At 61.0% G+C, this 68,683-nt stretch overlaps 2 protein-coding genes across 2 annotated transcripts; both read right to left on the bottom strand.

The window, feature by feature from the left end:
* Positions 1-11,406: 11,406 nt before the first annotated feature.
* On the bottom strand, positions 11,407-25,857 carry IL10RB (interleukin 10 receptor subunit beta). Its single transcript, XM_028503967.2, has 7 exons — positions 25,626-25,857; positions 23,921-24,044; positions 20,672-20,829; positions 18,830-18,996; positions 15,501-15,648; positions 12,102-12,262; positions 11,407-11,953 (listed from the first exon to the last, which is right to left on the bottom strand). Exons 1-7 carry the CDS (start codon positions 25,714-25,716, stop codon positions 11,765-11,767), a joined length of 1,038 nt encoding a protein of 345 aa, XP_028359768.2. The 5' UTR covers positions 25,717-25,857; the 3' UTR covers positions 11,407-11,764.
* A 1,921-nt stretch (positions 25,858-27,778) lies between these two features.
* IFNAR2 (interferon alpha and beta receptor subunit 2) lies at positions 27,779-53,480 on the bottom strand. The gene is made up of 9 exons (XM_028503891.2): positions 53,261-53,480; positions 47,016-47,106; positions 45,967-46,008; positions 44,427-44,550; positions 42,766-42,938; positions 39,919-40,079; positions 36,932-37,100; positions 31,469-31,599; positions 27,779-29,081 (listed from the first exon to the last, which is right to left on the bottom strand). Exons 2-9 carry the CDS (start codon positions 47,077-47,079, stop codon positions 28,368-28,370), a joined length of 1,578 nt encoding a protein of 525 aa, XP_028359692.2. The 5' UTR covers positions 47,080-47,106; positions 53,261-53,480; the 3' UTR covers positions 27,779-28,367.
* Between the last annotated feature and the right edge of the window lie 15,203 nt (positions 53,481-68,683).

The following is a 68,683-nucleotide window of genomic DNA, read 5'->3' as shown; positions in this document are numbered from 1 at the left end:
TTTTAGAGAGGGAAGGGAGGGAGCTAGAGAGAGAGAGAGAAACATTAATGTGCGGTTGCTGGGGGTCATGGCCTGCAACCCAGGCATGTGCCCTGACTGGGAATCGAACCTGCGACACTTTGGTTCACAGCCCGAGCTCAATCCACTGAGCTACGCCAGCCAGGGCTCTTAAACCCTTTTCTTCTGCAGTGTTTGGTCCCCGCTGACCGTCGACCTGCATCTCTCTCCTCCCCACCCGTCGGCGAGCGTCTGCCGGTGGGCGCAGGGGCACTGGCGGCCGCGGTCAGAAGCACCCGCCGGCGGGAGGACGGAGCGGGCGCCTCCGCAGGGTCTGACGGAACCTACGGTGGGGAGCTGACGCTTGGGACGATGGGGTCCAAGCAGCATCGACAGCCCGGCCAGCCACTGTGTGGGCAGACTGTCCTCTGCGACCAGGCCCCTGTGACAGTGTCTCGTCTACCATGTGACCCGGTGCACAGGATTGACAAGGCCGAGGGACCAGGAATGCCGCAGCCCGGGGACCGGCCCCCCCCTCGGTGACCTCTGGTTGTTTGTAACCGACGCTCTTACGGCATCTGATACGCATGTCTGTTCTGCTGCGGTTCTGGCTGTGGTCCCGCGAGCGCTGACGCCACGTCTTCAGGAGCACAGACAACCATCAGCTCTGAGGCGCTTATCAGGGACGGGGAGGCCGGTCAAAGGTCACAGCAGGAAACTCAGAAACGTGACGTGAACCCTGGGGCGGATTTTCTGCTCACGTCTGCTCCATTGAGTGCGAGTGACGGCGTTTAGGGCCCAGATGAAGCTGGCCGCTGAGGGCGTGGTGTCTGACCCGGTTCAGCAAACAGCGGGACCTGTTGGAAACGGGGAGCAGGGCCGGGAGGCTGCACAGTTCTGCGTGGTTCGGGGTGCACCACGGAAGTCGGACAAGGACGGCAACCCGTTTACACGCAGCCGGGGTCCCTTTCCGGAGCACCCCCCCCCACCCCGCGCTGGTTTCCCTTCTCTCCTCCGTGTGCCCCACGGAGGCTTGTCCCGCGGAGCCAGCAGGGGTGAGTCTGTCTGCACGTGCCCCCGGCTGTCCGAGCTGCACGTGTGCTTGTCCTGAGCTCAGGAAAACTTCAGCGCGCCCCGCTACCGTCTGAGGATGCAAGAGATTCTTCGTGGTGTGCGGCACTGTCGGGGGCTGCCTTGCAGGAAGGGGCCACAGCCCGCTGTGTACGGGGGTAGCCTCCCCGGGGGTGCAGGGCGGGTGAGCTGCCCGGAGGCCTGGTGCAGTGCTGGCCGGGGATGGTGGCGGCCACACGATCGGGTCTCGGAGATGCGCAGCTCCAGGGTGGCCGCTGCCCTTCCCGCAGAGGCCCAGGGCAAAGGCACAGTTGGGGGACACCAGGCTCTTCCCCGGGGTCTCGCGGAGAGCATCCCGAGGACCCGTGTGCAGGAGGCTGTGGTGTGTCGAGATGCACTGGAGGGGAAACAGAAGCTGCCCCCCTGAGCGCCCGGTCTCCCGTTCTCGTCCGTCCCGCCCTGGAAGAAGTCCTCAGGGACTTCTGTGTCCTCAGTGAGGCCACAGCAAGGCCAGGGACCAGCATTTCCGCTTCAGGTGAGAGCTCTGTCCTCTGGAGCTTGCAGGCGGCGGCGGCTGCGGGCCCAGTAGCTCCTGGACCCACACGGTCCCTTGTCCCCAGACCAGAGAGAACCCACGAGGGCTCCCCATGGGTGTGTTACTGGGAGGGGGACGGGAGAGAGAGAGAGAGAGCGAATGCACACTTCTTTGTGCCCCTGGGATTGTAACCAGGAGCTTTTTCAAAAGGACTAATCCACCTCCCGAGCTTTTGTGGGCTTTTGATAGGCCCCGAGTCCCCAGTCCCGTCAGTCTGACAGGCCTCGTCGGCCCAGCACCGCCCCCAGCGCCCCCGACAATCCTGTACCGCAGCGGGGAAGGAGTGGTGCAGTGGGCTGTGGTCCCCTGGGGTGTGAGGCTGCAGCTTCCTGCTCCCCCTGCGCGAAGCTCAGTGTCTCCCCCCTCCCCCGCCCGCTGCCCCCTTTCTCTAGGAACAGTTAGCCGACCACCGACAGCTGCAGTGGGTGGGCCCTGCTGGCTGGTGCTGACAGCAGGGCGGCCCTCGGAAGGGCTGCTGCTTACAGCCTGCGTGTCTGCCCTCCAGCTTGGCTGCCCTGCCCCGGGGAGCTTCAGGAGGCAGGGGCCTGCGTCCTTCCCCGGAGAGTGGAGAGTGGGAGTTAGGGGGTCCGGGTGAGGTCTGGGCACTGTCCTTTCTCCAGCTCCTGGGTGGCTGCAGCCAGAGCTGAGAACCAGTCGTGAGAGCAGCACAGGGTGCCAGGCAAGTCCGGGCCGGGGGCCGGGCAGGAGCCCCTGGGGAATATGGTGGGCCCCTTTCCCGTGAGGCTGGGCCTCCAGAAAGCCCCAGAGGAAGAGGAGGGCAGAGAAAGGGGAAGGAGGGAGAAGGGAGGAGGTGGGGGGCAGGGGGAAGAGAGGGAGGGGGAGGAAGAGGGGTGCAGGCGAAGAAGGGGCCGTTCACACCCGCAGGACGCACGTTGCTGCCCCGGTGCCCAGGGGTGGCACAGGGGAGGACCTGCCCAGGGCCGGCCGGGCTCGGGACCCGGGCTGACTTCTCGCAAGGGAGGCTCTTCCCTTTGTCTTCGCTTCCTAGCCGCGCCGGGTGCAGCCTCAGCAGCTGGCGGCCCGCACCCTCCGCGGTCAGCCGGGCCCAGAGACCCGCGGCGGGCGGCAGGGTCTGCCCAGGCCCCAGCCGGGCACAGACCCAGCCTCTGTGGGCGACGGGACGGCGTCTTCCTGTCACATAGTTTCAGAAGTTCCTGGGGAAGTTTCCACCGCAGAGAGTCAACACGACGATAAAGGTCAAGTATTCTTCCCAAAGCCTGGCGCACCGTGAACACCCACGGTTGCCTTTGTCGACAGGATGAAGGGCAAGAAAAGGGGGTGTGTGCCTGTTCGGGGGGAAGACGCCTCCCACAGTTCCACGGTGCGAAAGAGACTCGAACAATTCTGGGGGGGGGCTGGGCTGTGAGAGCCCGAGGTGACCCGGCAGGAAGGCCAGTGACGAGGACTCTGCCAGGGCGGGATTCGGCCCCGGCGCCCCCGCCAGCACCCTGCAGGTGCGGTGTGGCGGCCACAGGTCCTCCTGACCCCCTTCCTCCCATGGTGCCCCGGGAGGGCTGCGTGGGCACGGGTCAGCGGGTCTCCACGCCAGCGGGTGCACCCGAGGGCCCGCAGCTCCGAGGTCCCTCACCGTTCGGGGCCTCCGCCAGCACCGCGGGTGTCCCCTCACGTGCCCGTCCCCCAGCAGCACCCTCCCTGCCAGGCCTCGGGGGGAAATGCCGCCCGCCGGACAGAAAGACGCCGGGACCGAATGCCTTAGAGCCGCAGCAGCCGCATGAGCGTGCAGTGCCCACCCTGAGGTGCTTCTCTGAGCCCGAGCCCGGGCCCGCTGGCTTGGAGCGCATGCCGGGTGTTTGCACCCGCCCGGGAGTCGAGCGCGTGTTGGAACGAGGCCCATGTGTGAGCATGTGTGTGTTCATTACAATTCCCCCAACGTGTTATTTTGAAAACTTAAATCTATGGAAACGTGGATTGTTTAGATCCTCATCACTATTCACGCTTCGCAGTGTCTGCTCCCTGTCTCTCCACATAGACATACACGCCTGCCACACACCTACACACAAGTACACACACCCACACACGAGTGCACACACCCGCACACACCCGCACACACCTACACACGAGTGCACACACCTGCACACACCCACACACCCCTGCACACACCTACACATGAGTGCACACACCTGCATGCACACACCCACACACCCCCGCACACACCCGCACACGAGTGCACACACCCGGACACACCTATGCACACACACATTAGCACCTCCGACATTTCGGGGTGTCTAACACTCCGTAGGGAGCCATAGCTTAAGCGGCAACACCCCCCCCACCCCCCGCCCAGAGGTTCGACCCCACCCTCACGGTGCATCTGACAGCGGGCCACACCTCAGACCCAGCGGACAGAAGACGCGTCCGCGTGCTCAGGGCAGCGTCGGGCTCCCCACCAGCACCGCCCCGACGACCGCCAGCCCCACTGAACGCGGCGTCCCCAGGGCTCCGTCGGTGAGCTCCGAGCCGAGGCCGTGCTGCGAAGCGCATGCACATTTCAGGGCCGCCGCATCGTCCCCACGAACGGACACTCCTGACGGCTACGTGAGGGCCTCTTCAGCCCTGGCAGTGCTTTCTGCCTCAGAGTCTATTTTGTGTGGCGTTAACGTAGTAAAAGCAACTTTCTTGGTTAGAATGGGCCCGGCGCCTCCTTGGCCCTCTTCTCCGGTTTTTCTGTAGTCTTACGTTTTCTGCGCGTCCTCTAAAGACAGCTCGAGATTCACTGTTAATGGAGAAAGTGCAGCCTGACAGTCTCGTCGTTTACTGGGTCACTGAGCCCGCTTACTTTTGGATTTATTTCTATCACATTACTTGACGCTTTCTGTTAGTTCCTCCTTTCTTTCCCCCCAAACGCTGGCTTCCCCCCGGCCCCGTGGGAGTAATCTCTGGGCTGAGTACTCTGTCCCACTCCACCTTGCCTTTCTCGGCCCCGGCCGGGCTGGCCTCTGGACCCTGACGGTTCCGGGCCCTGTGTGTCCCCACGGGCCTGCCTCCTGCGTCCCCGGTGTTTTGGGCATCGGAGGCCTGAGATGCCCCTCCAGCAGGGACAGCCAGGAATGTCTCCAGATGTCGTCCTGGGCCCCCCCAGGGACACAACGGCCCCTCCCCCCAACTGAGAACCGCTTCTTCGGGGATGAAGCCACGCTGGAGGTTGTAACCTCCGTCACGTGTGCACGCCCCCATAAATCTGTGCTACGCTCCGAAATGCAGCGGGAACTCTGAAGCCCTTGCTGCCCCATCGCCCCCCTCTCTGGGTCTCAGCTGTTGTGTTCTAGACCCAGGACGCGCGGCGTTTGGCCGCGTGTAATGTGCACCCGTGTTTTTGGCTCACACTTTCAGGAAAAAAAGAAGTCTTTCATTTTATTTTTTTTTAATTCAGTTATTTATGTATTTACATTCAGAAACAAAGCCGATGATCGTATTCCGGGGTTTTACTTTGCGCGTGGATATCGCCGTTGCTTTCTGGAGCTACACTTTTAATGCCCACGCGTGGATACAAGAATTGAAAACATTTACATAGACACGGAACTTGTACTGTACTCTCCATGTAGAACGCACGTGACTATTTTTCCCTCCAACATTCGGGCACAGCGTGTGCACCAGCCACGGCAGAACCCGGCACGGCCGTTGCGCCGCGCAGCTGATGTTGGTCGGGGGGGTACGTGAGTGACGGCCCGTTTCTTCCCCTCAGCTCTTACGTGTGTCATCCCTCCCACCTGGGATCGTTTCCTTCCGCGCAAAACACGTCTTTTGATCTTCACGTCGTCAAGGCCTTTTGAAGTCAAAAGCTCTGAACTTTGGTTTGTCTGAGTCTTTATTTTATTCCTTTTCCTGAAAGATTCGGGTTTATTTTTGCAGGATATCCCATTCGAGGTTGACAGAGATTTGTGACGTCCTTGGACGGGGTCCCATCTCTCCTGGCACCTGTGACGGCTGCGGCGTCACCCGGAGACGCAGCTGCCCCTCCTCTGGCGGCAGCCGGCCGGCTCGTCTCTCCCTGCGTTCGGCGTCCTGAGTTCCGCGCTGGCGTGGGCTCTCCGGATCCGGCTGGCTTGGGGTGTGCTGGGGTTCCCGAACTGGTGCACCGGTGCCTTTCGTCAGCCCCCCTCCGTTCAAATATTCGAATGCAGGCGCGCCTCAGAAATGCCGTGAGTTCGGTCCCGGACCACCGCGATAAAGCAACATTGCAGTCGAGAGAGTCGCAGGAATCGTTTTTGATTTCCGGCGCACGCCGCAGGCCTGTTCCCGGTGTGCTGCAGTCTGCTGCGTGTGCAGTGGCACCGCCGTATTGCGCCATGTACGGTGCTCATGTGTCTGAGGGAACAATAAGGGTGCACGTTGCACGTGGGCGTAGTGATTACACACCGTGGGTGTGATGATGGGCACAACAATCCTGTGCATAATGCGCACAGGAATGTGGCTGTGTATACACACGGCAAAATACATTGTGTCTACGAAAACAATGTATCTACCTGGAGGAAAAGTACTTTATTGCTACAGACGCTGACCAACACCCGAGTCACAACCCTTCGCTGCGGTGGGCCCTTCAGGCCACAAAACACCCGCAGTGCCTATGACACACAGTGACACGAGGTTCGCCAGTGCTGGGTGTGCCCCGCCATCCCCCCTCCCCCTCCCCCCCGGGACTCTGGTGGGACACCGTGAGATCCTCTCACTCAGCCCCTCGTGGGTCCCCCGCCGAGACCCTCACAGCCTCCCCCTTTACGTTGCTCTGTGCTGCCCCCTTGGGAACGACTGTGGACGCGCCCTGCCGGTGCTGGTGGTGACTGTTACCCGGCACCGCGGCGAGGCCACCGCGACCAAGGGGCTGGTCCGCCGCCCAGTCGGCAGGCGGCTGTGAGCGGTGTCCCCGACGAGACGCACGCCCAGGTCTGTAGGCGGCTTTGAGCGAAGCAGGCGGCCCCCGGCGCAGCGGCTGGGTGGGCCTGCCCCCACCCGCTGTGGCCCCCCGAGCAGGCAGACGCGGCCTCCCGAGGAGGAGAGGACTGGGCCTCGACGCTGCTGTCGACTCTTGCCCGTGGGCATTCCCTGCGCCTGTGGGACGCGCCGGCCTCCGCGCGGGGTGGGCTGGCTCCCCACGGCGAGGTGAGGTTCTCTCTCCCCACGCTCCCGCGCTCCCACGCTCACGCCTTACCGGTCCGTCTCCCCGGAGAACCCCGGCGACGACGACGACTCTCCCCCCTCGCCCCTGCTCGCTCCTTCTCTCTGGGGCTGTGTCTTGGCTGCCGCGGGGCCTCCTGGCTTTGGAAGCTCAGTGCCTAGACTGCTCGTCCCTCGGGGCCTCGGCCCCTCCTCCGAAAACCTTTGGTGGCTCCTTGGCGTGCGGCAGATCGTGCCGACTGTGGTTACCACCGCTCCCCATCATCCCCCCTTCCCTGTGCCGAAACGACCCGCCCCTGCTGCTGCTGTGTGGGTGCGCCTCTCCCCGGAGCGGGGTGCACGGAACTCTGTCGACGCTGGATTTCTCCACGCCTCGGGCCGGGGAGGCAGGAGTGACTGACTCACTCCGTGTCCCAGCAGAGCCTTCGAGGCCTGGTGTGGGGGTCGGGTTTCTCTTGCATTTAACATTTTTTTAATTCTTGTGCAATTAGTCATCCCCATTTCTCCCCATCTTGCTCTCCCCTGCCCCACCCCCCACCTACCACAGTCAGCCCCCCCCCCCCCCCCCCGTTGTCCTTGTCTGGGGGTCCTTTCTACACGTTCCTTGACTCGACCCTTCCCTTCCTTCCCCCGTTGCCCCCCCCCCCTCTCTGGTCGCCGGGGTGGGGCCGCTGTATCTCTGTCCCCGTGTGCCCTGTCCCTCAGCCTGCGTCCGAGAAGGGAGAGGGCCCAGAGGTGGGGACAGGGCCATGGCTGACCCCCAGCCCCTGGGAGGATGCGTAAGAAAGAGGCCTTTGTCTTAAAAGCCGCTGAGGTCAGGGTTTCCGGCGTGACCACCGTGACGGCGCTGAAGAAGTCAGCCTCTGTGCTCTCCGCAGACGACAGAGGCCGTCTCTGTGGATGCAACTGGGAGCTGGCGGGGGGTGGGGGGGGGGGGGCGTGGGGCTTCTGGCTGTTTCCAGCGGGATCTGGAGTCCTCCGGGTCCTGACCCGGCGGCAGGGTGGGGGTGGGGCGGGGCGGGGGGGGGGGATTCTGCCGGCTCCCGCTCCATTTTAGGCTCCGTGGTTCCCGAACGGCTTGCCCCGAGGTTCTCTGTGGCCACTCCCCATGTGCAGTGACCGGGGGCTGTGGACCGACTCCTGGAGATGAATTCTCAGGAAAGACCTGTCTCGCCCCTTCCCTCAGGAAGCAAACCCAACACCGAAAAGGCTGCCTTCCAGTCCCGGGCAGGGGGCTACACAGCGGGCTGAAGCATGGCCCCAAGGTCCCGGGCCCCCGTGACTGTGAGCTTGTGTGAAAACAGGGTCTTTGCAGATGGGATGAAATCCGGGATCCCGAGGAGGGAGATGGTCCTGGATTATCGGGGGTGGGGGGGGAAGGTGCCCTGAGATGCACCCACGAGTGTCCTCATCAGAGGGGCCGCGGGAGACCAGACACAGGGCGGGGGTGGCAACAAGAAGGCAGGGGCAGAGGCCGCCGCAGGGGGCGAGGCCTTCGGAGCAGACCAGGTGCATGGCTCCCGCACCTCCAGGGGCACCTCGGACGCCCCCATGCAGCCCGGCTCCCCCATGCAGCCCGGACCCCGCATGCAGCCCGGCTCCCCCATGCAGCCCGGACCCCGCATGCAGCCCGGACCCCACAGGCAGCCCGGACCCCCCATGCAGCCCGGACCCCGCATGCAGCCCGGACCCCCCATGCAGCCCAAACCCCCCATGCAGCCTGGACCCCCATGCAGCCCAAACCCCCCATGCAGCCCAGACCCCCCATGCAGCCCGGACCCCGCATGCAGCCCGGACCCCGCATGCAGCCCGGACCCCACAGGCAGCCCGGACCCCCCATGCAGCCCGGACCCCGCATGCAGCCCGGACCCCCCATGCAGCCCGGACCCCGCATGCAGCCCGGACCCCCCATGCAGCCCAAACCCCCCCATGCAGCCCAGACCCCCCATGCAGCCCGGACCCCGCATGCAGCCCGGACCCCGCATGCAGCCCGGACCCCACAGGCAGCCCGGACCCCCCATGCAGCCCGGACCCCGCATGCAGCCCGGACCCCCCATGCAGCCCAAACCCCCCCATGCAGCCTGGACCCCCCATGCAGCCCAAACCCCCCATGCAGCCCAGACCCCCCATGCAGCCCGGACCCCGCATGCAGCCCGGACCCCGCATGCAGCCCGGACCCCACAGGCAGCCCGGACCCCCCATGCAGCCCGGACCCCGCATGCAGCCCGGACCCCCCATGCAGCCCAAACCCCCCATGCAGCCTGGACCCCCCATGCAGCCCAAACCCCCCATGCAGCCCAGACCCCCCATGCAGCCCGGACCCCGCATGCAGCCCGGACCTCCCATGGAGCCCGCTGCTGCTGACTTCAGACTCCCCGCCGCCAGGGTTGCGAGAGGACGGTTTCCGTTGTCCAAAGTCGCCGGGTCGTGCCCCGCGGTCGCGGCAGCCCCAGGAAACGCTCGCAGGGGCGGGTGGGCGCCCTTGGCTGCCGCCTCAGCCGCACACAGAAGGGGGGCTGCCTGGGGCCTCAGATTCGTGGGGAGGCGTCTCCTTCCGACCCTGCCCTGGTGAGTCCTGAGCTCTGTGCCCTGTCCCCTGGCCCTTGGGAGGGGCCGACACCTACGGGGCTTGTCCAGTGCCCTCGAGGGGAAAGGGGGCACTGGACCGGCTTGTCCAGGGTGAGGCCCCCGAATGTCCCTCCCTCCCGCGCCAGGGCACACGCGGAACACCGCTTTGTGGACGCTACGTCCAGCGCTTCAGCTGACGGCGCTGCCTTCCTCAGCGGGGCCGGCAGGCGGCCTGCCCTGCCCCCCTGCGGGGCGGGGACGCGAACCTCGGCCCCCCTCTCTCCGAGACTGCCCGCGGCGCGCGGCCAAGCGATGCACGTGTCCCTGCTCTTCACTGTGCCGGAGACACGCGCAGATTTCATCACCGAAGAGGCGGGCGGGGCGTAAACAGTTACTAGGACGGTGAGTTTGCGGGAGGGTCCGTGTCCAGACCTGAACAGATGCCCAGCCGAGTGGGGGCCCGTGCAGCAGGGTGGAGGTGAGCAGAGGCCTCGGTCCCCGAGACGCCCCCTGGTTGCGCCCCCACAACACAGAACCCCGAGTCCTCCCCGGCAGGGCGGGGCGGGGGCTCCGCCGGCAGCTCCTGGCCCAGCAGGACCCCAGCCCTTCTCGCCCCTCGTGTCCCCCACGCGCCTCCCGTTCTTGACAGGATGCTGCTCGCCCCCGGCCTCCAGCCGGCCCATCTCGGGCTTCACCTGTCCACCTCCCACCCCGGAGCCCTTTGGGGTGACCGCCTCTGGGGGGAAGGGGCTCGGTCAGGTGCTCGGACACCCCCTCTGCCAGGAAGCCTCACAGGCGATGCGTCATTGCTGGCCTGCCCCTGCGCCCGGCTGGGTAAGGGTCCCAGGAACGAACAGTCCCCGCCGCTCCCTCTTGCTCTTGCGGGCCGGCCCGGGGTTCTCGTTCAGGCTCCGGAAACCGACAGGCTGGTGGGGGCGCGGGCGAGCCCCAGTGTGCCGTGGGGGAGCTTGCAGAGTCTCTGGGGGCACCGGAGGGGGAGTCCCGCGGGGCCGGGCCCGGGCTCCGTGCCTGCAGCGCATCAGCAGAGAGAGGGCGTGGGGACGCGGGGGAGGGGTCGCAGTGGCAAGGTGAGCGTCCCTGGGACAGATGACAGGGACTCGGGCTTGAGTTACAGAGGGAGACCCCTGAGGGCCTGTGGGGGGCGTGGGATGGCTGCTGGGACGTCGCCTTTTCTTCTGCCCGAGCCATAGGCTGCGCCCATGGGCCCCCGTCACTCACCGGCAGGCGGGGCCCCAGGGAGGGACGGAACCAGCTTCTCCCTGGGGCTCAGAGCAGCCCCAGCCGGAGGAAGGGACCTGGGAACCGAAAGTACGGTGGCCACACCCTCACGATGTTACTGAGAAGGATTTTAAAACACTGACCTGGGAAACGAACACAAGGAAGGTCCACAGACTTCTGATCCCGCCCCCCATGAGGCTCCGTTTATAAAACGTTACATCAAGTCAAGGAGTGTCTTCCCTATTTGGGGGGGGCGGTGCCTGTGACCAACCGGCGTCACGGAGCCGTGTGGCCGAGAGGCAGGGACGTTTGTCACGTTTGTGAGTCACAGTCGCGCCGTGAGGTTCTGTGTGTCATAAGCGGCGCTTTATGGGGTGTGTGCTGGGCGGGGGCCCCTGGGGCGGGCGTCTTCCGTGGAGATGCTCACCCTCAGGTCTTTCCATCCCCACATCCGTCCGCCCGTCCATGCAGAGGCGGGAACGGACCAGTCACAGGCTGGGGACGGGCTGAGGTGGAGTTCAGAGCCTGGGGCCCCTCTGCTCTCCCACCTTCCTGCCCCGGGAGCGCACCGCCCCCCAACCCGGTGTGGCCAGGCCCCGCCCCCGCCGGCTCTCCGCTGACAGACCCCGGGCAGGGGCTGCAGGACCCCCACCGGGCAAACGCACCGTCACGAACACACGTGGGCAGGGAGGGGAACTTTAATGGAGGTCAGTGCTGCATGCGGGGCACCCACAGGGTGAGAGACGAGGCCCCGGGACCCGCAGCCGGCCCTCCGCACGGCGCGGTCCCTGGGGTCGCGGTGCGGCCGTCCGGAGTGACGTCCTAGCACCTGTCTTCACTCCCCGCCGTGAGCGTGTTCAGTTCTCACAGTCACAACGTGTCCCTTCCTCCGGGCGGCAAGCCCAACAGGCTGAGACGACAGCCTTGGTGGGCGAGGCCTTCACCAGGCGGCCGGTCCCAGGACGGGGAGTCCTTCCGCCAAGCGAGCCTTTCAGACCAGCTCCCGGGGCTGCCCGGACGTGGTCCCGGGTCCCGGAGGTCCAGGCTGGGCCTGGCTCGCGGCGTCCGGGCCCCCAACGGCCGCTCCGACCGCCCTCCGAGGCGGCTGCGAGACGTAGGACGTGCCCGCTCCTCGGGGGGCTAGGTGGTGGGCGGGTCCCACCCCGCCGGCGGCCCGAGGCTGCCGGTGTCCCCCACCGCATCCTGCCCGCTGCCGCCGCCGCCCCTGGGGAGCTCGGCGACGACACTCAGTTTGTCGAAGACTTCGCTGTCGTCCGGGCACGGGAAGGAGGCGAACAGAAGCCTGTGGCGGTGGGGCTGGCTCAGAAACTGCAGGAGGGAGGGAGGGAGGGAGAGAGAGAAGGTGGGTCATCACTACATCCCCCCGCGTCTTGTCCCGGGCTGGCGAGGGGTCCACGTGGGGCTCCACGAGGTCGGTTGATCACAGTGTCCCCTCCCCCCCCCCCCCCACACCTACCTCCTTCAGGTGCTGCGGGAGCGCGTTCCCCCGGGAGAAGACCCGCCTGGTCTTCCTGTAGACGCACCACAGCAGGGCGGAGCAGCCCAGCAGCACCAGGCAGGTGGCGCACACCGCGGCGCCCAGCACGGCGGCCACCACGATCCAGGAGGGGGCCGCTTCTGCGGGGAGAAGCACGTGTCAGCGTCCTGTCCTTGTCCGGCCGTGGCCTCGCAGCACTGTCCTCCCCACCTGGGTGCAGGGGGGTCTGGGAACAGGCCCCCCCCCCTCACTGGCAGGACCTAGCACTTCAGACGAGCCCCACCCTCCCCGATCTCCCTCCCGGCCCGGTGGCTGGCGCGGGAGGGAGCCCCGTCGGGGACAGCCTCGGGGGAGAGCCTCTTCACCAACAGCCTCCCCGCAAAGCTCTTGACCTTGTCGGTCGCAGCCAGCTGCACTGCCGGCACCCGGCCCCTCCGTTTTATCCACAGGGATGCCGCGCCCTGGCACACCCCCCAGATCAACCTGCGGGTGGGCGTCCCCGGCACAGCCCGCCTGCGCTCAGCCCGGCCGGCCCTCCCTCGCTCACCAGCTGAGCCACTCTGGGCAGGTCGCCCCCCGCCCCTCGCCTCCCCGCTCCTCTCTGCAGGAGGGAAGACCCTCGCGAAGCTCTCCCGCACACGGGTCGTGAGGTCGGAACGAGACGACCGTGTGCAGACAGCCCTACAAGGATGTCTGGCAGAAGCCGGTTTTCAACGGGACCTACTTTTCCTTTCCTCCTACGAAACGTTTGGTTTTCGTCCGGGAATGGGGGATCACCTCCAGCCCCCAAGATATTTGAGAAACTGCCCTGTCTGGTCACCCTGTACGGCTCACACCGAGTTTAGTGACATAAACCTTGGGAATCCCTAAAATGGGCTTCAACACTGTCGTGATCGGTGACAGTGGTGGCGTTCGACACGCACTGAGGCCGCGCTCCGTGCTGGGCGCCGCTGAGCCCTCGCCCCCAGCCTCCAGCAGGTTACGACTCGCCCCATGTCACGCTGTGCTGGAGTTCACGGGTGGGGAGGACGGGACCGGGGACAACCGGCCTGTTCTCAAGAGTCTGGGAGAATGGCCGGCGGGCGTGGACAGGGGAGAGGGACGGTTCCCACATCAGGGGCTGCAGTGCACCGCGCAGGACGGGGCACAGGGGGGAGCCCGGGTCCAAGCACAGGGGGCTCCTGAGAGCAACACGGTGAGGGAGAGAAGTGCAGAGAGGGTCCGAGGGCCCAGCTCACACGTGGCGCGCACACCGGAGGCTTCTGCTGCTTACAGCCGCTGCCGAGAGGCTCCGCCAGCTCTCGCCGCGGAAGGGGGCTCAGGCGGGTCCATGCAGCCACTGACCTTGGACCTCGGCCCAGACTGGGGGAGGAGGGACGGCAGGAGGAAGGAGGGCGAGCAGAGTCCCCTCCAGAGAGACAGCAAGACCTTTCACTTCCCACGAGGCTTTGCAGTCTCCCGAGAAACCAGCTGTGGGGGAGGGCAGAGCGGCTTGGACCACGCTGCAGGTCGTGCTGGGGACAGGGAGACCCCTGGCTCGGGCCGTGACCCGCGTGCTCACGAGAGAAGAGGGCGGAAACCAACAGCCAAGAAGGTACGGGAACCGCACGCAGCCTGGGAGGCCGAGGCTGGTCGGCAGAAAAAGCACAGGCTTTCCGGAGGGAATGATCAAGGGGCCATTCACACACCCTCGAAAGAGGTGAGGGCGGTAACTAAAAATAACGACGTTAGGGCACCAAAAAGAAATCGGCCCCGAGGGCTGGCTGGCGGGCCGCAGCGGACTGAGCACCGGCCTGCGGACTGAAAGGTCAGCGGTTCAATTCCCGGTCAGGGCACGTGCCTGGGTTTTGGGCCAGATTCCCGGAAGGGGGTGGGCGAGAGGCACCCGACTGAGGTTCCTCTTCCTCTCTTTCTCCCTCCCTCCCCCTCGCTCTACAAACAAATACATAAATACATAAAATCTTCAACAAAAAACACCTAAAAAAAAAGAAATTTGCTCTAAGTAGCTGCCTTTTCTTTTCTGGACTGAGTTCCTTGCTGGTGAATCACGGCACGGTATGGGCTGGCGCTGCTAATCCTCCAGAAAGGCGAGGAAGGGGCCACCGTGCTCAGCATGCTGGTCCGCAGGGCGTAGGGCGGCCTCCCCGAGGGGGAGACGCTGTTCTGGCCGCGCACTCGGGGCCTCGGGGCTCTCATCTTGGGAGCGACCCCAGAATGCGGAGCCCAGGTGCGCAATGCTGCTCTCGACACGGGTGTCGGCTTCAGTGGGTATGCGCCCGCGCCCCTCCCACCAGGTGGGGACAAGGAAACACGGCGGCTTCCGGAGCAGCGCCCCGCATACGGAAGCACAGGTGGGAGGCCAGCAGGTGGGAGGGGAGGGGTGTCCTGGGACGGGAGCAGCCTGGGCCCACGGGTGAGGGGTCCGGAGCTCCCCCGGCCGATCGGGGGGGGGCGAGACGAAGCGAACTCGGGGGGGCGGGGGACTGAGTCCAGCGACAGGGCCAGCACTTGGGAGGAGCCGGCTGCACAGGAACCATGAATCAAGGTGACCACAGCAGGGCAGTTCCTGGGATGTGCCCGGCACACGGCCGGCGAAGAGGCTAGGATGGCCAGGGCCTCTCTGGGGGGAGTTCTCTGTCACCCCCCCCTGCGTTTCCCTGGCCCCAGCTCCGGGCCTTGCTCCCGGAAGGGCCAGTAAGTGAAACAGCCGGGAGGGACATGCCTGCCCTCACCCTCCCGCGGCCTGGGCGGGCTGAGCCTCTGACACGGCCTTTGGGTGACACAAGGCCTGGGTGGGCAGACAGCTGGCCACGAGTTTGTCACCCTGGCCGCACCTGTGCAGTGTCTGAGCGGGAATACGCTCAGGGTCCAGGCCTACGGGGACCCGCCACCCACCCGCCCTCCCTCCCGTGTTCCTTAAGAAACCACCACCGTGGAGGCTCCCTGCGGGTCTCGTGCTGAGCTCCTGACACCCACGTCACGATCACCCCCGACACCAGCCTCGCCTGCTGGAGTGACCGGGTTCCGGAACCCGCCCCCCCTTCCCGTCACGTGTCCGAAGGAGCTGGAGACAGGAGCCTCTGCTGGTGGTCTTGGGGGGCGGACGGGACTTGGCTCAGGGGGCCTGGGAGGACAGGCTGAGTGGAGGCCGGCCTCAGCGTCCCGGACGGGAGGCGTCCATCCGTCCGTCCCTTCACACCAAGAGCCAGTGCGCTGCCTCTCTGCCCGGCACGAGGCCTGTCGGTCAGGGCCGCCCTGGGCGGGGGTCCGAGCTGGACGGGCGACCTCTGGGCAGCCTCCCGAGCCTCCTCGCAGGCGCCGGGGCCCGGGAAGCCTCTTGCTGCGCCCGAGTGGGGCCGCGGCCCCACCCCGACTCACCGGCACCGGAGGTCTGCTGGCACACGGGCTCGCTCCACTCCCCGGACTTGTTCTGGTCGCGGAGAAACCCTTGGACACGGACGCAGTACGTGGTCAGGGGCTCCAGGCTCCGCAGGACCTCGAAGTCACGCTGACAAGCCACTGTGTGCTGGGGACGGAGACCAAAGTAAGGGCCCGGCTCCGCAGTGGAGGGACATCGTTGTCCCCCCCCCCCCCCACACGCTTTCCAACTGCACCTGGATGTCGGGCTCGGGGTGGGGGGAGGACGAGGGAGCCCACTGCCGTCTCCCGGGTCGTGTCTGTGTCCGCTCCGAGGGGCGGGCGGGGGCTGGCTGTGGCCCTCACAAACAGCTCCTTCCCCGCGCTCCCCAGGTTACAGGGCATGCAAGCCGCCCCATTCCTCTTTTAAAGAGATGCTCTGGTTGCGTGCATTGAATCCCTGCCCCCCCCCGCCCCCGCCCCCACCTGTCAGGCGTCCTTATGGGAAGAAGAGCTTTGACACAGACGCACAGGGAGACGACGGGGCAGCGGTCCGGGCGTTGCTCCCACGGGCCCGGGAGCTGGGAGGGGGGCCTGGGGCAGAGGCCCCCAGCCCCCGGGCACGGCCCCGCCACCCCCTGGTCTCGGCCTCTCGGCCCCCAGAACCTGGACCCGACACGCTCCGGATCCCGGGGGACCGGTCTGCGGCGTTCTGGGGCAGCAGCCCGAGCGACCGACCCGCTGGCTGGTCGTCTACTGTGAGACTCGCTGTCACCTCCTCGCCAAGGCAGGTGCGTGTCTCTGTCACAGGCTGCCTGGGCTCCCCCCGGATCTCTCCTCCCCTTGGGCACCCGGGCTGCCCTCCTCCAGCGGCCACCTCACCCCGAGGGCACACGCCACACCTGCCCGGGGGCGGAGGCTCCCCGCTCCCCTTCGTCTGAACGTAAGATGTCACGGCTGATGATGGATTCCCGAACGTGAGAATCCAGAGTCGTTTCCGGTGGGATACAGGGAACCGGGAGCATCCCCCACTTGGGTCTCCTTCAAGTGGGGGGAGGGGGACGCCCTTACGGGAGAGTCCCACGTACAGTCTGTTGCAGGAAGAGCACCTTCCATACGGAGCGAACAGAGACGCCTCCGCCCTTCGGCGACTGGCTGTTGCTCTCTGGGGACGGGGTCTGTTGCCCGCTGGCCGACACCCCTGTCTCGTGCGAGGAGCTAAATTCGCTGCGGGCGAGCGCTGCACGCCTTCCGATGACGAGAAACAAAAAGGCCCCCCAGACTCCCGTCTTGCACTTCCAGGAACTTGAACTCGAGGAACCTGCCGGCGCTCTCTCCGCAGGCCCCCCCTGCAGAGCGGCCGGAGGTGGCGGGCGGGGGGAGGCCGCCCAGAGGTGCCAGCTTGCTCACTCCTGCTCTGCCCAGCCGCCCCGTGCTTCCAGTGCGATCTTCTCGCCTCCCCCCCTCGGGAAGCGGCAGGATTCCTGGAAGCCTTTTCCGCTGCGAGTTTAGGCCCTAACCCGGCAGGCGTCCACTCGGAAGGGAGCCTTGGCGTCTGAGACAGAACCACGTTGTCCCAGCCCTCTCCGGCGGCTGCAGCGCGACACCCCAGACCGGGTGGCTTCGGAACCAGAAGGCTGGATGTCCGAGACCCAGGTCTGCCCAGGGCCCCTTCCCGTGTCCTCGATGAGCCCTCACGCGACCAGGTCTCCTTCCTACACGCAGGACCCTCCGTCACGGGGGCTCGGCCTTTGTGGCCTCACCCTTGCCCTCCTGGGACCATCTCATTTGGGATCACGTGTCAACACGTGGGTGGGGGGCCCAAACATTCAGCCGATTGCCCATGTAAACCGGTCTTCGCGACACCGCAGGCACGGCACCCCAAAGGCCCAGGAGTGGGGCGGACAGGCGAGCAGATGCGTGAGGCCTGTGGGCGTGTTCGAGAGAAGAAGCTCAGCAGACTCTCGGAGGCCCTCGGGCCGCTGGCATGGACTCCAGCCCCGAGTCAGAGTCCACCGCACACTCTCCGAGCAGGTGAGCCCCGTCTCAGCTCCGCCCCTCAGAGCTGAGCGGAGACTCCCCCATCTGATGAGCCCCCATAAGGCGTATCATTCTGTGTTGCTTTCCAGACGCACTTCTCCCGGGGGCCGGACTACGGGCCGCCCCGCCGGGTCTGCGAAGGAGGCGGACATCTGGCATCATTCCATGGCGCATTTTCCGGGGCGGTGGGCGGGGGAGTGAGCCTGAGATCCTGTGGGGGCTCTGCAGTGTGTGTGCGCGGATTTAACCGCGTCGTCCTGCGACAGTGCCCGTGGGTGACCGTTTCCTCCAAAACGCTTGAGGAGCAGGTGACGAAAGTCAGCGTTCTGACGTGGAGGAGGTAACAAAGACGCAACGCCACGTACATAACACCCGTGCGAGTCAGGCGTGGCCACCAGGGACACTCGGCTCCACGCACTGAGCATAAGAACAGGGCCTGTCCGGGGGAGACCAATGACAACGGCCTGCCCACGTCCGCACGGGGCCCGGGCCGGGGCCTCGGCTGCCGGCCGTGCGCACTGGGCCATGCGGTGAGTCTGTTTTCTCACGATGTCCTCGACCTCCCCAGCAGGCCCGTGAAGCAGGCCGCCCCCTCCCCCCCCACCCCCGGTTTACTCAGGAAGCGGGTTATTAGCCCATTTTGCAGACACGAGGAAGCAAAGCGAGGCCAGGCACAGTGGCCGAGGCCGCGTCCCGGGGGGTCTCTGCATGCCCAGCCCCCGTGTTTACAGGAGCTGAACCCCGACAAGGAGGAGAGCAACGCGGGAAAGTGGCCCCGACAGGTAGAAGGACACGCGGGTCACCCAGCATCCGGGGGAGGGGCTGCCTGACGGTGGAGCTGACTGTCCTGCCGGGTGGGGGCGGGGCTTAGGGCTGCTGCCAGGAAACCGCAGTCTCTCCACCGCTCGCCTCACTCAGCGGGTTCCCAGCTCCCGGCACTCGCTTGCTGAGTCAGCTCTGCCTCCTCCCGCGACTTCCCTTCTCAGGAAGACGGGCCTGCGCGACCCGACACGGGACCCTCCCTGGACGTGTGCTCTGCTCGTGTCCCCTCGGGGCCTGGGGGGAGGCGTGAGTCAGGGCCACCGACCAGCCTTCAGACGGGGGGGGGGGGGGGGGGGGGGGGGGTTCGGGCACTCAGAAGACCAGGCCTTGGGTCCTCTGGACCCTCAGCTGCCACCGCCTTTCGAGACCCTGACTATGGGGCCCCCCGACCCCCTCCCTCCACGGTCACGGCCTCGGACCCGCCCCTGAGCAGAGGGCGGGCAGCTGCGCCTGAGAGCGCAGGGCCTGCCCGGCTCACCGCCGCTCACCGTGTCGTCGGAGCCGTTCTTCCAGTACTGCACGTGGTAAACCCACGAGTCGTAGAAGGTCCTCATGGTCCAGGTTCCGGGCTCCATCTCAATCCCGGGGGCCGAGAACCGCACTTGTAACGAGTTGGCGACCACCCCTACGTGTACCCGGGGAGGTCCGATCGCGGCTGCAAATGCGGGAACAAAGCAAAACGGCGATCAGAAATCACATTTCAAACAGGTCGGCATTCCCCGGCTGGCATAGCTCAGTGGATTGAGCGTGGGCTGGGAACCAAAGTGTCGCAGGTTCGATTCCCAGTCAGGGCACATGCCTGGGTTGCAGGCCACAGCCCCCAGCAACCGCACATTGATGTTTCTCTCTCTCTCACTCCCTCCCTTCCCTCTCTAACAATAAATAAATAAAATCTTTAAAAAAACAGTACTCATAACCCTTTAAAACAAAACAAAACAAAACAAAAAAACAAACAAAAAAAACGTCAGCGTTTATTTTCCGTGACCGGGCCAACCAGTCAGCCTACTGGAGCGCTCTGCCCTTTGACCCACAGATGGGCTGTGTGCGGGCCTGTGGCCTGGGGGCAACTGGGCTGGAGCTCATGGCCCGGGTGGGTGAGCGGTAGCCTGTCCCAGCCGCGTCTGCCAAAGCGCCCGAGATGTTGCACGCGTGTGGTGACCCACCATTGATGCGTTTCCCAGAGGGCAGCCCTGTGGCTGACCGGCACCAGGCCATACATGGGCCATTCCAGACCTCCTGTTTCACGGCGCTGGCCCCAACTGTTGCTCCCCCCGCGGCACTACAGGTATTACATTTACATTTAACTCCCTCACTCCCTGACCGTCCTGTCTCCCCCACTGCTGGGGTCCGCCCTGCCTGGTCTCAGGAAGCTGTAACCCCCTGTGGCTAAGGCTGAGTGAGAGACCTCCGGACCAGGAGACACTACGGAGACAAAACTTATTTCCCTGTGCATGATCGGCAGTTGATGACGGGGAACAATTCTCTAGGAAAGAGAATGAACCTCAGACGTGATCATGTGGGAATGCCCTCAGGGAAGAGACTCAGGGGGCTGTGGAAATGAAGGGGTGTTGGACATCAACCCCTGTCCCCTCGGCTTTGTCAAAGCCTGAGTCCTTGTTCTTAGTTGTGAGAAATCCAAGTCTCAGCTGCCTTTGTCTCCTCTGCCCGACTCAGGCATGTGGAAATAGCAGGGGCGGTGCAGCCCAGACCAGAGTCGGCGGACCCCTGGAGTAATCGAGCCTGAGACATAGAATATGTAAGAGCCTGTGAGATCTGCTTGCTGGAGGATGCTCTCGAATTAGAATATGAAGGCACAGGCAGGAAACAAAACTAGCCTTTTAGATCCTGTAGTCTCCTTAAGTGATAAAACCCCAAAATCTCAGCCCAGAATCCCAGTGGGAGTTCTGTCAGTCTCTTTGAAAGCTACCTATTCCTTTTGGTCTTCCCTGCCCGGCTGTAATCCACAAACGGTGTCTGTGTTCTTAACAAAAGCCTGCTCGGGCGGGAAAACGGGGCACTCTCCCCTAGAGAGAGTGGCCGTTCCGTCCCTATCCCCCCACAGGACTCGGTTGTCCACGTGCATGTTTTTCTCGTGCTTCGACGAGCATCCGCAGCAGCGATGGACGCTGCCGGCCGGGATCCGCCACACCCCGAGAACTTCTCGAGGGCCACACCCCCTCTGTTGCAGGTTCCCTCAGCGCCCCGCACAAGCCCATCCTCCCCTTGGCAGGCGGGCGGGCACTCGGTGACCTCCCACTGGCGGCCCAGCCCGAGGGGAGCACCGAGGCCCGGGGAGGCCACCACAGGGGACGGAAAACATGGGGACTTACTGTCGTCCACGGGGCAGAAGATGAGGGTCACCCACTGGGAGTGCTCGTCCGCCCGTTCCGCCCTGACTCTCAAGGTGTGGTTGCCGTACTTGGAAAGCCGGGAGAAGTCACACTGGGTCAGGGCGGTGCCGGTGCACACGTCCTGGAATTTCCTGTAACTGCCAAGCCGGCAAGAGGAAACCATCAGAGCTGCCCTTCCGGCCCTGGGGCCGCGCGCCCCGCTGCGGGGGCGGGGGGAGTGGGGGGGGGTTGGGAGGGAGAAGCAGTGCAGACGCTTCGTCTCCCGCTGTGACGACCAGGACGCACCCTCCACGAGCGTTTTACAGCCCGTGCCCCACGGGACCTCAGGATCCTTGAGACGGTTCGAAACCAGGCCATTCCACCGCCCAGGGATTTGGGGTGAGTGTGGAGCGGGGTCCGTCTTCACAACAGAACTTCTCCGAGACGCTCCCACCCACCCCCGTGCGCACGTGTCTCTCCAGAAAGGGGGGGAGGAGCCGATGCCCTTGGCCTGGACGAAGGCAGCTCGCTGCCCCGCTCCTGTGCGTCTGAGACCGCGGGACGCGGCTTGCGCAGTATCGGCAGACCCAGGTCAGCGGCCCCGACTCGACGACAACGACTTGGAATAACGCCCTATACGTGACCAGAGTCGCTGCCGTCACGCTGGGAAAACGGGACACAATGCGTGGACCTCCAGCCCTGACACCAGGCACGGGAGGGAGGGAGGGAGGGAGGGCGGGGCTCGAAGGGGAAGAAGCAAAGGGGAGTCTGGACACCCGGCAGCTGCCTGCGACCTGACCACCCGCAGCCTCCGCAGGTGGGATCGCTCCCCCTGAGCCCCGAAGAGCCAGGCTCTTGTCCTGCCGACAGCGAGGACTTTGTCCGGCTCGTTCCCCGGCACAACGTCCTGTGGCCGCGCCACAGCCCTTGCGGCTGAGCTCAGAGGTGACAAGGAAGGCGCTGACACAAACACCGATGGCTCACACGGTGGAGCAGCTGGTGTCAGGCGTGGCGCCCCGTGTTATCAGTGTCATCCCCCGATTTTGCAGATGACACGCAGGCGTGGACGACCCTAGAAGCTTGGCCAACGGAACTCGGGTCGGCCTGACGGAGAGCCTGCGGCTCCGGGCAGTACACACGCCCGACCGGGGGCCGGGTGAGACCCGGGACGACCCCTTGCGAAGAGCAGGTAGAGCGGAGTGGGCTCACGGGTGCCTGCAACCCGGGTCTTCCACTCACTGCACTGCAGGCCTCGCGCCCATCAGCCAGCCCTGTGGCCGCCTCACGTCCCACCGTCTGCAAATTCCAGGGCCCCGCCCCCTGAGCGGGGCTCCTCCCGGGGGCCCCCCCGCTTCACGCAAACACATGCGCCCGTGGGCTGGAACGCAGAGCACTTCCACAGCTCTTCCACGTAACGGTCTTTTACGAGTGGTTTTATCACATCCAGAATATCTTCCTCCCCATGAAATAGGCAATATGATCGCTCCCCATATTTACATGTAACGTTTTTCAGATGTTTCCATAAGGAAATCACGAATACAGCCCTGGTCGGTGTGGCTCAGTGGGTTGGAGCATTGCCCTGCGAACCGAAAGGTCACGGGTTCAATTCCTGGGCAGGGTGCATGCCTGCTTTGAGGGTTTGGTCCCCAGTCAGGGAGCCTGTGAGAGACGACCAGTAGGTGTTTCTCTCACTTGGATGGTTCTCTCCCCCTCTTTCCCTCCCTCCCCCTCTCCCTAAAATCAGCACGCACGTCCTCAAGTGAGGATTAATGGAAACACACACACATTTACTTATTCATAAAACCACGCACATGCTATGGTGTGCTCTGAGGTGCCCCTCCTCCGGCACCCCTGCCCAATGCAACCGTCCAGTGTGAGTCTAAGCAAAGCTTAGCTGCCCCTCGGGGGGTGGGGACAGAGGGAGGGAAGTGACATCTCTATGGCCAGGCGACTGAGGGGGGACAGAGGCGATGTGACAAGGGCAGTCAGCGCTGGAAACACCTCGGGCGGGGAAAACCCCGCCGCAGAACGGCGCCCCCTCAGGCTGGGGCAGGTGCCCAGAAGCGGACCGGGCCGTGAGCGGGCGAGAGGACTGTGTCGGCGCGACCCGCGCACCCGTGGGTGGCTGCGCAGCTGCACAGACTGCCCTCGCTCGCGGGAGACACACAGTGAACTGTGAAGGGGCAACGGGCACGCGGTGGGAGACAGGGGAACACGTGGCGAACCCCCCAGACGGTGAATCTGGATGTAGGTTATCAGGGCGTTCTTTGTATTGTACTGGAAGTGTTGAAACGTTCTGTTAGCTCAGAATTCTCTCAAGCTAAACCGTGAAAAACATTCAGCTCTCCGCTTCTTCCCGGACTCAGCGGGCCTTGGCCACGGCTGTGCAGTGCCAGGTGCATGAGCAGGGCGTGGGGTGGAGGGACTCCGGGCCCCACGCTTCCTCCTGCCCCCCGCAGGGACTACCTGCCTCTGCACGTGAGTCACACTGGAAGCAAGTGGCCTGCTGCCGTCTGCACCTGGCATAAAGGTGTGTCACCTGCTGTCCAGCCTATGGCGTGCGGCGGCAGGCTGCTGAGGGCGGGCCGGCACAGAGAGACCCCACCAGGCAGGACAGGCCCCGGGAGGTCCAGGCACCCTCCCTCCCTTCGTGAGTCCCCGATGTTTCCAGGAAACAGAGCTTCTCCCCTTACGTTCACCCTCAGGACGCAGGCAGGGCGGCACCGGGCACGCACCACGCAAACTCCGGCACCCACGGCACAGGGGCGAGCCTTGCGCTCTGCCAGAGGGGGCTGGGGGCGAGAGGGGCGTGCTGACGGGGCCTCCGTTTCCTTGGATGGCTTCCTCCCTCGCAGGGCTGGCTTCTAGCAACACCCTCTAATAATGGGGGCTGGTGTCAGCAACAGTTTTCTCAAAAGAAACACTGACACGTTTGCTTCGTCACAGGTCACCACTGTGCGGGGACCTCCACGCCCAGGTGATAAAAGGTCTCTACCTCCCGCCTTCCCTGCGATGGTCCAGCCTCGCGCCATCGTAAGACGAAGTAAAAGGAATGTCACGCGTCCCCTTCCAGAGCGCGGAGTGTTCATAGCGCTGCCCGGACAGAAAGGAAAAGGCCAGCAGGGAGGCTCCCGTGGTCTGCCACAGTCGCCTGGGCGACGGCAGTCCAACTCCCTCCTGCGGCCCTGCGCAGCGACCGGCCCGGCCACCGCCTCAGGCACCTACCTGCCCAGGACGCCCCAGACTCACCTGAAGTATTGCGCTGTGAAAGTCAGATTCCCTTCGGGGAAAGCAGGGGACTCCCACTCTAGAATGTTCTTGAAATTAACCGAATTCATTCTGACGTTTTCAGGAGGAGGGACCATTCCTAATGCTGTGAAAAGAAAGGGAACGACATTTGCAGCTTTTTTCCTCAAAAAGGCCGTCCGAGAAAACGGCCACATCCGACACTCGGGTTTCCCACGGCCCCTTGTCCTCCAATGGGCACGCGGGCGGGGACGGAAAGGTGTGAGGGTGGGCAGGTGGCGGGCAGACACGCTGGGCCCGGGGGCGTGCCCCCTGGGCTTTCGGACACACTTGCTGTGGAGAAGCAGAACCTGACCTCCACGCCTGGCCTGGGCACCTGAGGCCGTCAGGCGGGGACGGGGGCGGGGAGAGCGAGGGTCCCATTTTAGCCACGTCAGGCGGGGGGTGACCGTGGGCCATGGCAGGGACAGCGAGACGACCGGGTCCCAGGCACTGCGGGCAGATCTGGGCTGGAGATGGAAGCCATGTTCGGACGCGTCGGTAGAAAAGGTCGAACACGTGCAAAGGAAGAGGGACGTGCATGAGAAACCGTCCCGGGCCCAGCACCGCTCGGCTGGCGGAGATGGGGGTCTGAGCCAGGGGCCTGAGGCTGGAGCCCGTGCCAGGGGCTGCTGGTGTCCCCCTGGGGGGGTGGGGGGGTGCAGGGAAGGAGAGGAGAGGGTCTGGCCGTGAATTTGGTCCTGGCCGAGGTGGGAGAGCCCGATCGGAAGCAGCTGAGGGAAGGAGAGCGCCCGGGGAGCATGCCTGGCAGCCGGGAGGCGTCCGTCAGAGAGGATGGAGGGTCCGTGGCCGCCTGCACGGGGGCAGGGGGTTTGGAGGAGGGTCCTCACAGCTGCCCTCACAGTCACTTTCAAATCCCGGGTCTAGGGGTCACCTCACTTTCTGCCTCCCCCAGACCACCAGCCACCCCCCAGAGCTGCAGATGACAGCGGCCCGGACCTGATGGATGGTCAGAAGGTCAGGACCTCTGCAGGCTCAAGAGAACGCCTGGACCTACGTCAGGTGCCAGCTCCTGAGCCCTAAGGTGGAATGACCTCCCCCACCCCCTGTACTCTCCCACGAGACCAGGCAGAGGGACGTGGGGACAGGCCTCAGAGCTGTCCTCCACCCCTGGACAGATGGCTCCCAGCACAGCCCTGCACCCCTAACCCCCAGTCCCTTGTGACTCTGCCCCCTGGAATCTGTCACCTACTCGCCATCGGGGCTTCCGTTCTCCCATGGCCCCATTTACGATCAAGTAGGCAGTGTGTCCCCCTGCAGTTCTGGGGCCAGGTGTGTGGCTCTGCCAGCCGGGGAGGAGGACTTTCTGCCCTTCCACAGTGGCAGGGAAGGACTCCTGGGCTTTAGAACTCTCAAGCCACAGACTTGGAGTTGAGGCGGAAGAATTCAGATGCTGGGGTGCTGAGCGCTGAGTGGGAGGCCCCGGCGGCCTACCGGGCACCGGTTCCTTCCAGGGGGCCCACGGGGTGCGCTCGGGGGGGGGGGGGGTTGGGGTCTTCGCTGCCCGACGTCGCACTCCCCTCGGGTTCCCAGGCGCGCCCGTCGGGACGCCCCGGCGGATCCGGGCCCGAGCAGGTGGCCAGCCCTGCAGAGGAGGAGCCTGCGCACCGGGACCGCCCGGCCGGGACCCTTCGTCGCGGGGCCTTACCTGACACCAGGAGGCAGCTGCCTAGCCAGCTCCGGAGGCTGCGCGCCATGCCCGCGCGGGGAGCCCCGAGGGCGCTGGGGGCAGCGGGCATACGCCCCCAAGTCCCCTTGGTGTCGCGACACCCCGGCCCGCCCAGCGCCACAGCGCTTCCGGGAGCCGGCGGGGCGTGGCCCCCAGGTTCCACTTTTGCCCACGCCCCGGCGTCCGGCCCGGCCGGGGGGGCGGGGCCGCGGAGGAGGACCGGGACCTGGCCCCTCCCTCCGCGGGAGTGGAGAACACCCGCAGCAAAACAGGTCCCCAAACTGCCGCGCGCTGTCCCGCACCGCGCGCTCTGAAAGCCCCCCCCCCAGCTCGACACAGGCCAGCGCGTCCCGGAGGTGCCACCTGGTCAGTGACTCTCCCGCCACCCGCCAGCACTGCGTTTCCGTTCCTCCGGTGAGCGGGCGCGCACCCGGCGACCCCGCCTCGCCTGCTGGCCGGCTTCGGAGCACTCCTGGGGCGTCTGCGGTTCACCCTTCCCCTTCTGGGACAAACCCACGACGCAAACCCAAGTCACTGACTCGGCAATGTCGTTTCTGTCACAGGACTGCCGGGAATTTCCTCTTTTCGAACTTCCCCAGCGGGGAGGCTGTGAACCCCAGACAGGGAAGCGCTGGGGCCGCGGGGGGCAGGACCCTGGGACTGTGCACGCGCGCGCGCTCGCCCTGCGCAGCGGCGTCGCGGTGCCGCACAGCCGCAGAGGGGCGGCAGACCCCATCCGTGGTCCCGCGCGCTCGCTGCGGGGAAGCCGCTCCCAGAACGCCCCGCGTTTCTATTAGCAAGTGCACGTGGAGTGTCCTTTCCCAACCTCCAACCGCTTACAGAATTTGAAAACACACCCGTCCGCACGCTGCTGTACAAGATCGCTCCGGAAATCTTTCAAAATCCGACAGCTGCACCGGGAGCGCAGGGAGAAGTGGGCTCCTGTACGAGGAAGTCCCTTTTCTGAGAATTAGAGTTGCGCTAGAGGAATGCTCCCCATCGCACGACCTCTCCTTTGCGTTCCTGTAGAGCGATTATAACAAGAACCGACTCAAACTCCTGGAACTAGGACTCATGTAATGAGTCCCCCCCCACCCCCGCCATTTGAAAGGACCCAGAAAAAGGTCTGAGAGTCCTGCTCCTGAGCAAGGGCCCTATACGCTTCGTTCACCCTGGGAGCCTCCTTGCAGCGCCTCCGCGGGACTCGTAAGTCCCGTGTATTTCCTAGCATTTCTCCTAGCACCGTGGGGGTCTCGGAGATTCCCCGAGCCCAGTCTGCTCATTTCACAAGTAGGGACACAGACCCCGAGGGGCTGAGCCGCGTGCTCAGGGTCCCACAGTGGAATGGACTTCGGGGGATGGGGCCTGTCCTGCGCTGGTTGCTTCTGATAATCGGGATGCCTCCCTGCACCCCGCCCCTCCCCCTTCTAGGGAACCCTTGGTACGTGTAGGATATTGGGCATCAGTGCACACCGCACTTCTTAAACCCTTACAGGTGGCCTCCAGGAACTTTAGACCTTATTTCTTCTGAGGACCTTGAAGCACCTTTGCTTTGTCATCTCACTCGCTTTTTAAAAAATCTTGAACTATGGCACAAAGGTCTTCTCCCGCCTGCCTGTTGCCAGAGAGATTTGTGTGTGTGTGTGTGTGGGGGGGGGTCTATCTTCCTCACTCAGATGGAGGAGGGCTGGACGAGGGGCCGTGTTAGGTTCCGGGGTGCCAGCAACACAACAGGGCATCTGGGAGGAGCCTGACTGTCCGCGTGACCACGCGAAGGTCCCGCCGCCTGCCGTCACGAAAGCTGACACTCAAGGGGCAGATGCTCATACAAAGGGAAGCGCTTTATTTTCAGGTGCCAGCCTCCTGGGAGCTGGGGAGTCGGGTCTCAGAGCCTACCTCCCCCTCTCAGGGGAGGCAGAGGCTTTAGGAGGAGAGGGGACAGACCAGAGGACGGGGAGGGGGTGGCGAAGCCCTCTACACGCAGACGAGCACAGCCCGGTCCAGGAAGGCAGGTGACGGTCCCTGTGCGTCACCCTGGCTTCACGTCATCCCAGCTCCAAGGCTGAAGGTCAGCGAATCTCCCGGAGCTGGGGATGCCTGGAGGTCTCTGAAGTTAGTTCCACGGATTTTTATACAAACACACCCTTCATCTACACGCCACGTACTAGGCACAGTCAGCACCTACGGGGACAATGTCGGAAGAATGGCGGGGGGGGGTTTCCAGTCCCCCACTGTCACAGCTTCCCACTGTCACACCGACCAGACCTGCCTCACGTCACCTGGGGACGCGCCCTCTGCCGTCTGAGAGTCCCCCGCCTGCCCTCCTGCCTCTCGCTCGGCCCCTGCTCTTCCCGGAACCTGGGGGGCAGGGCACGGCCCAGCTCGCTCCTGCTGCGGACCCTGCAGTCTTCCCTCTCCCCCCCACGCCCACCCTGGGCCACCCCAGAAAACCCCAGGGACCCCACTCCTTTGGGAGACAGGGGCAGAAGCATGACCACTGGACGGGGCACTTGCCCTCCGAGGCCTGTCACTTCGAACACGTAAACAAATGCACACCACGACACCTGGTTCCCGCCGCCCCTCCCCCACCCCGGGAGTTGCACCGGTGATGTCACGAGGAGGAAGGGGGGCACTCTGCCCCCAGACACCTGCTGGCCGCAGGAGCGGCGGGGGACCAGGGTGCAGGGGAGAGGTAGACGTCGGTTCGTTGTGTCTGGGGAGTCATCTCATTAAATAACCATCCCCGGTGCCGACACCGGGGCCGACATCAACGTCCGACTCGGAGGCGTCGCTGCCGTCGGAGGAAGACTCTTCGAGCCACAGGCCCTGCCCAGGGTGGCCGGGGAAGCACTGCTGGGTGCCTTGTGCGTTGGCCGCCCCAAGGCTTGTCCCTGTTTCGTCAGGGTCCTCCGGGTCCACTGTCTCTTCCGCGAGAGAGGGCGCTGGGGGGACCTCTGGGTCGCTGTCGTCCAGGACCCTCACGAACACAGAGTCCAAGTTCACGTTGAAGAAGTTCCTGTCTGCGGAGCTCTTGGTAGAGCTGCTGTCCTCCTTGAACTCGGGGCCCACGGGCGGAGCCCGCTGGCCCTCGGAGGCCCCGCCGGCACAGTCGGCGCACCGGGGCCCGGGCCCCGCCAGCAGCGACCGGGTCTCGTCCTCCGGCTCGGACGGCTCGTCCTCCTGGGCGTCGGGGCTGCTGTAGCCCTCCAGGCGGGCCGAGGAGCCGGGCGCCGGGCCCGCGGGCCTGATGGCCAGCCCGTTCACGGTGTAGCCCCCCGCGCAGGCCTGGACCACGGTCCCCTCGCTGTCGCTCTCGTCGTCATAGTCGTAGTTCCACACTTTCTTCTTCCTGTTGACGTGGATGACTTCCAGCACGGCCACGGCTTCCACGGGCGGCCGCTCAGGGAACGCCCAGGACGGCGGGTTTCGGAAGTCCTTTGGGAGGGAGGGAGGGAGGGAGGGAGGGAGGGAGGGAGGGAGGGAGGGAGAGAGAGCCCATCAGTCGTGTTTGTCCTTCCTCTCCACCGTCATAAAGCTGAAGGAGACGGACCGCGCAGGGGGAGGCCGGGGGCGGCGGCAGTGCCCGGAGCCAACGGGGCTAGAGTGTCCGCGGTGGGTGGGCTCTGAGCGGAGCACCCGCTGACGGGTCCTTTCGCCCTCACGACCACGCGGGGACGCAGGCCTCCCAGTCCCGCTCCTGGTCTGCAGGGGAGGAGGGAAGCCGACAGGGAGGAAGCCGGCCCAGAGGAGCCTGGCTTCCAAACCAGGCAGGCAGCCCGAGGCCCAGACCTTGTGCAGGCCCAGCCCGCCCTCCCTCGGGCCTCCTGTCGTGCTCCTGCGGGCTGGACAGATGGCCACTTGGGGGTATCAGGGGACTGTGGGTGAGGAGAGACTGTGGGGAGCCGACTGCATGTGTGGGGGCGTCAAAGCCCCCCCTGGACTGCCCTCCAAAGGGTCCAGGAAGACAGAGACTGGGGCTGGAAGAGAGCGCTCCAGGGGCAGAGGTGGGTGAGCCAAGGAGAACAGGGGCGGCTGAGTTCCCCCATCTCCGGGCGACGACGGGCCGGGCCGGCCACGCGGAGGGTGGGCGCAGCACCCTGCTGGTCTCTGGCTGCCCGCAGCCTGCCCGGGCTGCTCCGCTCCGCAAACTGGCTCCTCCCTGCTGTGCCCAGGCCCGGCCTTGGCGGGGGTGGGGGGGGGTGGTTTCTTCTGCTGGGGTATTCATCTCTTTTCTTATGGATTCACGGGAGCTCTTATACAATCCGAATGCTAAATTGTTCGTCAGTTCTTGTTACATACACTTCCCCCCAGTCCGTGGTTTCATCGTTTTGCTCTGCTGATGATGGCATTTGAGAAAAGGAAATTCTTAATTTTAATGTACGAAAATGTATCACTGTTCCCTCCCTCACGGTTTTTGTTTTTTGTGTGCGTGTGTGTGTGTGTGTCTGGGAATTTTCTTTATCCTAAAGCCACAAAGAGCCCCCTACGCTGCCTTCTGGAATATTCCCAGTCTTGCCGTCCACATGGCGGTGTCGCTGTGGATGAAACTCGGCACAGTGTCCCGTCCGCATCTCCTAAGGCACAGCCCAATGCCAAGTTCAAATCCCGGGGGCAGTTAAAGATCTCCAAAAGTACAAATACCAAACCAACCAACAGTCCTCCCCCAACCCACCGGACCTAATAAGAACAAGAAAGAGAAGAATATAAATACCTTATTTTTCAGACTATAAGACAGCCCCCCCACCACCAATTTGGGAGGAAAATGGGGGAGTGTTATAGTCTGAATGTAGCTTCACATTTACATTGGTGAAATATTATGTTATTGATGTTATTAAGTATTTTATCACATTTTTTGCTTCCAAAGTTTTTTCCTATTTTCCTCCTCTAAAACCTAGGTGCGTCTTACAGTTCAAAAAATACAGTATGTCAGCCCTGGGGGAGTATTCAAGGACGCAGCTGGTGAAGAATGAGATGAGGTGAGTCAGTTCCAACACAGAAACACAGGGATTTCTGAAGGAAAAGTCGCACAAGTTTTCCGTAGACAGAAAGCAGCGGGACAGGGGAGTGACACAGGAGGGGAGAGGACGCGGGGGGCCTTTCCGAAACTTGTGGGGTCCCAGCTCCGCCCATGGGCGGGGACTTGGCGCGGGGGGGGGGGGGGGGGGGGGGGGGGGGGAGGGCCGAGCAAAAGAGCGAAGGCAGAGAGGCTGGTTCCGCTGACAGGGACGGACACACATGAGAGCAGGCGCCAGGTGCTGGGACGTCCCCCAGGCGGAAGGGACCGCAGCAGCGAGAGGCGAGAGGCGGCAGGGGCGCCCAGGCAGCGTCAGCCGGGCCCTGTGGCGGTGCATGCCCTGAGGGGTCCCCATCGCCGGCGTCACCACCTACGGCCTCATCTTTCTACAAGGTGAGCACACTCCGGGTTTGTGTCCCGCCGGGGTCGTCTGGAAGGAAGAGACAGCCTGTGCAGGACACGTCCACGGCGGCATGCTCAAGGGCCCAAAGAGAAAGGAAACAAAGGAAAAAAAAACGAGAACGGAATCGATGGAAATGCTGCAAAGCGGGGGTGGGGGGGATAACCGAGGGGAAGGTAATGCACTCACACCCGCGGGGCCGAGCGAGCACGGTGGCGGCGGCGGCAGCAGCAGCGTGCGGACGACAGGGAGAAGGAACGGGACGTGGAAACCCGGGGCCGCCGCGCCGCAGCGCCTGGGCGCTTTCAGAAACGGGGTTTGCTGCTGCGCAAGCACCCAAGCGGGGACTAAAAACTCTGGAGTTAAAATGAAAAGTGAAGGCGGAGATGAGCAGACCCCCACACGTACCAGCACTTTGGGGGGCACGCTCCGTAAGCATATGTACCCGACCCGTCTCAGTGCCATCAGGCTGCTCACGGCGACGGCCACGATGAAGGCCACGGACGTGAAGGCTCCGATTACGGCCGATTCCGGCGACCCTGTCGGCGAAAAATGAAATGACCGTTTCAGAGGGAAGCCCACGGGTGGGCGCAGGGGGCGCAGACGCCCACGGGTGGGCGCAGGGGGACGCCGAAGGAGCAGCAGGTGGATGGACAAGCTGCTGTTAGGTCGTTACACACAAACACGGACACAGACAGGGATCCGAGTGCCCACTTCCTTTAAACGATACAGGTGAGGCTTAGTTTTCACAACAACGTTCCGAGGCAGACTGTCCCGCACGGTGCCCATGAGCCACCCGTGGCTACTTAAATGTAGTGGGTCAAGCCTGGAGACCCCTCTCGGTGCCCGAGTCCCTGTGACCCAAGGCGGTTCCGGCTGCCCGCCCACACGGAAGCCAGTGCCCGAGAGGTAGGGGCCGGTGGAAGGGAAGGGGGTTTATTTCCAGGTGCTGGCCACTGGGCAGAGGGGGACTCGGGTCTCAGAGCCCATCGCCCCCCCTCGGAGCAGGCAGAGGTTTCATAAGGAGGGAGAGGGGACAGGACAGAGACATCAGGGGAGGGGGCCGCAAAGTCCTCCACGCACAGAACCTCGCCGTCCAGTCCAACGAGACGGGTGACGGTCCTGTGTGCGTCGTCCTGGTTTGGTGACCTGGCCTCCCCCCAGCCTAAATGCACGGCAGAAGGTCAGCAACGCTCCTGGACAGGGGAGGTCTACAGGTCGGGGCCTGCCACTTCCGACGTCAGTTCCTAGGACCCTTCCGCAAACACGCTGTGCTCCTATGAGCTCCACCCTGGCCGGCGTCGGACTCGCAGAAGCAAAGCCGGGAGAACGGCGGGGCGGGTGACAACTCTCCGCTGGTGTAGAGCTGGCCCCACGGCACATGCCCACTCGCCACACGCTCGCAGGCACTGCAGGCGGGAAGGAGCGGGCCTCGGGGGTCTGCGTGCCTGCAACCAACACCTGGGTCACCCCCGGGTGGACTTCGGTCACGCCAGGACCCCGCACCCAGGCCCGGCTCCGCTCTCTTTGCCCCACTGGGAGCTCCCCCTTAGACTCTTGTCCAGTTTCCTGTTGGAAAATTTCAACGCTCTGCTTGAAAACAACCGGACTTCCTAAATCCGACTGGAAGGAGAGGAAACCGGCAGTTGCGTAAGGATGGTGACCAGGCGCGGAGTCTGAGCTGCCCTGAATCAAGGGACGGCGGCCCAGGAAGTGGCAGGCACAGAAAACGGAAGTGATCCGCCGGCAGCCGTGGGCGATGCCGAGGTTACTCACGGTCCCGCATGCTGCTGAGGCTCAGAACCGACTTCTAGGTGGCTGTCTACAGAAAGCCACCAGCCGACCGCCAGTTCGAGCCCACGCATGCACGGGGCTGCCCACGGCCCAGCGGGAAGGGGCGGGCTCTTCCTCGGGACGGCGCGCCACCCCCAGCTCCCTGCTGGGAAGCCACTGCAAGTGCTTTCCAAACGCCCCCCCCCCCCACTACTGTGCAAGAGCCCGCCAGCCCCAGGGCGGTGGACGCGTCTGCTCCATCTCCCCTGGCTGCTGGCGGCCTGGACTGGGCGTCCCGGTGCAGAGAGCCACCGATCCACAGGGCGGTGGGGAATACAGCCCAGCCCCTGATTCGGAAAACTGGTGGGGAGTGAGGTGGGCACACGGGACCCACGCCCACGGATCGGCTTTCCCATGGGGAGTCAGGCCTGCATTGTACCTGAGCTGCTTCGAGGCCTGCTTTTTGCTAAAACTCCCCCACCCTGAACTGAGGCAGCAAACGTTGACTGACTGGAAGTTACTTACAGTAACTTCCTAACGTCTGAGCTGAACCTCCCGAGTTCAACCACTTTTCCCTTTGCATTTGAGCATTTCCTTCTTCTGTGATGTGATGATCAGCAACATCCTCTCCCATGTTGTCTGTAAGAGGTAACCACCTAAAGCGAACCTGTGCACGGTGAACAAGGACCATGCTCCATGTCACATGCCCAGAAAAGCAATAAAAGCCTGTCCAGGCGGGGGTCGGGGCCTTCTCTCCCTCTCTCCGAGAGCAGCCATGCCGTCCCCTTTCCTCCACAGGACTCTGCAGTCCGTGCGAATTTGTCCGTCGCAGCCACGACACACTGGCCCCCGGGTCATCCTAGGACTGGTTCTTCCTGGCCAGTATGTGGCTCCACAAAGCCTTGCTTTCAGAAACGCTTCCAGCCTCGAGGCTTTTCTTCATCAGTGACTAATTCAGGTCTCAAGTTTCCAAAGAGACCTTTACTCTTAGTCATGTAACCGCAGCTTCAGGCAAAACGGGTGGGGGGGGGGCAGTAAAGGCAGGTGGGCTCTCTTGAGCGAGAAAGGGCGGTGAGGGGGGGGCGAGCGTGCCAGCCACCTGGGTTCCGGGGGCTCCAGTCCAGCGCCACCCGCCACCAGCGGCAACCTCCCGGCTCTCCTTCCCCAAGTCCTCGCCTGTGAATCAGGACCGACCTCTACCTCCAGGGCGGGTGTGAAGATGGTTAAAAACAAGAGCCTGAACGGAGTCCCTGTTCCTCGGCCACTGTCCCCAGACCACAACCCAGTAACGCACCTAACCGCAGCCCGGCACCCCGTCCCCAGAGTTGGGGCGGAAGCCCGTCCGTCCGGAGCCGCCTGACCACACCAGGGAGGCAGGGTCTGCCCGAGAAGACGCCCGCCCCCGGGAAGGCCGGGGGTCCTTGCCCCCGGTACCCCACTCTTCTAACGCCTTGGGCCCACCCCGTTCTACCGATGGAATCATCCCGTGTCGGACAGGTCACAGGGGCGCCTTTGTAGTGGCTGGGCAGGAAGGAGGCTGCCCGGCTCGTGAATTGCTTCAGAAAGCCAAGTAATCTTCACGTTTGCCTGGCTGAATTTTGTTCTTTAATATTATCAACTTGAGGGTTTATTAAAACACTGTGGTTTTAATAAAAAACACCCGTGGGCCGTGACCCAGTTCCTGGCCAGGAGCTCTGGGGAGGACCCCAGGAGCCGGAGCCAAGGCAGCGAAAGGCACGTCTTTCGTAGTTCGCAACCAGCCCCTTGGGACCACCACCACCAGGACTGAGCTGATGAAAATGACCGACCTCTGCAAAGCTCCGGGGGGGGGGGGGGGGGCTGGTTGCCAGGGGAACCAACCCTGGGATGAGCCAGTTGGAACTCCCAGCCCCACCTCAGGGAGGTGCTGGACACTGGATTAATCACCAGTGAGTGGCCAAGGATTGAATCAGCCCTGCTGATTCCGAGACGCAGCCTCCATAGGAATCCTCCGTGACTGGGTTCAGAGAGCTCGGGGTGAACACAGCGGAGGCGGGGAGGGTGGTTCACGGCACGGGGCTGGGGGCTCCGAGCCCCTCCCCACGCCTGGCCCCAGGGGTCTCTACCACCTGGCTGCTCCCAAGTCATGTCCTTTGATAGAAACCAGGGATCTAGTAGGTAAACGGGTTTCCTGGGTTCCTCGAGCCTTTCTAGCAAATCACCAAACCTGAGGAGAGCTCTGGGAACGTCTGATTTACAGGCGGTGGGTCTGAAGCCCCGGCGACAACACGGACCGTGCCTGGCGTTTGATGGGTGGGTGGGCGGGCGGAGGGCAGTCCCGTGGGACTGAGCCTTTTGCCTGTGGGATCTGTCACGGCGTCCAGGTACTGGGTTGGCCAGAAAGTCCACTTGTGTTTCCCATAAAACAAGACACATTTTTCATTTTCACTGGTAATTTGACTGAGTTGGACATGTTGAGTACATTGGCCATCTCCTGCTACTGGCTTCCAGGGGCAGAGGCCGGGTGCTGCTAGACACCCTCCAGTGCATGAGACAGCCCCACAGCAGGGAATTACTAGGCCAAACCGTCAGCAGTGCCAAGAAGTGTCGCAAACCACTTTTAACACATCTGATCAGCCCCAGCCCCTTCTCCCTACACTGCACAAATCTTTTTTTTTTGGCATTTCAGCTTCATTTTTACCTTTCTTGAAATAATAAAGCATAATATGCCAAAAATCGTTGCGTATTTTCTTCCCCCTTCCCTACTAAAGGGGCTGCATGAGAGTTCTGATTAAGTTTTTTTAAATGCCCGCCGATGTGACGGCTGTTACAATACCATCTAGCCCAATTGTGTCAAATGGACTCAGACAGCCGTGCACTGCTACAGCCGTCCCTCGGAGAGAAGCAGGTGAACTCTCTGCCCGTTCTGCACATCGGCGATCTAGGCCCAGTGCCTTCCTGAGCTCCGCGAGGCCCCGCGGGGGAGGAGGAAGTCGGAAGGGATGCCAGGAACCCGAGGATGTGTGGCTGGGGTGGACAGAAGTCCGGGGGGCCTGGGGACCGAGGACTTGAGAACCGCGTCTGCTGTGGGGGCAGTCGTGGGACTGAGCCCTTCTCCCGTGGGGTCCGCACGGACGCCTGGAACCCACCCGGGGGGCGTCGGAGGGCTGGTGTCGGGACACACCTGAGGGCGTTTGCTCTGTGGTGTAGTACGCCTTTGGATGAGCTGCAGGTCCGAAGAACCTGCGCAGTTTTGGGTCAGTCCACGTTTACGGGACATGATGCACGTAACAAGCTAAAGGGTTAAGATGCTTTTCCCTTTAACACTGGTCGGGCGTCCCTCAACCCCGGGGAACACGGGAGAATGCGCCCATGCACAGGGAAGCCGCACCCCCCCGGTGGCCTCCTGGCCCTCCTCCCCTTCCCGCAGTTTCTCTCCGGCCAGTCACAGCTGTGGAGAGACTGTCTCTGGGGCTAGGAACTCCCTTAAGGCTTCTCTGGGGGAGAGATTCACAGCTTTTCCCTTCTGGCTACACAGTCGGAGACCTCGTCACTTTCCAAGACAACAAGCAACAGCGACTGGGCCTGGGCCCGCCTGTGCTCACTGCCAAGTTCTCCGTGCAGAGGAGGGCGGCTCGGGGGTTGGTCACACTGTGCAGGGGTCCGATGCCTTTGAAACGTGAGGGCTATCAGCGTCGTCAGTGACGACCTCAGCCACACGGGTGAGTCCCCTTCCATCTGAGCTACGGCCAGCTTTCCCGAGAGCCTGGCCGGACCACCCAATGGCACCCAGCTGGCCACCGGCGCCGCACCTGCCCCCGCGTCCCCGCCTCCTCCTGCACTTGGCTCGAAGCATGAATGCCCCAGTGAAGGGCACGCAGAGCTGAATCTGCCCCCAGCGCCCTGGGATGAAAGCGATTCCGCTGCAGGAGGACTCTGACCTCAAAAGGCCGATATCTGAACGTCCCTGCGGTGTGGCAACACAGTGGTGACTCGCCACCGAGTGGGGACTGGCCAAGCCGCGCATCGCTTGGTGCGCCCCGACATTCCCATCCTTTCCGTCGAACGGGGCTTCCCTCGGAGCAGAAGCAAAGCGCGAACGCTTGAAGACTGTCCTACCTGGCTGCCGCGCCGGTGGAAGGTGGGTGCACTTCAGGGGAGACCTGACGACACTCTCCACGTTCCTGGGGTTGAAGTACACAGATACGCAGTAGGTTGTGTTGGGAATTAGCTTGTCCAGGACGTAAGTGAAATTCCCTTTGGTGTCCTCATTTATTTTGAGTTTATGCTGTAAAAAAGAAAAGAAGCAAAATAATCAGTAGGACCTGGACCAGAATTTTACTTAGAGGCAGGCCCCAAGACTATCTCTGGGACTTGTCTTCAAATCTTGAAAAGGGATGGAAAGATCAGAGGTTTGGCAGGAAGTATTTAGAAGTCACCTGGGGCGAGCAATTGACCACAAAACTACATGCACATAGATACACCTTCAAACCGTGGAATCTCATTTTACGAATGAGGAGAAAAAAATCCCAAAGGGGAATAAAGGTCTCCGCGAGGTCACTTTTGCAAGCTTATCCTATCTTGAAATAAAATTATTTTAGCAAAGGTCTGCATCTGCTTTACATTTCAGAACGTGCTTTCATTAATATGAGCTCATCAGTCTGTCAAAATAGCCTGCAAAGTGGACATTATTCCCGTTCTCCAGGTGAGTAAACTGGCTCAGGGTGGTCAGGTAACGTCCCCCAGGCCACACAGCTTGTCTGCGGTGGAACTGAGGCTGACGTCTGGTTCCCGCCTTCTCCCTCGAGACCCCTGCCCCTTCGTTCCCAGCAGCTCTGCTCCGTTTTGGGAACAGAGAGATGTTAGGAAGGTTCTTTTGTACAATGACTTAGAGTTCCCAGAGTACATTCTTTCTCAATTGATAAAAACTAGGATTTCTAGCAGGTCTCATGCAGCCTTCTGTAATAATGTTTTCTGCCAGTCTCTATTTGAAAGAAGGAAGAATTGTTTAAAGAGAAACCAACACACTAAAAGCTCACGCATGGCAAATCAGCGAAGAAAAAGGGGACAGAGGCCAACCGGAGCCACGGCGGGAGGGCGTGTGCCTCGCAGAGGACTGGTGTTTAAGGGTCACCGAGGGTCGCAACCTGTGGGCTCCCCTCCTGGAGCACCCCTGTCTGCAACGCTGGCCCCGCCCACTTGCCTCAGCAACTCCGCCTCCGCCTCCTGTCCCTGCCCCCTCCCACTTGGAGGCCCAGCCCCTGGTCCCGGCCCAGACTGAGCCCTTCTCTAGCTCACGAAATCCCGCCCACTTTCCTCTGAGAGGCGCTCCAGCCACCCCTCCCCCCCCCCCCCCCCCGGAACATTCCATGGGCATACAGGTGTGCCATCATCACTCCTCTCCACCTTACAACAGCGCCTCTCCCTGGACCCCACTTCCCGCTGCAGCGAGCACGGCGCCTCTCCCCTTCCTTCCCAGGGCTCGTCCCCGCCTCCTCTTCCCACGCACGCTGGTCCACAGCGTCGTCGCAGCTGCGGGAGACGCTGCCCGAGAAGCCCTTCTCCACGTGACCTTCCTCGAGGCGTGCAATTCCGAAGTCGCCGTCTTCCGTCCCAGCGCCTGCCCCTGGGGCAGTGCATACACACACACGTGACTCTCACACACTGTATCACAGAGCGTTCACTTGTTTACGTCTGGCTCCCGAACTTGACCCTAAACGTCGGACAGACACCCCTGCATTTTGCCGTGTATAAGGTGCACCCACTCTCTGTGCGCCTTATCCGTGGGACCCTCATACCCACCGCACGTAAACAGCGTCTCTACGTACAGTGCACATCCTTGTTTTTCCCTCAAAAACTTGGGTGACATCAGCCTCCGTGCCGGCCACGGCGCCGGTAATGGAGAAGGCGCTCTGACCAGGGGCCCAGCTTTAGGAAGCGTCCGCCAAAGGGCAGCTTCAGGTGGTTCCCGCCGGCTGGCGGTCCCCGAAGCACCCACGAGCTCCCCACTCCGGCTGAGGGAAGGGGATGGAGCGGGCGCAGTGGGGGGCTGGGCCAAGGGCTCCTGAGGTCCACTCCCCCCGCCCAGGCCAAGGGGCTGCATCTCTCTCAAGTGCCACCCATTCCGGTCAGATGCGCCGTCTGTCCTCCTGCGGTCCATGGCCAGCATCCCCGTGCCCGGGGGGGTCCTGGTGGCGCCGCCCCAGGCTGGGGCTCGGGCGTTTCCTCTTCCTCCTCCTGCGTTGCCCTGTGGTCCCTCCCTGGCACTGCAGCCCAGACACCCCGGGAAAGCCTGGGGTCCTCCAGGGGCCTCCATCACACTCCACATCTGGCGCCCCCCCACCCCGACCTCCCTGACTTCACCCCTCTGATTCTCCTCCCAGTCACTGTGCCCCAGCTCCCGCTGTCTCTCAGCCCCCCAAGCACGCCGGCCTCGGGGCCTCTGACGCCCGGCACCCTCTGCCTGAAGCTCGGGGGCGGGGGGGGGGGGGGGAAGTGTGCAGGCCCTGTGGCCGACACAGGTCGACTCGAGTGTCAGCTGCCATCTCAGCAGGCCCGCCCACTGGCCAGCATGGCCTGCCCGTTCCCACTCACGCCAGAGTCCTGAGTGGACAATTCAAGAGAACAAATCGGGTGAGATCCAGGTCTGTCCCAGACCAGGATCACCCAAGGTTCCGGACATTCAGTTGACTGCCCCGGGGGAGTGGGGGGGGAGGATGGCCAGCAGGAGCCCTTCCCTCCGAGAGTAGGAGGGGGGCAGCAGCAGGGGAGACGGGGGGCTTCCGTGAGCGGCCGCGCCGCCCGCTTGGAGGCAAAGCCCGCCCCGGTACGCCATGCCGCCGTCCCCTGCCGTCCCTGCACCCCGCACGCCCTGCTCTCCCTCCAAGTCCCCTGCCCGAGGTTTGCTCTTTGGAAGGCAACTACGCAGCCGGGCGAGGTCAGCGCAGTCCCGTGACGGACGGACTCCGGAGAGCGGTTTCCCGAAACCAGACCATCCGACCCACGCCCTTTGGACCCACTTGTTCGAGTCATCACACATACCTTTGAAAAGAGAGAGAGAGGAAGAGCCAATGTGCCCGCTCAGAAGATGGCTTTGGGCCACTCACCTTCTTCGCGATCCCCTCCAGCTGCTCTTCGATGATGAGTGAGAAGTGACTCCACAGTTCCTGATCCTGGGGCCCCTTGGGCAGGGTCTCGGGGAGCACCAGGGTCACACGAATGTGGTCCGTGAAACCAGCGACCTCAAACTCGGGGGGCTCCAGGAGCACTGTCAGGGAGACAGAGTCAGAGACACCCCGAGTCAGTCTGCCACGGCCCGGCTGCCCCCCTGCCCTCGGGCCTCCAGGAACCATGGGCTGTGCTTATTCCTGGGGGAGCGTGATTTTATCTCGTTTTTTTCACCTGGTGAAGACTGGGGACCAACGGAAGCGATTGGCATGATGTCACAAGAAAGGGAGGACAGATCTGGGTAGGGAGGCCCTGCTTTCCCAGTGTTCAGGCCTCATTCTCAGTACAAAGCTAAAAGTGACTTCTTTCTGTGTTATTACAGTAATGTGTCACCGAGGCAGGAGACAGCACGGCAAGAACTCTGAGGCCGCGCTGCTGTCACTGGCCAGCGTCCGGCATCCTGGTGGCCAGGAAACGCCTTTAACCACGTAGGTAGAATACACAGTAAACCGAGGCAGGGAGGAGGAAGGAGACAGGTCTCACACGCTAACTCAGCGGTCCTGAGCCTGGTCCGATAATACTGCCAGGTGTTCCAACGTCACAGGAAACACTGTGTTAGCAAGAAAGAAGAGAAGTCCTTGAAATGCTATGTGGCATTTGCACTGTCTGGGAAAGAGCCTGGACACTGTGCTTTCATCCAAGGGCCTGGAATGCGGGAGAGGGTCCCCGGTGCCCACAGAAGGAGCCCATGAGACAACTTTGGTGAACTGCCCGCCTCTGGTCACTATCTGTTCTACCAGGGAGTCCCGGATGCTTACAGGAAGAGCCCATAAATAACTTTGGGTGACTGCCCCAACTTTAACTGCTTCTTGTCACGTATCTGTTTCACAACAAGGTGAACAAATGGGGTCTGGAGCAAGGTAAGGACTCGGGCTAACAGACCCCCACACACACCTGAGTTTGGGTAGTCACGTCCCCCCAGGAAAGCTGGCACCGCATTTACCCGTTACCCAGTATGTAACTTTTCCCTCCTATCCCACCTACTACGTAAGTCCTCAGAACAAAGGACTCGCTCTCTCTCTCTGTCTCACTCTCTCTCGGGGGCTCCGGGGGCTCCTGGCTCTCTGGCCACTGGGCCTCTGGCCACCCAGGGGCTGCCACCCTGGTCTTCAGCCACTCGCTCTTACTTTAGCCGCCCCGCTTTGCCCTGAAACCTTGCCCTTCACCCCCCACGCTACCCAGTCCTGTTCTCGTCCATGGGAACGGGTCACTAATAAGCTGATCACACGCTAACAGATGTGCCGATCTGTATGGAATTCTTTACGTGCGTCAGCAAGAAGAACCAGGTCTCTCCCGTCAACATAACCATTGGAGAAATCTCAGGACATGTAGATAAACTGTCCCTGAACAGGGTTAACCGCCCTGTCTCTGCCGTGTGTGTGTGTGTGTGTGTGTGTGTGTGACGTACACAGACAAACACAAAGGGGACTAGTGTGTGTGACCAGTTCAACCCCCCCCCGCCCCCCGGCCTGAGCTACAAGTGGGCCATCGATGACGCCATTCTTTACCCACGCTGTTTCACACGGTGGGTGTTTTCACTCATTTCATAAATACACCAACGCGTGTTCTCCTACGTCAGGGGCTGGCAAGCCCCGGCCTGTGGGCTGAGTTTCCGCACGGCCCGAAAGGCGAGAGCGGTTTTCACTCTTGGAAGGGCCACGAACACGGGAGGACCGGGTGACGGAGACCGGACGTGGCCTGCCGTCCGAAGTGGCCATTCCCCGGCCCTTCCCGGGAAGTGGGCTGCCCGACCTTCGACCTCTGCAGGTGTGCACGGCCGGGTCTCCTCCGCCAGGCGGCGGGGGACGCCATTTCACTGATTCGCGGTCTGACTCTGATTTTTCTGAAAAGAATCCGTGGATCAGTGAGTCTTCTCGGAGCCAAATCTTTGCTTTCCCCCGTGATCTCTTTGGGACAAAGTGCTAAAGAGGAATTCAGGATCCCAGCAGACACTTGCAAACACCTTTTGCACAAAGACTGCGCCAGCACGCTCCTGACATTTCCTCTAAACCTGGGTCTCGACACCTTTTTAACACTTGCCACTTGGAGTCTTGAAACATGCCCTCTCATTGTAACTTTCCTAGCCTCTCTTTAGGGACCTGAATACCGTGACCTGTGACTTGTGCTTTTCTTTCTCTGCCAGGTGGACGCACACAGTGACAGGCCCGGCTGTCCCTGCCACGTGGCTAAGCATGCCCTGCCTTGACCGGGAGCTACAACTGACGCTTTCTTGTGGCCGCAGCTCGAGAACCAGGACGCCGGGAAAGGGGTGGAGTGCAGCTGAGCGCCACGGACGCCGGCCGGGCAGCCGGCTCCAGCCGCCGGAAGGAAGGGGGGTGCACCACTCCTGGGCTGCAGACTTCTGGGAGTCTGGGCCCCCAGAGCAGACGGTTACCGGGGCGCCGTCTCGGGGAGGGGCTGCAGCATGAAGGAAAACACGGGTCCAGAGCGCTGTAGCTGCTCAGACACCAGGACACTCTGAACGTCTGCCTTCCACGGGCACCGGCGACCGTCAGACAGCCCAGGGGACCGTCCCACTTCGTGCACCGGAAAGCCGAGGCTTGGCGGGGCCGAGGGCCCAGGCCACGAAGGCAGAACCAGGGCGGGAACCCGGCCCCGACTCGGAAGCACCTTTGCAGACCCGCCTGCTGCCCGGCCCGGAAACAGCAGCGACCCTGGCAGCAGCGTGGGGACGACAGACGATAGACAGACGGAGACCGACTCACTGTCCAGCTCCGGGAAGACGCTGCGGAAGCACTGCACCACCGTGGCGTTCCCCCGGGACCCCACCAGCTGCAGCTCGTACGTCTCCGACACGTCCATCCACAGGTTCGTGACGTCACAGGACGGGCGGGTGATGTTGGCGCAGTGCTCGACCACCTCCATGTCCTTCCTGTCGTTTGGACGGGAACAGAGAGGGTCACGGGAAGATGCCGGCACTCGCGGGAGGGGCGTCCACCCCGGGCCTGGCCCGCTTCCTCCCTCCTCCGTGGCTCTGGCTGGGGGTCCCCGTGCCACGACGTCGTGGGGCCCACACCCCTCTTCAAAATGCAACGCCTCACCCTGCCCCGCCCACTGCTCTCCCCCCACCCCCCTTATCTGTGTATTTTTGTTCAGATCATTCACCACCGCCGCCCGCCACGTTTCATCTCGGTTTGTTGACCGACCTCCGTGCCCACCCGCAGAAGGTCTGCGTCGGCAGGGCAGGGACTCAGGGTCATGGCTGTCCCCGGGGTGTCGCTGGCGCTCAGCAAGCATGGGCTGGATGAGTGGGGGTGCAAACCCTGGGCGTTCACGGTGGAGGCCCCGGATCTCCCTGCCCCCGCAGAACAGTCATGAGTGCCCCCCCCACCACCCCGCTGACACCCCGTCTCTCTCTGGCTGAGGACCCCATGGCCCGTCCTAGGTCAGCCTGCGCTACACAGCACAACACAGACATCCGATCTCTCCAGCGCCAGAGAGGCACGTGGGCGACCCACGTGACCCCAAGCGCGGAGAGACACTTAGGGTGTCAGCAGACACCACTCTGGCCAGCTGCTTGGAGCGTCATCCCGTAACCCACAGACTGTGGGTTCCATCCCTGGTCTGGGTGCGAGGCAATCAATCTATGTCTCTCTCTCTCTGAGAGCAATGAAAAAAATGCCCTCGGGCAGGGATTGGAGGAAAAATAAGGCTTTAGAAGGCAGCGAGGAGAAACTCGAAGGCCCTCCGGGTCTGTCCATAGTAGCAACAGCTCTAAGCCGAGTAACCGCAGAACACAAGGTCACCCCGAGGAGCTCCTGGGCCCAGCTACGACCTGTGGGGGTGCTGGTCCCACGTGGGAAGAAGAGAGCCAGGGCTGGCACTGTCCATTCTGTCCTCGGTCCTGGCGCCGGCCCCGCAGTGCTGGGGTCCGTGCCCAGGCCGCCTGCTCCGGCCCCGCCAGGCCCCAGGCCTGGGCCGTGCCCACTCTGGGCCGGGACATTTTCTCAGGGGCCATCTGTCTCCCAGGGCAAAGGAAAGGGAATACAAGCCATCGATCCGGCCACCAGACCTTTGGACTCCTGTCCTCAGAAAATGACTCACTTTTTAAACACGGAGGCTTACTGAATCAGAGAAATAATTGCGAAAACCACTCACAACACTTAGTTTGTTTCTGAGGCCTGGCGCTGCAGAAGCTGGCACTGGTTATAAATGTGCCTTGTTAAAAATAGCCTTGAATCGTTGAAGTGTTCAACCTAATCACAAAAGCATTTGTATTTTGTGATTTGTCTTTGGGGTTTCGAAGCTCTGAATGAAATACACTCTGGCCAGGGAGCTCTGTCGCTTGTGGGGCCTGCCCCTCCCCACCCCCACGGGGCAGAAAGATAATCCATTCAGCAAGATAAGAACGAAAGGTCGAACTAACCTCATGTTCGTGTACCATAACGTGTAGTGGGTGGGCGCGATGGGAGCGTTTCTCAGTTTCCACGATATGACCGGCCGGAAGTTCCTGAGCGTGATGTTAATGTCACAGGGCCCGTCAGAGAGTTCTACAGGGAACGGGAACGGAGTGATCACACACGGGAACCGGGCACCGATGGGGTGCTCCGGGCCACGCCCCAGCCCGCCCGCTGGGTCTGCCGCCCACGCCCCCGGCAAAGGAGCCCTCTCCGGGGCCCAGCGTTCTCGGACACACCCGGAGGGGAGATGGCTCTCCCGACATGGGACGTGGACTGATACAATGAGTTAGTTAATGGGCTCTGCAACGTCAGGGCAGGCCAGCTTAGGGAGCAGGACGTCCACACCGGGTGGGCAGAGCCAGAGCTCACCCAGCTCTTGCCCGACTCGCAGGGCCCCCTGGCTCACAGCCCCCAGGGGTCCTGGGCCAGCCCAGTCTCTCTGCTCACCTCCCGGCTCCTGGGGCAGCCCACCCAGTCCTCCCTCCGTGGCTCCGCCCACCACCAGCCTTTCCTCCTCTGCACCCCCCACTGAACTCACCCCCTGTCTCAGAGTGAAGGACAACAGTGTGTGCCTGAACGGCCCTGACTGGGCAGGTAACCCCACAACAGCGCTGAAGGGGGTGCCGCAGAACCATGCTGCAGACCGTGACGTGACGTGGAGAAGTGGGGGTGCCCAGTGCTGGCGGCGGGGAGGTGGGAGCTGTCAGCACCCCTCTGAGGTGTCATCCCCCCCTACCTGTGCTGGCCCCAGGACTGGGTGAGTACTGGACACAGAGTAAAGTTCTGGGCACAGAGTTACACATGTAGGCAAGAAGTGTACTTTAAAAAAGTATCTTCCTGCCCTGGCTGGTGTGGCTCAGTGGACTGAGGCCGGCCTGAGGACCAAAGGGTCACAGGTTTGATTCCCAGTCAGGGCACAGGCCTGGGTTGCGGGCCAGGTCCCAGGTAGGGGGCACCCCAGAGACAACCACACATTGTTTCCCTCTCTTTCTCCCTCCCTTCCCCTCCCTAAAAGTAAATAAATGAAAGAAAGAAAGAAAGAAAGAAAGAAAGAAAGAAAGAAAGAAAGAAAGAGAAATCTTCGTTTCTCTGGGACCAGGTAGTGAATAAGGGTTAGAAGAAGGCACTTTAAAGGGAAATTGTTTTTGGATCATTTTTGTTTGGCATTAGCTGTGTCTCCCCATTCTTCTAAGAAGGAGTTTAAGTGGAGTATTATTTTAAGGGGTTTTTAAATGATTTCTCAGGTGTTCATTTCTTACAATAGTTCCGTCAGACCAATGTGAAAGCCAGAACTGGCTGATTCTGCCTCCTTTTCCAGGGAAAGAGTATTTGAGAAAAAGATTTCAAACAAAACGGGCAACGGACCTGGGATCGGAAATATCACACTTCCCACACTCCGTAGGACCGCCCCGCCCCACGCCCCCACGGCAGTTCTGAACGGCCGCCCGCCTGCCCGCCCCTGGGACCCTCCCGAGAAACCGAGTGGGGCCGGGAGAAACCCCTTACCGGGCAGAGGCTGCGGCATACCGGACATGAGGCAGATACCCCCTAGGGAGAAGAGAAACACATTAGACAGGCGGTACTTTCTCCGGGTTCAACTGTAATCGCTGTTCCGAGTCTGGTGTCCTTTTACACACGTGTCACTTGTGAATGAGGACTTCCTGTGCTAAAAAAAACCCCAAAACGAACAAACACTGAAGTCGATGCTCTTAGATGGTGGACACGGTGTCGGCAGCAGCCTGTCCAGGGGGTTTGTCCTGAGTGGACCCCAAACGAGACCCGCATGGGAGCCTCGTGACACTAATGACAAGGGCTGGCTGGTTGAGGAAGTGTTCTGAGAACCAGTCTGTCTGGAAAACGTCTCCGAATATGAGCGAGCATGCTGCTAATTAACAGGCTGGAAAGGTAAAGAGAGTCAGCGAGGGTGGGGGGGGTGTTGGGCACGGCGGGTGGGCTGCGGCTCCGCTCTCGGGGCAGCACCGCGAGGGGCGGGCAGCCCCGGATGTCATGGCCACCCCACAAGGACGGCCCTGCCCGGGAGATGTCCCACACTCACAGCCACGGAACAGGTGGCACAGTGAGGCTAGACGAGAGTCGGCAGGAAGGTAGCGAAGAGGCACAGGACGACCACAGGAAGAAGTCGGTCACGAAGGAAGCGTTAAAGCCAGAGGTCAAGGACGGACTCCTGAGTCCGGCCGCGCTGGCGGGAGGGAGGGGCCTGGCCTCTCTCCGAACAAGGGCAGGGGATCGGTTCCACCGGATCCGAAGGAGGGTGTGACGAGAACGGACTCTGCAAACCACACGGGGCGACATTCCCCACCGTCGCCGAACCGTAAATCGTTCTGCTCCGTCGGCTCATTGCCCCCGAAAATCAACAGCAGGTCACAAACCTACACGTCCTGTCTGCGGTCCACCTGGCCCTCGGCATCGCGCGCGGGCTGCGTGGGTCCCAGCTGGCTGCTCCCCCCCACCCCGCCCCCCGCCGGAAGGGCTCTCGGCGGCCGTGACCGCACAGGCTTGCTCCCACCAGGGCCACGACGAGGAGCGGCACTTACCCAGGAGACACAGGGCGAGCGGTCTACCGGCACAGGCGTCGTGGCCCCAGAGCATCCTCGTCATCTCGCGAGTCCTTCCTCGAGTTCACATCTGGAAGGAAACCAGCGTCCGGGGATCAAGCCGCCGAAGGCACCCCAGACCGGACAACGGGGACGGCGGAGAGTCCTGGTCCGGCCCCCCGCACGCCTCCCTCCCGGGAGCCAGACCGTTTGCCTGCCACCCCCGCCCCCCCGGCGCTGGAGCACCCTGGCCGGGAGGGGGCATTGCAATGGAATGCTGGTGCAGTGAGACGGCCCTCCGGCTCCACAGCTTTCAGCACACGAGAAGCAAGTGGTGAGGAGACCTGCTCCCCTTAGAGAAGTACATCATCATCATCATCATCATCATCATCGTCCTCACCATCGTCACTTTTTGGTGAGCCCTTCAGATTAATGCCTTTGTGCATCAGCAAAAGCAAACCGGGGTTACGTCTCCCGTTTTTCGGGCAAGGGTTGGCACACGTGCGTTCCCCGTCCTCCCTCCCCCGCCTTCTCCCGAGAAGGATTCCGGAGGCCCTTCTGCACCAGCACCCAGAGGTGCTGCCGTAGCTGCTTCAAACCGCCACGCCATCGTCCGACAGATGGGCATCCCCTCCATCCTCAGTCCAAATGGGGGCTCCTCCCACCGCGTCTCGCCTTTCCTGCGCTGCGTCACCTCTGACACGGGCCCTCCCGCGCGGGGGCCTGTCTCCGCGGAGGGGACCTTGTCGGAACTGGGGTCGCTGGCAAGGGGCCGATCGGTGAGGGTCCCAGCAGCAAAGAGCACGTTTAGAGACAGTCTTTTTTTTTTTTTTAAGAATTTTTAAAAAGATTTTATTTATTTATTTTTAGAGAGGGAAGGGAGAGAGAAAGAGAGAGAGAGAAACATGAATGTGCGGTTGCTGGGGGCTGTGGCCTGCAACCCAGGCATGTGCCCTGACTGGGAATTGAACCTGTGATGCCTGGTTCGCAGCCCACGCTTAAGCCACTGAGCTACGCCAGCCAGGGCTCCAGATAGTCTTTAACCCGATGGTGAACAGGCTGTAGGCAAACCATGAGAGTGTGACGAGGGGCTGTCACCCCCTGGGCCCGAGGGGCAGAGGGCAGGTGCCCACGCGGGACGCTGGGAGAGGAGAATGCTGGGTGAGGAGCCGTGACCTCAGCCCGACGGAGCTGAGGGGTCAGTACCTGACCCAGCCCTGTCTTCCCTCCCTTCTCTCGGGGCTCCTCGTGGGTGGAGCCCAAGCCGCAGCCCAAGCCGGAGCCAGAGCACAAGGATGCTGGTGGCTGCACCCCCAGAAGACAGGACGCCAGGGCAACGTAAAGGGTGGGGACAGCGGGGGCAGGGAGGGTGGGGGCAGGTCTGGGGGGCAGACAGAAGAGACTGGGTGGGAGGAGCTGTGTGTCTGTGACTTCGGTGGAAAAGGCCGCGGCCCCAGCCGCGTGGCTGCCCCCGCACGGGGTGAGGGTACCACCTCCCCACGGCCTCCTCCCTGGGGTGGTCAGCGAGCTCTGGGGTCTCCGAGAACCAAATTCATAAACGAAAAATCGTTCTCCTAGTCTGTGCGGGAGCGAGCCTGTCCTCGCATCTGCGGGAGCCACTCTCGTTAACCGTCCTGTATCGCTTCCCGTTTTCCCACCGAGTTGCTCCTCCGTCCCCCGACTGGTTTGCAGCGGGGACCCCCGCCCTCTGTGACGGCTCATCTCTTTGGTCCCCTTTCCTTGCCGCTTGTCCCTGGACTTGCTTACACTGGAGTTTGTTTCTCACCACGTACAAGTTTCTGAGTTTTGTGCTTTCGCGCCTAAAGGGATTTTCTTAGAATCTGCGTTTTCCATCCAAAAGTCTTCCTCGCTGCAAGGTGAGAAAGGAATGCTTCTTCTCTCCCTCCCAGGTTCTGTCTCCACCCAAACGCTGAGGCTCCAGGATGCTGGGGTCCTTCTGTCCCCGACGCTGGGGCAGCCGCCAGCCCCAGACCAAAGTGAAACACTGGCCACTAAAGAGCAGGGGACTTCAGGCCACACACAAGCGGACAAGACCTCTGGCCACCTCGGGAGCAGTGACGCAGCTCCCCTCAGGGCACACCAGAGAAGTGTGGGAGGTCTTAGCCGGAGCTGCCGCGGGCTGCAGGCGCCGCACCCCGAGAGCTGCCCAGGGCCCTCCGCCCAGAACTGTCCCCACGACTCTGCACCCACCGAGAGCATCCAGACCTGCCGTCATCGCCGCGTCCCTTCTCAGCAGAGGGCGCGCGTGGCCGTGGAACGCCCCATTGGGGGGCGAACCCCTTCTACCGGAACGTCTGCCCTGGGGCCTGGGCCCGTGTCGTTCTCTCGGACGGCGGCCCCTCCCCTCCGGCGAGCTACAGCAGCCGGGAAACACGCACACACGCATGCACACGCATGCACGCACGCACACAGCGCTACCCAGTTAGAAGTCCTCTCCTCTCCCCTCCCCTTCTTTGTTCCCAGTGCCTCCCACTCCCACTCCGGTTTCCAGCAGCTGTCTGGTAACTGGCTCCTGCCTGCCTGAAAAATCAAATTTCTCCTCTTGGCCCCCTGCCTGAACTTGCTCATGGAGTTCTTAGCTCTCTCCCTGACTGCAGGGAGATCGGCCTTCCCGAAGGCCAGCCCTCGGCCACCCCCGCTTGGGTCCCAGGCCCTGCACGCGGAGGGGCCCTAGGCTCGGGTCCCTGCTCCTCTGTGGCTGTGGTGAAATCCTGCGTAATGTTCTCTCTGCACTGGTCTGTTGCTGGTTGAGTCTGACAGGACGGTGGGACCGTGAGCCCTGGCTCACTTGGTCTCGCTCCTCCCCACCCCCTCCCTGTCCCCTGCAGGGTGAGGGTCTCACGCAGGACCGTGTGCCTACTGGCTGCCGTGGGTGGCTGCTGGGTTTCACTGTTGGGAGAGCCCCACATTGCCTGGAGGCCTTCCCAGAAGAGTGGAAGCCGCCCCACCCTGCTTCCCCCAGGGGGTGGCTAGTCTGCTGGGGGTGAGACCCAGGTCAGCCCTGACCCCAGCACGGCCAGCCGGCGGCAGAGGGTTACAGACATGTGGGTGCTGCCCATCTGCTGTTGGCTGGGAGGGCGGGTCCAGGCCCGAGTGCCGGGTGCCCAGGGTCGCCCCCGGAGCTGCACTGGGCCTGTGTCCCTGGTCTGGCTGTGTGTCGGGGACCCTCTCTCCCCGAGTCTGGCTTCAGCTCCCCTATTCCGGGAGGTGGATATTCCCAGCACCAAGCTGGCGGTGCTGCGACTGCAGACCAGGGCACCCGGCGACCCCCCACTCGGGTGGCACCCTCTCATGCCCACGGGCAGCTCGGGTTTTGCCCCATGGAACACAGATTGGTAAGAATCAGGCCAATCATCTAGAATTTTATTTTTTAACGTAATGGAACGACATTTAATGGCAAATCTAAAAACGACAAGTTTGAGACACAGAGACCGGGGAAGAGAAAAGAAAAAGCTTTATATTTGGGTATCTTTAGGGATACCTTTTCCCGGGAAATGGCATTTTCTTTTGGCCTCCGGACCATTCTTGTTTCATTTCCATAACGCTTCTCTCATCCTGCTCTCCCTGGCACCTTCCGCCCCATCTGCCGCCCGCGCTGCTCTGGGGACACCCGTCATCCTGGTGCCTGATGGCGCCGTCTCTGTCTCCCCGCGCTGCGCCTGTCTAATTGGCCCGTCTTCGCCCCTTCCCATCTGCACTCGCTGGGCTCCCGTCCAGCCCGGCGCGCGGAAGACACGTTTATTCTCGGCAGCGTCTGTTCTGCGCCTTCGCCGCGTGTGCCTCCTGCGGCCAGCGTCCCACGGCCTCCTCGGTGTGTCCCCGAGCCTGCCGCCTCCCTCGTCATCTCGGTTTCCGAGGTTCCTCCTCCTGGACCCCCGGGTGGGAGCCTCGTTTTTACCGGGTCAGAGCGGGTCCACAGGCCGCTGGGAGAAACTCCCTGCTCTTCCGAGAGTCACACACTCTCCTTCCTCTTCATCCCCACGCCATTCCTGTTCGCCTGCTCGTGCCTGGACCGCTTTGTCGCCTGTTATGGTGACACAGCGGAGGGAAAGCTTGACCTCTCCCTACAACTGTGCCTGATGCTGCCTTGTTCCAGGGACTGGTGCTGAGACGGGGACGAGGGAGCCCACGCCGGCCTGGACCCTGCCCCTCCAGGGAGGTGTCTCGGGCGGGGGGTTCTCCATGGGGGGAGGGATGAAGGCCAGGCCGCACAGCTCTGGGGGTCGTCCTCCTGACCCTGCTGCTGGCTTTTCCGGCTCAGTCAGCCCAGCAGACTTGCCTCAACTCCCTGACCTCTGACCTCTGTCAGAAGGGGAAATAGCTAAATGTGCTAAAACTCACTTTTCCTTTTTGCCTACTCATTAGGAAGCATTTTCAAGATTTTTGTTGACTCACCAGTATAGTGTCTGGTGACCAGGTGCACGCGAATTTTAAATATTTTAAACATCCTCAGAGTTACAACAACAACAACAACAACAACAAAGGCAATGCTCCAGAACACCTCCTCTCCCTCGTCCCGTCTGCAGAGCCCTGGCTGGCAGGGCAAGGGGGCGCACGCAGCCCCCTCCTGGCTCCGGAGACGCCGGCGGCAGCGGCTGGGCCCCGCCCCCCTCGCCCCGGCGTTCCCTTCGTTTTTTTTTCTCCTTCGTCCAGCTCTGCGCACCCTCGCTCCAGCCACCCGCTCTCCCAGCCACCCGCGTGTCCCTGGCTCTTCCCAAACTGAATGAAACAACCAATTTCATGTTTCAGAGCAACGCACGTCCTCAGGAACACGGGCGGTCCAGCTGTGCTCGAGCTCAGACTGGACTTCCCACTCCGGAGGAGGCCCGGTCCTTCTGACGCGGGACCCTCCTGGAATCCACAGCGCTCCCTGCAGGGGCGCTGCGGAGGGCGGCTGGCAGCGAGCGGGGTTTCTTCCTCGGCCACGGGAAAGCAGAGTGCATCTCACCGCTCGAGAGCATTTAAGAGTCGGGAAAAGATAATGCCGGAGTCAAAGAACATACATGCCAGGGACTCTCCAAGCGCTGGAAGGTTTATAAATGTCTAAGTGCAACAGGGAAGTGAGTCCACCACGGCTCTGTGGGCGCAAGTGGGAGGGATGGAATATTTGTGAACATTTATTGTAATAAGTTTCACTTTCAAGACAGCATCTCTGGGCTACGGTTCTTCTAACTTTTCATAAGGCAAATTATAATACTGTGTGTCAAATCGTAGGAACCACATTTCAGGCAGATTTTCTTTACCTTTCAAATAAACACATGAGAAACTTCACAGGAAATACAGATGCGACTACAAGAGCCGTGCAGATTTTTGATGGTCTAAGCGAGAAGTAACTTGTGAAGTACAGAACGTGCAAGTTCAAGTCACTTCCTGGGACAAGCAGGTGAGTCTTACCCAGCACGCCACACACTAGGGACGTCTCCCGGGTGTTTCCTGGGTTTTGGGTTTCTGGGTTTTCTTGTGTTTGGGTAAGGCACTGCACCCGCCCCGTTCCTGCCCAAGTGCGGGGAGGGTCTGAGAAACCTTGCCCAGGGGTGGGTCCGGCGCGGCCTTGGAGCGCCCCACAGAGGGGAGGGGGCCACTCCAGGACTCCCCACACCCGCCTCTGCCCCCCCACCTCGTCCGCTCATAGCTGACCCTGGGGCACGTCAGACTGGTTTCTACGATCTCTTGCCCCCCCCCCCCCCCCAAGGAGGCGGGGTACCTAGCGTTTTCCAGTGAGTTGACTGTTCGCCGGACTGCTAACTGGGTTTAGCTGGTTGATTTGCTCGGGGCTGAAACGCAGGAGCGGATTCGCTCGCAGGCCCTCACCCCCTCCGAACCCTGGAGGGGGTCCACTCCTCTGCCTCGCCCCCTCCAGCTTCCAAGCCACGGATCTGGCGGGACGTGGGGCGCTCGGCCCCGGGCCCCTCTGTGCCCCTCAGTCGAACGGCTCACACCCCGCAGCAGCCAGTGGCCGGAGTCTTGGGGGCATCCCTGCTGGGGGAGAGCCCAGGTCCGAGTCGGGCAGGAGCGGAGCGCGGCGCAGGGGACACACACAGAAGCCCTTAAACCCGCAGGGCCCGGGTGGGCCGGGGCTGCGGGAGCGGAAGGCATTCCGGAGGAGGGATTCCGGGAAGCGGCTGCAGGGACACGCGTCTGCTGAGCGGTCACCGCGTGGGCCATCCCTTCCCCCTCCGGGTCATTCTTTCCCCCTCCCCGCCATCCAGCGGTCTACGACCTACCTTGGCAGTTTGTCGCCGCTAGAGTCCCGGACGTTTGGCCGCGGCCCCGCCGCCTGCAGCCGGGCTCCGCCGGTGCCCTTCCGCACCCGGTTCTGCGCCCCCGGGGTAGCGCGCGGGGGCGGCCCCTCCGCTGGGCGCGAGCCAGAAGCGGGCAGGGCGGCGCGCCGGGGCCTGGAGGCTCTGCTGGGCGGAGCGTTGGGCTTGATCCTCTTCGCGGAAACGCGGGGCAATTCCCTAGCGCGGGTGCGCGCGCCGAGCGCCCGCCTCCTTGGGGTCGGGGGCGGAGAGGCCGGGGTGGCGGGGGGCGGGGTCCCGGATTACGCAATTTGCAGACATTTGCTGAGTTGGCCCGTGGCCAGCCATCCGAACCCGCTCGCCTCCTGCCCTCTGTAGGGGAAAGGGAGAAGGGGACTTGGGCTGTTCTGTTTACTGCGGTTACCTCCTGGGGGGGGGGGGGAGGGGAGGGCAGAACAGTGCCTGGCGCTTAATTTAATTCATTCCATTTAAAGTGTATTCAGTGAATGTTTAGGAAGAATCGGCATCCGTTAAAATGGCTATACTACCCAAAGCAATCTGCAGCTTGAGTGCAATCCCTGTCAAAATACCAGCGACATTTTCCACAGAATTAGAAATGTATATGGAACCGCAAAAGACCCCAAGTAGCCACAGCAGTCTGGAGAAAGGAGAACAGAGGGACAAAGCTGGAGGGATCACGCCGCCAGATAACACAATACAAGTCCATAGGAATTAGAACAGCATGGTACTGACATAAACACAGATACAAGGGGCGACGCCCAAAAAACTGGCATTCATTTATTTTTAAAAATGTGTATTTATTCTTACACGTTTAAACCTCAGTCGCGCATTTGATACCATACACCTATTCGGGCGTTTTCCCCACGGCTCAAAACAGCGTTTGAGCTTGTCGATGTCGTTGCCCTTCAGCGCTTCTGCCATCTTTTTGTTTCGCTCCTTCCACATTGCAAAACCATTTCCCTTTAAGGACTTTTTTCATCCGAAATTGGGTGAATAGGGAGGGTGGGGTAAAGGGGGTCACGCTGTTTTTGGTAAAAAACTGCCGAACACCCAGCTCCGTGTGGGCAGTGCACTCGTAAATCACCATCACAAAATGGGCAAGCACATGGAAAGAGTCTTACAAAAAACTCACCAGCGCTGAATGCAGCCTCTCACAACAACGCCAGCTGGTGCACTGATACAGATGGGTTTCTACAACTCTGTCCTAGTGGGGGAAGCCTGGGCTACAAGGGACCTCTGCTCCAAGAGATAATTCTGTTTTGGGAGGGTCCCCTCCTCGCACATAGATAAATGGAACAGAATTGAGAGCCCAGAATAAACCGATGCCAATATGATCAATTAACCTGTGACGAAGGAGGCAAGAACATTCACTGTGGCAAAAACAGTCTCTTCAATAAGTGGTGTTGGGAAAACTGGACAGACACATACAAAAAAATGAAACAACCACTTTTTTAATACCTCATACAAGAATAAACTTAAGATGAATTACTTAAATGTAAGATCCCAAACCATAAAACTCCTGGAAGAAAACATAGGCAGTAATCTCTTTTACAGCATTCTTAGTATTAATTTTTTTGGATATGGCTTCTTGGGCAAGGGGAGCAAAAGGGAGAAAGAAACACAAAGAACTACATCAAACCGAAAAGCGTTTCCGTAGCAAAGGAAACCACTGACAAAATAATAAAACAACCCACTGAACAGGCGGTATTCACCAATGATACATTTGGGAAGAGGTTATTATATCCAAAATACGTAATGAACTCATACAGCTTAACCCCAAAACAACAAAAACCAATCCAGTTAAAACATGGGTAGAGGGCCTAAATAGACACTTCTCCAAAGAGGGCAGACAGATGGCCAATGGACACGTGAAAAGATGCTCAGCGTCACCAACCATCAGAGAGACGCACACTAAAACCACGGTGAGATGCCACCTCGCACCTGTCAGAATGGCTACCATGAATAAATCAGCAACAAGTGCTGGTGAGGGGTAGGGGACCGGCTTGTTTTGATCTGGCCAATGTGACTCAGCTCTGCATGGAAAACCTGCAGAAGCGAGGTGGTGGGCAGGAGCCAGACCCTCAAACCGAGTTTCCCCATGGGAATCAGGCCCAGAAAATGCACACAGACCGTTACGGCTTGCTCTTGCTGAAACTCCCCACCCCGGTCTGAAACAGGAGGTGTGCATTGTCTCTCTTCCAGGTAGTTCCCAGAGCCCGTGCGAACCTTCCCAAGGACGGAGCTCATCAGCTCGCCGCCCTTCCCTTCTGCTTGTGTTATTTTCGCTTCCTTGATTGTCCCTAAAATGTGGACAACAGCATTCTGTGTAGTGGGTAATAAATCCTTCTCTGATGTAAGGCCAGAGAAAAACAATAAAAGCCTGTCCAGGCGAGGGCTGGGTGCTCTCTCCCCTTGAGAGAGTGGCCGTGCCGTCCCCTTTTCCCCACAGGACTGCTGTCGCCTGTGCATTTGTTCTCGTCTGCAGCCACAGCCGGCGGACGCTGCAGGCCGGAGTTCGCCACAGTGCGGCTGTACAGACAAGGGACCCCCGTGCACTGCCGGTGGGAGTGCAGACTGGTGCAGCCCCTGTGGGAAACTGTGTGGAGTTTCCTCGAAAAACTGAAAGTGGAACTGCCTATGACCCAGAGAGTCCACTTCTGGGAATACATCCAAGGACATTTTAAACAGTAATTCAAAAGCATATACGCGCCCCTAGGTTCACTGTAGTGTTCCTTACAATGGCCAAGATCTGGAAGCAGCCCACGTGCCCATCGGTAGACGAGTGGACAAAGAAGCTGTGGCACATTGACACAATGGAGTACTACTCAGCCCTAGAAAAGAAGAAACCTTACATTATGTGACAGCATGGATGGACCTGGAGAGCATTATGCTAAGTGATATAAGCCAGTCAGAGAGAGACAAGTACCATGTGATCTCACTTATATGTGGAATCTAATGAACAGAATAAACTAACGAACAAAATAGAAACAGACTCATAGACACAGAGAACAGATTGACAGCTGTCAGAGGTGGGGCTGGGTGAGAAAGGCGAAGGAAGGAAGCAATCCCACCACCCCCCAAAAACCCCCTCAGACACAGACAACAGTATGGTGACCGCCAGGGGGAAAGCTGATGTGGGGGGAGGGGCAAGGGGGGGTAAGTGGTGACGGAGGAGACTTGACTTGGGGTGGTGAGCACACAGGACAATGTGCAGATCATGTGTTGCAGAACCGTACCCTGAAACCTACGTAACTTTATTAACCAATGTCACCCCAGTGGATTCGATCAGATGGAGCATTCTAGGCCTGGAAGACACGGCCACACCGTCCTCCAGGGCGGCCGCACCACTTCACGTTGCCACCAGCAGCGAGCGGGAGCGCTTCCTGCTGCACACGCTCACCAGCACGTGGGGGTGTCCGCGTTCTGGACTGTAACATTTTTTTTTTAAAGATTTTATTTATTTATTTTTAGGGAGGGAACGGAGGGAGAGAGAGAGACAGACAGACAGACAGACAGGCAGACACATCCATGTGCGGTTGCTGGGGGTTATGGCCTGCAACCCAGGCATGTACCCTGGCTGGGAATCGAACCTGGGACACTTTGGTTCCCAGCCCGCGCTCAATCCACTGAGCTACACCAGCCAGGGCCTGGACTGTAACATTTTAATAGATGTGTGTGTGGGGGGGGGTATCTCCTTGTTGTTTTCAAGGGTGAGTATTTTTTAAGCTGGGAGGTTCTCGTGCAAGTCCACCGTCTGCGGAGAATGAGCCAGTGGGGAGCGACACACTGCTGTGGGGAGAAAGGAGACAAAGGCAGGAACGGGGAGCTGAGGAGGGAGGGGAGCTGGGGACCCTGGGGGGGCAGTCTCAGGTAGCCGCTGGGGCCTTTGGGTCCCTGTGCCAGAGAGAGGGGGCAGGGAAAGGGCGTGCACTGGAGGTGGAGGGTCGGAGTGCGTCTGATGGCTGTGTGCAGGAGGCGCGTGGCGGAGCCCTCTGCTGACCGTGACCATGACGTGAGCAGAAGGACGGGTCGGGAGGGAGGTCCGTGGAGAAAGAACAGCCCACACGTGGATGCTCTCGTGCAGCAGACTTCCTGGGGGCAGAGGGCTCCGTGGCGGCGCTCTCTGTGGCTGCAGGGAGTCCTGACACGGGCTCGAGCCTTCCCTCAGGATGGCCACGGCCCTCGCTCGTGACTCTTCGAGGAGTCTGGGGACAGGACGGAGAGCTGGGTCTAGTCTGAACTCCGTCATGAGCATCTCCTGGGTGAACTTGGCTGCGGAGGCCCAGTGCCCCACTTGAGCTTCCTCTGGGCGGGGCCTGGCTGAGGTTCCAGATGGCTGTGCCACCGTAGGCCATGGCCCCTCCCTCAACTTGTGTGTGTGTGAGGAGGTGGGGCCGTTCCTCCTCTGAGTCGGCCGGCGAGAAGCCCTACTGCACACTCTGGACTCGCTTACCATCTGCCAAAAGAGGAAGCGGGGCAGGGAGGGCCGCTTCCTCCCCTTCAGCTGTCACAGCCGACCTCAGCTCAGAGACCAAGCCACATGCATGGGACCCTCTGTCCTCACCCGGTGCTCAAAACCACTCATTTCTTTCCTCTTTCAGCCTCTGTTTAAGCCACCATCGCCCATACCTTCACCCTGCTAGACTTCTTACGGGCAAGGGGTCAAGGCCCTGGGGCCACCGCAGTCCTGCAGAGCCTGGAGCGTCCTGTAACTGGGTGCAGGTCCACCTGCCCACTGCGATCGAAGTCAATGCTCCAGAGGCAGGTGCTGATCTCAGTGAAAGGGGTTTATTTTCAGGTGCCAGCCACCAGGAAAATGGGGGACTCGTGCCTCAGAGCCCATCTCCTGGGAAGATGGAGGACTCAGGTCTCAGAGCCCATCTCCTCCTCTTGGTGCAGGCAGAGGTTTTATAAGGAGGGAGAAGGGACAGAACACAGAGATCGGGGAGGGGGTTGCAAAGTTCTCTACACGAAGAACGGCACCGTCCCATCCAATAAGGCAGGTGATGGTCCCGTGTGCATCATGCTGGTTCAGTCACCTCCCTTCACGTCATCCTGGCTCCATGGAAGAAGGTCGGCAAATGCCCCAGAGCTGGGATGCTTGAGGTTCAGGGTCTGTATCTTCTAAAGTTAGTTCCTAGGATTTTTCTATAAACATGCTGTTCATCTACAAGCTACATAATAGTCAGAGTCGGCATTTACAGAAACACTATCAGAGGAATGATGGGGCGGGTTATAATTTCCCACTGTTATAATTTCCCACTGTTACAAATCCCCACCGGCAATTTTTCTTCCATATTTATGAAAGTTAGATGATTGTAGTCGAAATGTTTAAGAAAACTAGAAAAATTCAGGATCTAGTATAGTTCACCAGTGAAAAGTAAGATTTTTACAATTTACTGAATTAGAGATTAACATTCATAACTGTGTATAATAGATTCTATTGAAACACAATTTTTTGTCCTAAAATCGCCCTTATTTTTATCAAGGAGCCAAATTAAGACCAATTCATTTACTACATTAGGTCCAGTTTCAATTTGGCCTGATTATTTGCATAAACAAAAAAGAAATAGCAATTAATCATATAGGCCTTCTGAATTCCTTGTAATGTTACAAGGAATTTCTAGATTGAACCTGTCAGGGTAAAGGAACCAAGCCACACCGTTGCCACCAGGCTTTGCCTGCGATACCTACAGGTTTGGGTAAACTCCTCAAGTTCTTGAGGTCCCCAAAATGTCTTGAGGTTCTTCCTTGCCATCTCCCAGGAAAGCAACCTTTGCTCCTTACCTCGAAAGACTGTCATGAACCACATGAATAACTAAGGTGCCAGGCCATTTCTCCAAGTGGCTTTTACCAGCTCTGAAGTCAACCTTTATTCCATAAAGCTTTTTGTTGACATCCGGAGTCTAGACATGTCTCTCTGAGACATGAAATTCCTGTCAAAGCCTTGGCTTCTAAATCCACAAATGGAAACTGGAAAAAATCATATTACTATTGGATTCATGTAAAGAAACATATTCCCATGAAAATAATAATATTCACTCATTAAGAGTTTTCAAATTCTGGAGGGATCAGCTAGGGAGAAAATACAAATGCTTCAATATTGCTGCAATTTATCAAATTGCTCTAAGAGAACATACACGTTTTTAAAAATCAGCAATATTTTGAACAAAGTAGCAAGAACAATAATTACCCTCAGTTCACTCAGCCCCACAATCAATTTCTGTCTGTCCTCATTACCCACCATTATGTGTGTGAGCCCATTCTTTTCCCAGAGGCCTGAAAAGCCCTTCTATTTCAAAAGTATGATTTGAAAATATATGATCAGAAATTCATATTTTAGAGTAAGTCAGAAGATGCGACATTTTTGTAAATGCATCAGGGTAAAACAATGACAGAAAGTATTTCAAATGGCATGGTGGCAGATCTGATTACAACGCAACTGACAAAGGAATTTACTTTGCTTGGTGACAACGTTTGAAGCTAACCATGAGAATTACAAATGGAGGTATGCCAGACCAAGAAACCAATGAACTTGTTCCTCGCTGCCAACGAATTGTCCCTGGGGTTTCTGTGGGAACTGACAATGGGTTTTGGAGAATCCGTGAGAACTCTCGGCCTTTTCACTTGTCATTGAAATGGTCACTTTTCTTCACCATCTATCTCCGCGCCTTTCTTTTTCTTTCCTGTTTTTTCCCCGTTTCCATGCCCCTTCTTGAGCTTCCTTCTCCAAATGTCCTTCCCTCCCGTGTGTCCCTGTCCCCTGCCCTTTCTCATAGTTTTTCACTTCCTCAGTTCCTTCTCTTTTGCTTCTTCTTTCTGCACAACCCTTTTCAATGTGCAGTGAACCTCTGGGACTCGCACGGCCCTCCGGCCGCCTCCCCAGCCCCTGCCAGTTGCCCTTCTAACTCATCCAGAGACAACCGACTTCAGCACAACCTCCGATCAATTCGATTTCCTTCCAAATGCGTTGCCACAATTTATACTTTTTACTACACCAACCATGTATTTTTCCCAACTTAATTAGCATTTTCCATTTTTAGTGATGTCAGTCATTAGCATTCTTCTAGATTGACAAATTCGTGAATACGTTTACTTTTTAATTTTTAATTATTTTATTTTAATCATTGTTCAAGTACAGTTTTCTCCCTTTTACTCCCAATCCAGCCCACCCACCCAGCCCTCCCCTCCCCCCTCCCATTACCCCCCCCCCCCAGTTTTTGTCCATGTGTCCTTTAGTGAATACGTTTATGACTTTCAGAAACAGTTTACTTCCCATTGGCAAATACACTCACATTTTTATTCTCGGAGATCACTGCACTCCTTTGGTGTGCTCCAAAGTGAGCTGCTTCAGGATCTCGTGACCCGGACAACCTTCAGGGGCTGGGGAAGAGGTGGGGGACACATGGGCTTGGAGCGGCTTGAGCTGCTTAAGTTTTAAAATGCGAATCACCCCCTTTTCTCTATCTTTCTGAGTTTTACTGTGAGAGAGGGGAGTGAGATCTTCTCCCGTCCTTAAACCATCCATTTAGATCCTTTCCAAGGAGAATCCTTAGGGTGTAACATGAAAGCTGGCACATTAAAGACCTTACCCCATCCACCGGACCTTGGGCAACACCAGTCTAACTAGTCTAAAATGCAACCCACTGGACTCTCTGATAGAATCGAGACAGAGCCGCTTCCTTCAAAGACAAACAAAAACAGTATCTACAGCAAAGTTCCAACAAACAAGTATTCTCAAACCAAATCCCCCGGGGAGGAGGGGGCAGGGACCAGACTTAGAATCTTATCTCACCCCAAAGAGCACCGCCAACGACCCTGACAAGTCCAAAGGGCACAAAGCCCAAATGGCAGAGGCAGGAGATTCCCGGGAGACACGAAACAGCAAAGACCAAACCCAGCTCCCAAAAGATAAGAGAGCAAGCGGCAGGTTGTAACTGCAGTTTCACTGCAGACAGCGAGGGAAACCACCGAGGGCTCTGAGGCAGAAGCGGACTTCCTCCAGCAGCAGAAGAGAGAAGCCAAACTAATGGGCGACTAAAAAAGCTTTTCTTGTGCCACAAGAAAAGCAAATGAGACCCACACCCAAACGAAAAGAGCGCCCCCACCAAACCCCACGCTGCGGAACTGGGATTTTCTTCTTGTCACTGAGCCGTGCCTACCGCCGAGTGGCACCTGCTGGCTCCTGCGGGATCCCAAGTGGTCCAAAGAACCCAAGTGGCGGGGCACGTGCACCAGGGACGAACCCGGCCTGGGCACGTCAGCCCACCCACCGGCTGCTTCTTTTCACCAGCGAGGCGTTGACAGGTGGCTGATGCTTGAGGGGAAGCGCAGGGAGAGGCCCCGAGATAAAACCCTCTCGGTGGCCTCTGAGGAATTCCTGCAGCTCCTGCCACGGGGTCAGCCTGCCGCCAGCAGCCGGGCTCGAACCCGGGCCCTCCGGGCCATACTGGCGTCCACAGTGTCCCATCTGGGGTCGCCAAAACCTGTGACTGAACACAGGTCCGGCTGCCTGCCGCTATGAAAGCCAATCCTAAAGAGGCAGGTACCGATGTCAAGGAAAGGGATTTATTTTGGGGTGCCAGCCACCTGGAAGATGGGGATTCAGGTCTCAGAGCCCAGCTCCCGGGAAGATGGGGACTCAGGTCTTGGAGCCCATCCTGCCCTCTCAGTGCAGGCAGAGGGTTTATAAGGAGGGAGAGGGGACGGAACGAAGAGATCGGGGAGGAGTTTGCAAAGTTCTATACATGCCGACGAGCCCCGTCCTGTCCACTAAGGCAGGTGACGGTCCCGTGTGCGTCATCCTGGTTCAGTCACCTGGCTTTGTGTCATCCTAAATCCACGGTTGAAGGTCAGCAAATCCCCCAGAGCCGGGACGCCTGCAGGGCGGAGTCGGTATCCTTTGAAGCTAGTTCCTCGGATTTTTGTACAAACTTGCTGCTCATTGCCCAGCCACACGTGAGCCAGAGCCAGCACCTCCAGATGCGGTGTCGGAAGAACGGCAGGGCGGGCGCCAGCCCCCGTTACAATTTCCCACCGCTGCCGTCCCCCGAGCTTGCTGGGGGCGTGGGTGCAACCAGGGAGGGGAGGGAGACAAAACAGGATGTGAAAGGACTCAGACCAGCTTCCTCATCGAGAGCAAACTTACAGACCTGTGGATGAAAAAGGGGGACTGTGGGAGAAAAGGGGGTTCTGTGGAACATCCCCTCACAGGGGGACCTGGTCCTAAACCCCTGCCTGGGCGGGACGTGGGGCCAGTCATGCCCTAGGCCTACCACCTCCTTAGGAAAGGGCTTCCCTTGGCCTCAAGCCAGCCCTGGGCATTGATCCTGTGCATCCAGGTTAATGCCCTCTGGAAATGCCCCCTTTCAGACTGTTCTTCAAAAGACCAAGAGAATGGCCCTGACTGGGGTGGCACAGTTGGGTTGGGTGTCATGGAAGGGCCGGCGGTTCAATTCCCGCTGAGGGCACGTGCCTGGGTCTCAGGCTCGGCTCCCAGTAGGGGGCGCGCGAGAGGCAACCCCACATTGATGTCTCTCTCTCTCTTTCTCCCTCTGTTCCCCTCTCTCTAAAAGTAAATAAATAAAGTCAGAAAGAAAATGAAGGAGGAGAGGACACCACTGCAGCCGGCCTACAGCCGTTCCCCACGGAACAGCCAGCTTTCTCCCCCGGCCTCCATGGGATCCGCCTCCACGGGACCCGCCTTCGTTCCCGGCGTGCGGAGGGATCTGCAACCCGTTTGCCCTTGGACCTTGGAGAGCTTGCCACCCTCAGCCGCACTTAGTCCCGGCTCGAACGCATTCTTATAAAAATTCTCTACCAAAAGTCTGAGCGCTTGTGCTGACGGACCAAATGACTCCTAAAGTCTCCTGCGGCTTCATGCCGTGGCGATGAGTTCGCTTTGTCGATCCGATGCCACTGATCTCATCTAGCGAGTGACTGGGGACAGGTAGAGTCATCAGAAAAAAAAACCCCAAACAGCCCTGCCTTCTCAGGGCCGGAGTCTCTGATGGCCCACCACCGTCTGCTGGGAGAACCAGGTGCGTGGGGGCCGCTGGAATCCCAGCAGACCCTGCTTTTCTAGGGAGGTAGCCCAAGGGGGCCGTGGCTCCCAGGTGGCTGCAAGGACCTGTCAAGGTCCTGGGCTCGATCCCAGGGGGCAGTAGTGACTTTGAGCAGAGGAGTCCTTCAAGGTGCCCCGGCGTCACCCAGGGAGACCCCAGTCAGCGTTGTCCAGAGGGACAGCTGTGAGAAACTCCGAGTGGGGTGGAGTGGAGCCCCCGCCCACGACGGGGTCAGCGCCCTTCTGAGGACACCAAGAGGCTCCCCCCAGCGACCGCCGGGGCGGGCCGGAGCTCTCGGGCTTCCGGAGTCCAGAGCCGAGGGGAGCAAGTGCCTGCGGTTCCAGCCACCGGGTCCACGGCGTTCTGTTACAGCAGCCGCGCAGACCTGGCGTGGTGGGAATGCACCTGCATTTTCAAAACGTGGCTGCTGTGTGCGCTGGGAAAAGATGGCACTTTGTTTTGTCCAGACGTGACCACCGGTTCTGCATGCTGGAAAGCCACAGGCCGCCAGCAGTGCCCGGGAGAGACCACTCCTGGACCGGGCTGTGTGGCTGTCACGAGCTTACATGTCTGTGACACAGTGTGTCCTACTGTAAGTCAGCCGGGCACGTGCTGGGCGAGCTGCCCGCGGAGCAGCTGGCACGAGGAAGGGACAGGAGTCGCACACGGTGACCACCCTGTGCACTCAGCGGTGACTGCACGCGGGCTCACTCAGGGCGGGGCGTCAGCACACAGTACTGTCCTCCTCACACTCTGGCCACCTGAGGGAATATCGCACACACGCGTGCACACACACACGCACACACACACACACACGCACACACACAGCACTCCCTGGGGGACAGTGACCCCGAGCCCCAGAGCCTCGGCCTGCGGGTCCGGGAGACAGCGCAAGGGCAGGGAGTTGTCGGCGTCTTGCGAGGAGGGGTCTCCGGAGCCAGGCTGGCAGCAGGGCCGGCGACGTCCTCCGTCCAGTGGGCAGAGCCTCCTGCGGCCGACGCCAAGGGAGGCCAGCGTGGCGTGGGGCAGCCCCCTGGGGTGCAGGACTCGGCTGTCTCCTCGGGGGTCTGGAGCTGGCCCCAGTTGTACCTGGACAGTGGGGTCCCCTACCCTTCTGGGTCTCCTGATAAATGTCTTGGCCCCTGATGCCCAATGGGGACTCTCCCCAGGAGCCTGTCTGTGGGGGGTCCCGCCCTGCAGACACGGCTGCTCTGACCACATGGGCAGGCATCCTGGGTGTGCCCCCTGGCCAGAGGCGTCTGCTCTGACTCAGGCAGTTTCCCTCCCCAGCCGGAGTGTCCGGCTGCCTGGCAGCCACCTTGGTTGGCAGGAGTGACTCCACTTTGTTTTATGCACTTTCTGCTGTCTCAGCTGGGCCGAGGCCGCTGTGGGGGCCCTGCGCTCCACGGTGGAGCTCACGCCCGTCCCCGTCCCCGGCTGCGTGGAGCTGCGGCATGCGCGCTGAGTCACAGCCGATGTCAGCAGGACCCCGCACGCAGGGGAGCGGGCTCTGGCCCTGGTGCGTCCAGGACAGGCGCGGGGATGGTGGTCCTAGGGAGGGGGTGCGCCCCTGGAGGCCCTCGTACCGGCCGGCAGTGACGGAGCCCCGGCCAGGGCGACGGTGGTGTGGAGGGGGGACACGGGTAGGAAGGCGAAGCGCTAGGATGAGGGGGGCTGGTTTGGCCAGGGGCAGCGAAGGTCACGTTCACGTGAGGAGCCCAGGCAGAGTGGCAGGCGCTGGAGGAGGCACCACCTTGCAACCCGGCGTGTGCGACGGTTCATCTGGCCCGTCGGCTTGGCCAGGCGGGGGGGGGCCTGTGCTGGGCTCAGTCCCAGGCAAGCTCCTGCCCTGCAGGTGTCGTTCTGATGTGGTGCATGTCCGCGTCGGCGGTCCCCGCCACCCTCCGCGGCGAGGCGGGGCCCCTCAGCCACGGGAAGGCCACTCGCCACGTGGGCCCTGCAGCGTGGCCGCTGCCAGCCTGAGCCCGAAGGGTGGGAGTGTGGGAGAGGGTGTGGGCACCCTTGGTGGCGGTGTTCCACGAGCACCCTCGGGACGACATGGCTTTGCATGTGCTGGGTCGAATAAACACGCTACGATATCAAGTTAATTCCCTCTGTTTTAAATGTTTAGCGTGGTTTCAGTTGAAGATCACACCGTGGCTCACGTGGTATTTTCGCTGGGTGGCGCTGGTCCAGACTTGAATTCTGAGTAATCGTAAACGTGCTCTTTGGGGTTCTTCGGTCTCAGTGTTTTTAAGAGACGATAACCAAACCTTCCCAGGCGCTTGCCCACTTTCACTTCCGTTTCTCATGGTGCCTCCCCCCCCCCCCCGGCTTGTTTCTCTCCGGCTTGGGCGGCGAGGCCCCGTGAGGCTGAGACTAGGTGCTTAACACCCCGAGATTTCCGAGGCAGCCTGGCTGGACGCGAGTCTCTGTTCCTAGGCTCTGAGGTCATGTCCTGCGATGCTTTTGCGAGTATTTGCACGTTGGCTCAGGGTGCTCGCAGGGCCTGCCGCCGTCGAGGAGTCTGGTCCCCCCGCGGGAAGCATCCCTTGCCTCCGGAGCGGCGACCTTCAGCCTCGTCCTCTCTCGGCACACGTAGACTGACTGCTAAAACTCTGCGGCACACCAAGAAAGCTCTTCTGTTTTTTGCCTGTCTGACAAAAAAAAAAAAAAAGGTATCCTTCCGATGTGATCCCAGCAGAGGGCTGTTGTCGTGTGGGCTGTTGTCATTTCTGTGTCACTGACTCCGGGACCAAGGTCTGCCCCTGACGGGGGGGGGCGGGGGGGACTGCAGGGGGGGGACTCTCCTGTGGTGCGCACACCGGTTTGGGAAACGCTGCCCTGGAACCTCTCGGAACGCCTTGTCTTTGCCAGCCCGTGTTGCACCACGGGGTCTCCTGGGTGATTTCTTCCCTCCTGTTTTTCTCTCTCTTGTTCTATAGGCTCTTTTATTCTGGGGTATTTCAGGTTTGTTTGTTTTTTTTTAAATTCTAGGAACTTCAGCTCCATTATTTCTGTAGTGATTTCCTCTTTCCATCTTATTCCTCTGAGAAGAAGCAGCACCTGTGCACAAATCACCGTATTTCTTGTTTTCCTTCGACACTTTACATTTCTGTCCTTCTGTTGAGGCATGTCCTCAGTCTGGGTTTCCCGTCCACCCCGTGTCCCCGGTTCCGCTGCTCGTTCCCACCCGTGCTCTCTTCCCTCAACTTCTTTTATTGTGCTTGGTTCCTTTTTTAATGTTTCTTTATTATTGTTTCATTTCCTCTTATTACTCGATAATTTAGTAGGCTAATTTTAACTTGCACTTTAACGACATTTCTGCTTCGGGTGGAATCTGTGACCCAGTGTTCGGCTTTGTTCGCTCGTTTGCTGCGTTTGTTTTGGAAATGGTCGTGCTGTTCTGTCCTGAGAGCCCGCCCCACTGCCCCACGGTGGGGCTGGTGGGCGGGGCAGCGCTGTGGGGCAGTGCTGTGGAGGGGGCTGGCCTCCAGGCCACTCGGCCCCGGGGCGAGGGGGAGGTGAGTGGGGACAGACCAGCCCCAGACACCCGTGCCCCCTCCAGTCACTCCACACGCAGCTCCAAAGGTCTGCCCTCTGCCCTCTGCCCTCCACCCTCCGCCCCAGGGAGAGGTGTCCTTGGGCCTCGGCCTGGAGGTTTGGGACAGCCCGGGCTTCCGTGTGCCCCCCTGTGGCTCTCAGCGCCTCACAAGCACGGGGCTTCAGAAAAGCCTGGATGTTTCTCCCGGGGACGGGCCCCAGTCAGCACCGGTGGCGGGCAGGTGCTGCCTGCCCCTGGCACCGACGGGGGTGGGACCGAGGGCAGAGCCCAAAGTTCCCTCCCCCGCCAGCCGGCCAGGTCCTGCTTCTGGCCAGACCCCCTCCTGGCCCTTCCTGGCACCCTCCCCACCCTCCCCGCCTCTCTAGGAGTGTCTCAGGATTTTATCAGTTCCCCCTCGAGTTCCTCCTGGGCTATTCTAGGGCCAATGTGCGCTGTGGCTGACTCAGCATCTTGGCTGGACCTAGAAGTAGAGCTCACTTAGCAGGTGTTTACCCGCTGTTCGCGCGGCAAGGCCCCGGGTCGGGTGCCTCAGCGCCGGTCCCCCGGGGCTGCCTGCCTCCAGGGCCACGGGGGAGAAGACGTGAAGTAAACAGCCACGCAGCCAGGTGACGATGGAAACTGTGATCGGCTCCGGAAAGGAGACAGATGAGGAGCCTCGTGGGGGACTCATCCTAGGGGGTCAGGGAGGGCTCCCTGGAGGAGGTGGCATTTGAAATGACACCAGAGAAGCAATAGCATTAGTCACTGGGAGGATCTGGCCGGGGGACGAGGGAGAAGGACAGCTGTTGAGGTGGTTTAAAAAAATGTGCTTGTGTTTTTAGGGTTAGTTGCAGAGTAGAAGTTGTGTGGTTAACACCACAAAATGTTCTTTGTCACAAATAGCGACTGGGCAGTTTATCTGCGGGGCGGGGCAGGAGCGGGTGAGCCACGGAACACAGAACGTGCTCTTGTCTTATCGTTTACAACGTGGTGTTTTCCGGACGAAGAACTGTCCACCGGCTTCTGCCCCACCCTGCATTTATGTAAATGATCACAACGGTAAATGTATATTTCTGCTGGGAAGGGTCAAAAGAGTTTCTTCCGTGGCCACGACTGTTATTTGGGGTAACAAAATGAATTATGAGCGTGGCTGGCAGGTATGTGCCCCCGGTCTGAAACAGGAGGTGTCTATTGCCCATCTTGAAGGTAGTTCCCAGAGCCCGTGCGAACCTTCCCAAGGACGGAGCTCATCAGCTCGCCGCCCTTCCCTTCTGCGTGTGCTATTTTCGCTTCCTTGATTGTCGCTAAAATGGGGACAGCAACATGCTGTGTAGTAGATGATAAATCCTTCTCTGATGTAAGACCCGAGAAAAACAGGAAAAGCCTGTCCAGGCGAGGGCCGGGCGCTCTCTCCCCTGGAGAGAAGCGGCCGCAGGACTCTCACCTCCAGAGGGCGCCGTGCCGTCCCCTTTGCCCCCGCAGGAGGGCTGCCTTCAGCCACAGCACGGACTCTGCAGGGCGCAGTCTGCCTGCCACACTCGGCCTTGAGGGGGGTGGGGGGGGTACGGAACCATGGCGTGGAGGTGGGCGCGGCCTTCTTCCCTGGAGACCAGTCCTGACTCTGACTTCGGGGTGGACGGTGCTTCGGCGGCACTGGCCTTTGTGGGGCCCCTCCGGCCCCCCCCACCCGCTGCTGGACCTGCAGCCCACGTCCCCAGGGCCACCCTCACCCCGCTGGCTGGAAGCCCAGGGAGAGTGTGGAGTGGTGACCAGGGGCCC

Source organism: Phyllostomus discolor, chromosome 2 (assembly GCF_004126475.2).
Source record: "Phyllostomus discolor isolate MPI-MPIP mPhyDis1 chromosome 2, mPhyDis1.pri.v3, whole genome shotgun sequence".
Taxonomy (NCBI): Eukaryota; Metazoa; Chordata; class Mammalia; order Chiroptera; family Phyllostomidae; genus Phyllostomus; species Phyllostomus discolor.
Note: the sequence above shows the minus strand (reverse complement) of the source record. Positions and strands in the feature narration are given on the sequence as shown.

What these genes read in the sequence shown, in the direction of transcription:
- IFNAR2 (XM_028503891.2), bottom strand. Translation starts at nt 47,079, where the DNA reads ATGACGAGGATGCTCTGGGGCCACGACGCCTGTGCCGGTAGACCGCTC. An exon ending in TATGCCGCAGCCTCTGCCCG is followed by an intron (nt 44,551 to 45,966) that starts GTAAGGGGTTTC and finishes CGTTCCCTGTAG; the next exon opens with AACTCTCTGACGGGCCCTGT. An exon ending in TTATGGTACACGAACATGAG is followed by an intron (nt 42,939 to 44,426) that starts GTTAGTTCGACC and finishes TTCCCGTCCAAA; the next exon opens with CGACAGGAAGGACATGGAGG.
- IL10RB (XM_028503967.2), bottom strand. Translation starts at nt 25,716, where the DNA reads ATGCCCGCTGCCCCCAGCGCCCTCGGGGCTCCCCGCGCGGGCATGGCG. An exon ending in CAGCTGCCTCCTGGTGTCAG is followed by an intron (nt 24,045 to 25,625) that starts GTAAGGCCCCGC and finishes TTCTTTTCACAG; the next exon opens with CATTAGGAATGGTCCCTCCT. An exon ending in CTTCTGCCCCGTGGACGACA is followed by an intron (nt 18,997 to 20,671) that starts GTAAGTCCCCAT and finishes CCGCATTTGCAG; the next exon opens with CCGCGATCGGACCTCCCCGG.